This window comes from Electrona antarctica (genome assembly GCF_951216825.1).
Source record: "Electrona antarctica genome assembly, chromosome: 15".
Lineage (NCBI taxonomy): Eukaryota > Metazoa > Chordata > Actinopteri > Myctophiformes > Myctophidae > Electrona > Electrona antarctica.
This window is the reverse complement of record NC_136796.1, coordinates 47979081-48045628: the sequence shown is the minus strand read 5'-3', so window position 1 is coordinate 48045628 and position 66548 is coordinate 47979081. Positions and strand designations below refer to the sequence as shown.

The following is a 66548-nucleotide window of genomic DNA, read 5'->3' as shown; positions in this document are numbered from 1 at the left end:
ACTTGGCACAAACACTGTTCAGGGGTCTGCCATCAGAATAGTCCTACCAGGGGCCACGTTGGGATCCCCCGGGGGCCACAGGTACCCCGTTGCTCAACAAACTGCAACAAACATGGCACAAATGCTATTCATGGAGTGTGCCATGAAAATAGTCACAACCCAAAAGAACAAATTGCACACATATTATGGGGCACTTAAACACTTCAAATGGCCAAAGTATTCCATAAGGAATCATCATGTTTTGTTTTGAGTCATGTCTTCTTCCACTGAAAATGTACTCTCTCAATTATAGTAATCTAATTCAAAATGAACTTGAAGTTCCTTAAGTTATTGAATCTTTATTTAGTCAGTTAGTTAGGCAGTTGTTTCCCCACTCCAGTGATGACAGTTGACTATAAAGTATAAAGACATTGACAGAACATTCAGTTACGGTAGTTAAACGGAGAGGACAGCGTGCACTATAGAGCAGAGGATGTGGTCACAGAGCAGGATGTACATCTTGTTTAACGACGAGAAATGACACGCGTGAAACCTTCAAGCCGACCACAAGCCTGAGCCTTGCTAAGAACACCTGCTTCTCTGCAGATCTCTGTACAAACCAGGGCCAGATTAGCCATTGGGCCAATGGGGCCGTGGCCCAGGGGCCCTTGGCTCTCAGGAGCCCTTCAGGGAAAATGTAATGCTCTGTAATGGGTTTGAGGCCCTGAAAAAAGCTCCTGGGGACCTTCATTGGCCATTGATTTTGTTAAATTTAGGTCCAAAATGTGATAAAAACAAACAAAAAAACTCAAATTCTGTGCGCACGTGCTAGGGGTGCCCCAAAAGATGTACCGGCCCAGGGGCTCTTGTGGGGGTTAATCCGTCCCTGGTACAAACGTACGCTGAACACACACACTGTTGTGTTTTCTCTACGTCAGCTGTAGATGCATTATGAGCATGTATGTACAGTACGTACATAGGAGGCCTTAGCTATGTTTCACCAGTTTCAATTGAAACGGGCCTCCACCCTCAGGGGGGCCTCCAAAGCTCCAACTGAACGTTAGGGGTGTGCTGAAATATCGATATGGCGATATATATCGATACGTCCTCCCGCGATAAATAATCGATATTGATTATTAAAATATCGATATCGGAAACCCCCCCCCCCCTTTTTTATTTTTTTTTATTTGAAATGTTCATAATGAAGTGATGAACAACATGTTTAGAAAAGGAGGAAATGACAGCTAAAATAAAGCAAATCCCACTCAGATTCCACAGCAACCAGAGGTACTGAATTACTGGATGGTGATTTGTCCAAAGTCTCCAAACAGCTTTGTGGGAATACAAAATGCTGCATTTTTTCAGTTCCAAGTATTTCGTAGTTGCGGATATCGTGATATTATCGTTATCGAGGGCCTTGCTCTCTCCCACAATGTTAAGTTACACCTATTTTACATTAATAACCTGGGTAAAATGTGCAGCATTGGGAGGTAAAGAGGAGACACTTTAATTGTGAAGGGACGACAGGATGTGGAGAGGGGTTGTTGTTGCTAATTGTCGAGAGTAATGGTTGCGCGCGATATTGAACAGTCAAACTATTTGTATCAATACGGCTGTATCAACAGAATAATTATGTCATTGGTATATGGGGGCCTCATATTTGGTCTTGAAACGGGCCTCCAGATTCCTAAGGCCACCCCTGACGCGAGCAGGCCACGTTCATCTGGCCATCTTCTGGACAACAATCTGATGAGTTCAAGTCGTGTCTGCGTTCTCTCAGAGCCTCAGTGCAGTGCTGAAACTAAGGAAAGGAAATTAAGGGCTCTCCTCTCCTCTGGGTCTCAGAATGACATCTTTATGAGTGGCTGCTGATGTTGGAGAATGTTCAGTTCGCCTTGTGCTGCTTAGCTTGACCCAATAGTACAGTATTTGATACAGTTGAACTGACCGTTCCATTATTCTTAGTATGGCTTCTTCAACCAGAACCAGGTTAAGACTATGTAGACCCCGCAGGGCGGCCGGACCAAGGCTTTGACCTTTACTTGTTCCCTTACCTACACATTGTTTTTCGTTCATTATTGAGGGGCACTAGCCCCTCCAATATTCAGCTATAGTGTCTATTTTTGCGGGGCGCTAGCGCCTCCTATATACAGGTTTAATGTTTGTTTGTCCTTGTCCACAATAAAAACGCCATTGACATGGACAGTTTAATATTTGTTTTGTCAATGTTTGTTTTGTCTTTTAATTACGTCATAAAAGATGTATATATATAGCGCCCCTCACTTCACACGGGTGTGATTTTTGTCTTACACAAAAATTCCCATTGACAATGAATGGATGATCTATGATGATGAGAGTGCCCCTCACTTCACACGGGTGTGATTTTCAACATATTCTTTGAAATGGACCCAATCCTTTTTCAGCACAGCCATCTTGCAGACTACTAACTAGGCCTATACTTCATTTGTATGCTGACTGAATGGTTGACGAAGAATTCATTTGGTTTTCTGGGATTGGATGTTGTTGAACAAGTCAGTGTATCATCAATTTTCACACACACACACACACACACACACACACACACACACACACACACACACACACACACACACACACACACACACACACACACACACACACACACACACACACACACACACACACACACACACACACAATGGAAAGAAAAACAGTGTGAAGAAAAACAGCTTGGTGCTTGTGGACTGGCCGGGGCCCCCCTGGAGCCCGGTGCTTAATCTGGGTCTGGGGGCTTCAACAATGGCTGGCTTTAACTGGCACTATCCCCTGCACCGGTTTGCCACCTATTTATAGGGGTGTTATTATCATCCTCATTATAGGCCCCAGAACATCTCTAAAAAAAAGAAATGGGGCAGTGTATGAATGGGTCTTTTAGCACTGCATGCAAATGGAGTCTATTCTATTCTTCAGCCAATAATTGGGTTTTTGAGTTACAGGTTAAGAAAGCTGGTTCAATCCTGTCTCTTTCATATAATACAAAACAACTGGTAAAAAAAAAAGCATGTTTGTGTTTCCATCCATTGCCATTAGGCCTGTAATAATATTTAATTAAATGTAGTCTTTCTTTTTTCTTTTTTTAATTTACGTTTTATTGAATTTTAATCGAACATACATGTAAACGAAACGACTGACAATTGACAATACATACAACCGAAAACAAAACAAAACAAGACAATGTACGTACAATACACACAAGGGGAGATATCTGCCTCTCTTCTCTATTGATGATCATAATACATACAGTAAGTACCTCAAACAGGTGCATATACAGGTTAAACAGGTTTAACTGAATTTATACAAAATCAGGTCTTATGGTAGAAACATGAGTAATCCATCTAAACCAGTTATCTGTGAAGACTTCAACTTGACCTCAAATGTAGTCTTTCTTTATTAGCGGACTCCATAGAAATATACCCTACAAACAGTGTTGTTTTCGTCGACTAAAACTAAGACGAAACATGTTCGTCGACTACCTTTTTTCACTGACGAAAACTAAATGGAAACTCAATGAAAACTAAGCTACGATGACTAAAACTGAGACTAGATATATTGACAATTTCGTCAACAAATAAAAACTAATGAAATGTTAGGAAGGGATTAGTGGACAAGAGATCCAGTATAAGTCATTTTACAATTGGTTGGATGCTGAAAATAGCCGATCTACAAGCTCACAACGCGTCGCAGTGCGACGCGTTGTGAGCTTGTAGATTGGCTATTTTCAGCAAGTGTAAAAACACTCATTACGACGGTAATTGAGTGTACGACGGTACGATTTTAGTCGACTAAATCAACCGTAGATTTAGCCGACTAAAATCATATGACATTTTGCCGACTAAAACTAGACTAACACTGAAACATTTCAGATGACTAAAGTATGACTAAAACAAAATGAAGTTTAATTTCAAAGACCATGACTAAACTAAAATTGAAATTTGCTTTCCAAAAACAACACTATGCCTACAAATCCATAGAAATACCGTTTAACCCCAACCTCCCATGTTGGACTCCTATAACCGATACCTACATTGATTACCTGTCTCTAATTCTACAGTAGAATTGATTTTTGAAATATTTTCACCTACAAAGCACTATACACACAGACAGACTGGCCTCGCTTCACACGGGACAATGTGTCGCTTTGACAATATCGGGCTCTGCCTGGCTTGTTTTAAAAGGTGCTTTTATATTAAAATAAACTTACTATACATACTATATACACGCTCACATAATAATTCCTCAATGTCTATGACTTTCCAGTCAGGACAAAGTGATTGAAGCTATTGTGTTTAAATTAATGCAATGGTAAATGGTGTCTAAAGGAAAAGCCTATAGTGTGACTCGATCATGGGTTCTTAGATGCTGTTAATGTTGATGCTGAATGTTCATTAATGCAATGGTTCCCAAAGTGGGGTCTGGGGACCCCTAGGGGTCCTTGAGAGAGTTCCAGGGGGTCCCCAGCTAAATGATAGTTGGGAACCAAATGGACCCTTATGGTTCTGTAACTATCGGAGAGTGTACAAATGGAACCAAACGTTTGGTTCCATTTGTACACTCTCAAATTTAAATTAACTTAGATTTTACAATTTACATTAGAAATGCCATTCAATGGGGGACTGTATAGCCTAATTCAGGTCAAACTGGGGGGTCCTTGAAATTAAACTGGTTGAGAATCACTGCTAGAGCCGTAAAAAATCTTCTCTTATGGGAGTCCTTGGCGTATATTTTCTAATGGGGGTCCAATTAGGCTAATGAGTGTCAATTTGATGGTCCTTGTCGTGGAAAACGTTTGAGAACCACTGTTACTAACCATGAATATGTAATAAATGGGACTTACTCCCTCTGCTGTATGCTTCTGGTATGACATGTTTAACGTGCATCCAGTGGAAGTTGTTATACAAAGGCTGTCAAAATGTGTCAAGTTATATGAAAAATAAAAAATAAAACAGCGAGTTGAGAAAACAGGCTTGAAAGGTTCACTCCTGTTCACCTATAGCTACATGTTTAAGCCTTTATTTCATATTTACATGACTGATTTCAGCGCTGATATTTATTTCAGACATGCTCTAATATGTGAAGAGTCTGCCTGTGCACTGCTATTGGATACAATATAAATACATTCAGTTTTTGTCCTCTAGTGAAAAGCTGGAGGTTGCACGATGGCAGGCTCTCAGTCAAATCTGGTCAAAAATGGTTCTAAGCAAGACACTAGACAGGCACCAATGCAAGGGACAACATTTTATATATTTGTCATAATTGTGGACATAGCCCTATATCTTACCCCTTATCCCTAAACGTATGCCATTGTTTACTATTTTAAAACATTTTAAAATAGTACAAATAGCCGATCTACAAGCTAACAACGTGTCGATGTAGATTGGCTAGTTGGACTATTTAAATGTTTTAAAATAGTAAAAAATGGCAAATAAGTTTCGGGATGAGGGGTAAGGGGTGGCGCAAGATGGAGCCCACAGCCTAGTAGCCGGTTCATTTAAATATGGAATAATAATCTCTAGTGAGTGAGTGTAGAATTTTATTAAACAATAAATTAACACAGACATAAGTTTGCATAATTTTAAAAATTATTAAAAAAAAATATATTTACACATTTTGTTATTGCATGAAATGAATGAAGATATAACACAACATATTTTAACTTTAGCATATAGCTGATGATTGGAGGCTGTGGTTTGGAGTATTAACTCCACCACCACTAAACAGAACAACAAACCACTTTAGCATCACATGTTACGTATTGCATTCTCTCAGTGACACGAAGTCCTACATGCTGTCGCCAGGGCAGAAACCACATATTCATCCATATTTAAGTTTATTGGAAAATGATAAAATGAATGCCCTACTCTACTTCATCATAGTGAAGTATAGTCACACAAAAAGAGTGAAAATAGCTGATCAACATGTTCACAACGAGTCGCATTTGCCTACCGAGTGGCATTTAATAATAATAATAAAAAGAGATGGTTTATCCGTTAATCTTGTGTTCTTTGATTTTTATCAATGCTTTTGTATGAGGAAAACTTACAATAAACAGATGGGTTTTTGAGTGGCGCTAGCCCCTCCTATATATTCAGCTATTAGTGTAGATTTTCGTCTTACACAAACATTAAATTCCCATTGACAATGAATGGAGAATTTACGTCATATGTGGACGAACAAATCTGCTATTTCCGCTCCACACAAACATTAAATTCCCATTGACAAATTGAATGGAGAATTCACGCCATGATGTACGATGATGAGAGCGCTCCTCACTTCACACAGGTGTGATTTCGAAGGACCACCTTCGCGTTTGAGTAGCCTATTAAAGGTCGTGTTGTGATTGGCCAGTGCTCTTGTGCAAGGACGAACTGTGATTGGCCAGTAGCCACTTTGAGTGGCGGTCGGGGCAAGCGCTCTCGCCAGAACATGGCTTTTACTATTCTGCGGTCGCAACTCCAACGGCCCCGAGTCGGCTAAGCGAACTTCACAACGTTCGACACTGCAACTCGCTCAGTGGTCTCTCTCTCTTTCTCTCTCGTGGCGCTGCGACGCGTTGTGAGCTTGTAGATCTGCTATTTTTGTCCAAAAGTGCCCTCTTTACGAGATTTCAGCCCCTGCCTCTCGAACACTCTCTGCACGTCCCTCCGTCGCGGTCCATAACTGTACTTTATCCCCTACTAGGAGGGGGGCGCGACCATTCACACAAACGCGATTTCCGCGCGCCAGCGCTCTCTTATTGCATAGGCATACACTACACGCCTGCATAGAGACCTATATTCATTCATATTCATAAAGGTCTCTTCTTCACTCGCCAGCATAAAGGCATTGCATCAGGTTTAATTAACGATTCAAATAGCCTATATACACAACAAGCTGTTACACCCAAGGTGAGCAGAGTGAGGTCCGGGCATCTTTTGAGGGGCTTCCAGGAGGTCCCCACTGCACCAGCATATTGATTGATTGATTGATTGAATTATTTATTAACGGTTTGCAGAATTACAGTACATTCAAGCACGGCTCAATACAAAGACTGTTAACTGTGAGTGGACGACCCCATAAAGCATTAGCACTTGTTTAAAAGAGGGTCCACCGTTTTCAATTCATCATAAATGAACTGAACTGGCTAGCCCCTCCTATATATATATATACAGCCTTTGTCCCCACGCGTCCCCATTTCCATTGACAATGAAAGGAGAAATTAGGTGTCCGCCAAATAGACGAAAATGTAACAAACCAATCACATAAATTCAGTTGCTCATGAGATGACCTGAATGTATGTGATTGGTTGGTAAAATTCACATCATATTTTACTATCTATATATGTGCCTGCATGCCGGTGTGCAGATGACGGGGAGAGTGGGAAGCGGGGGAGACGGAAGGTCTGCTTGCAGCCATTACCATGAACTGATTCATTAATCAGGATTCTGTGAGTGTGTAGACCAAAAGGTGAAAGAGGCCTGTTAACCCATTCAGGCCTGACCTCGAAATTCTTAAAATGTCTTCTAAATCCTTCTAAATTTCTGAAATAAATATTTTCACAATTTTTCAAAAATAGCAGACCTACAAGCGCTACAAGCTTGTAACGGCCAACGGCTGATTCGGTCTGGCTGATTAGCCAGGCTAGGCTCCTATATGTGGATCTCTGACATCATGGTGATGATGTCATAGTGGTGATGTCATATTGTAGGGTGGGAAATCAGTCAAAAATGGACGGCCCGTGCATATATCTGCATTTCTGGGCTTGCATGACGACGGTTTATGTTGTGTGTGATGTCAGACCTGCAGCTCCTGGTCAGCATAAATATCGTGTGAATCGTCTCTAGACTTTCACTCATCCCGGTGCGAAGTGTATAGAGCCATATCCTGAAGGAATTTCCCGGGACGCGGCGTCAGTGAGCGGAGAGAGAAACGTAGAAGAGGGAGAGGCATACAGTACAAGGGACTTGTTGTCCCGACCCCGACAGAGGAACCAAGAACTCCCAATTCTCATCACAGTCCACTTTATAGCTGCATTCGATGATGGAAGGAAGGCGTGAGCCCCAACATGTCCAGAGTACTCAGGTCTTCTGCTCCGAGTGTCCATATGCCGGCACCTTCCTCCATCAACACGCGAAGAGGAGGAGCCACAACGACCTCTACTGCCAAACGCCGAGGAACGAACAGATCCATTCAGCAGCCCGTCGGCAAATAAACTGCTCTGCAACCAGCCAGAAACCAAGAGACACCGATGAGCCTAAATCTAACAGTCATCAACAGTTGACCAAGAATGTTGCTCTGGCGGGAGACGTAAAGACAAATCAGCCGAGTTACAATGCAGGAAAGGAAACCCACATCTGTAAACAGTGTGACAAGAGTTTCAGTAGGCTAGATAGTCTTAAGAAACACCAGCGTATCCACACGGGAGAAAAACCCTACCGCTGTGAACAGTGTGACAAGAGTTTCAGTCAGTTAGGTAATCTGCAGGAACACCAGCGTATCCACACTGGAGAAAAACCCTACCACTGTGCACAGTGTGACAAGAGTTTCAGTCGGTTACATAATCTGAAGAAACACCAGCGTATCCACACAGGAGAAAAACCCTACCACTGTAAACAGTGTGACAAGAGTTTCAGTGACTCAGGTGGTCTGAAGAAACACCAGCGTATCCACACTGGAGAAAAACCCTACCACTGAACCCTACCACTGAAACTCTTGTGTGACAAGAGTTTCAGTGACTCAGGTGGTCTGAAGAAACACCAGCTTATCCACACTGGAGAAAAACCCTACCACTGTAAACAATGCAACAAGAGTTTCAGTCATGGTCTTAAGACACACCTGCGTATTCACACTGGAGAAAAACCCTACCACTGTAAACAGTGTGACAAGAATTTCAGTCACACAGGTGATCTGAAGAAACACCAGCGTATCCACACTGGAGAAAAACCCTACCACTGTAAACAGTGTGACAAGAGTTTCAGTGACTCAGGTGGTCTGAAGAAACACCAGCGTATCCACACTGGAGAAAAACCCTACCACTGTAAACAATGCAACAAGAGTTTCAGTCGGTTACTTAGTCTTAAGACACACCTGCGTATCCACACTGGAGAAAAACCCTACCACTGTAAAGTGTCCATATGCCGGCACCTTCCTCCATCAACACGCGAAGAGGAGGAGCCACAACGACCTCTACTGCCAAACGCCGAGGAACGAACAGATCCATTCAGCAGCCCGTCGGCAAATAAACTGCTCTGCAACCAGCCAGAAACCAAGAGACACCGATGAGCCTAAATCTAACAGTCATCAACAGTTGACCAAGAATGTTGCTCTGGCGGGAGACGTAAAGACAAATCAGCCGAGTTACAATGCAGGAAAGGAAACCCACATCTGTAAACAGTGTGACAAGAGTTTCAGTAGGCTAGATAGTCTTAAGAAACACCAGCGTATCCACACGGGAGAAAAACCCTACCGCTGTGAACAGTGTGACAAGAGTTTCAGTCAGTTAGGTAATCTGCAGGAACACCAGCGTATCCACACTGGAGAAAAACCCTACCACTGTGCACAGTGTGACAAGAGTTTCAGTCGGTTACATAATCTGAAGAAACACCAGCGTATCCACACAGGAGAAAAACCCTACCACTGTAAACAGTGTGACAAGAGTTTCAGTGACTCAGGTGGTCTGAAGAAACACCAGCGTATCCACACTGGAGAAAAACCCTACCACTGTAAACAGTGTGACAAGAGTTTCAGTGACTCAGGTGGTCTGAAGAAACACCAGCGTATCCACACTGGAGAAAAACCCTACCACTGTAAACAATGCAACAAGAGTTTCAGTCGGTTACTTAGTCTTAAGACACACCTGCGTATCCACACTGGAGAAAAACCCTACCACTGTAAACAGTGTGACAAGAGTTTCAGTCATGGTCTTAAGACACACCTGCGTATCCACACTGGAGAAAAACCCTACCACTGTAAACAGTGTGACAAGAGTTTCAGTGACTCAGGTGGTCTGAAGAAACACCAGCGTATCCACACTGGAGAAAAACCCTACCACTGTAAACAATGCAACAAGAGTTTCAGTCGGTTACTTAGTCTTAAGACACACCTGCGTATCCACACTGGAGAAAAACCCTACCACTGTAAACAGTGTGACAAGAGTTTCAGTCATGGTCTTAAGACACACCTGCGTATTCACACTGGAGAAAAACCCTACCACTGTAAACAGTGTGACAAGAATTTCAGTCACACAGGTGATCTGAAGAAACACCAGCGTATCCACACTGGAGAAAAACCCTACCACTGTAAACAGTGTGACAAGAGTTTCAGTGACTCAGGTGGTCTGAAGAAACACCAGCGTATCCACACTGGAGAAAAACCCTACCACTGTAAACAATGCAACAAGAGTTTCAGTCGGTTACTTAGTCTTAAGACACACCTGCGTATCCACACTGGAGAAAAACCCTACCACTGTAAACAGTGTGACAAGAGTTTCAGTCATGGTCTTAAGACACACCTGCGTATCCACACTGGAGAAAAACCCTACCACTGTAAACAGTGTGACAAGAGTTTCAGTGACTCAGGTGGTCTGAAGAAACACCAGCGTATCCACACTGGAGAAAAACCCTACCACTGTAAACAGTGTGACAAGAGTTTCAGTCAGTTAGGTAATCTTAAGAGACACCTGGATCTCCACACTGGAGAAAAATAAACCCAGCAGTGTCCCCGCAGCCAAATACACATCAATTTGGGGATCCCTGATGGTCTGGGAAGCACTGGTTTGCTAACCTCGCGTCACCAGGCTTTCCACCTCGGAGGAATTAAAGCCTGGTCTGTGCTACTAAATCGCTGTGTGATCCGGTCGAGAGCGCGGATGATATCTTACGTCATGTTGTAGTCACTGGTTTGTAGTCATCAGGCAGGAAACCACAACCGGAATAAGAACTACCCAAAAATAATTCCATGCGATCCCAATTTTAGGGCCTACCCAATAAAATAGAATAGAATTTCCAAAGGTATAGACGACGCTAAATAGTCTCTGGAAAGTACAATACTACAACATAGATATCATCCGCTCCCTACCGGATCATAAACCCTGAAAGGAATTCTTGGTGTCAGGGGCGACCGCGCAGTAGGTCGTCTTGTTGATGGTCCCGTAGGAGGGGGGCACGGTGGCACAGTCGGTAGCGCTGTCGCCTCACAGCTAGAAGGTCCCGGGTTCGATTCCCGCTGGGGACGCTGTGGGCGCTGAGGGCGTGTTCTCTCCTCCGCGTCATCAGTGCCCATACCTGAGGTGGGGTTGGTGAAAGGGCCTTTCTGTGTGGAGTTTGCATGTTCTCCCCGTGTCCCCTATAGGGTAGGTACCCTCACAAAAAACATGCAGTAATCCTGGTCTCTAAAACTACCTCCCCCTGGATGGAGGGGAAAGGAACTGGTCAGAATAACGTGTTCCTTCCACGTGCGGGGAAACTCCCCCCCCTCCCCCCGTCAGGTGAAAAGAAGCAGCTTGGACTCCTCATGCATTGAAGGAAGCATGAGGTCAGTCCGCTGCCCCCCCCAGGTTGGCAGAGGAAGTGTAGCGCCCAGGATTACATTAGATAATTGACACTGGGGTGAAAAAATGGGTTGCAAAAACCGTGGGATAAAGATTTAAAGAAAAAGATTTAACCCATTTTGGGGCGGGAACCCCTTTTGGTGTTAGCATTATGTTATGCTTTAGCTATTGAAAAATAGCAGATCTACAAGCTCATAGCGCGTGAAAAATCGAAGAACGACTGACATAGAAACATAGCTTTTTCAGAAAACTGTCAGGATGTAGAAGAGATTTTTACAATCTTTTCTCAGGCCTATATGGAAAAAAAAAAGATGGTCCCGTAGGCCTGGGAGTAGCCTCAGCTCGAGGGTCTCAGTAGGTTGCCCAGCTGCGTCTTGTTGATGGTCCCGTAGGCCTGGGAGTAGCCTCAGCTCGAGGGTCTCAGTAGGTTGTCCAGCTGCGTCTTGTTGATGGTCCCGTAGGCCTGGGAGTAGCCTCAGCTCGAGGGTCTCAGTAGGTTGTCCAGCTGCGTCTTGTTGATGGTCCCGTAGGCCTGGGAGTAGCTGCCCAGTTTAGCTCTCGGGTCTCCGGAGGTCGACACGTTGGAGTTGCTCTGGAACACCTTCTTACTGAAGCGCAGCGGCGGCCGCGCCTCGCGGATCTGAGCGTGGGAGCGCTGGTTCTGGGAGGTATAGGGGAAGAAAGAGTATTACGATGAAACAAGAATGAGATAAAGTTTCATATTTATTTTAGGCATCTTATCTTATCCAAAGTGTCCGATTAACCCATTTAGACCTGCGCACGATTCTACAAATGTCTTCCAAATCGTGACAGTTTTCGGAGAAACCCCATGTTTCTATGTCAGTGGTTCTCAAACATTTTCATGTCAAGGACCCCCAAAAATATATGTAATTGGCCGCCGACCCCCATCTGAAAATATGTTGTTCCAGGGAGGGACCTCCCAGAAGCAAAGATTTGTGTTAAAAACGGCCGCCATTTTTCAAAAATAGAAGACCTACAAGCTCTGCTATTTTTCAATAGCTAAAGTATAACCGAATGCTTAAAACACCAAACGGGATTCCCGTACAGAATGGGTTAAAGCGTGATTTATATTTTGCCGTGCGACAGCGCCGTACTCTACAAATAGCAGATCTACAAGCTACTGTATATAGGCGATGACATGACACAAAATAACACCATAATACCATGCCATGAGCTGACATTTGAGTGCTGTTGGATGATATACTGTAAGTTGTGTTTTCTTTCATGGCTACTACTTTATTCAGGATTACTGTTTATTACTGTTGTAATGCATTCTAAAACATTCTTCTCATAAAGGTTCAGGTAGACAAAAAGTACTGCTAAGACTGTAACCACATAACCCGTGCCTAGTTTGGAAGTGGTACTTGGTGGTAAACACGTTCAGAAACGGGTCTCATGGTCGCAGCTAACGTATTTCCTGTAGGCGGAGACAACATATCTGCGGTGTAAACAGTCGGCTCTTCTACTACATTGAATGGTAGAGTGACTGATGTCGATAGTCTCTGCTCAAACAATACTCTTTTACCTGCTTTTTACTAACACTAACTTTACAAAGATTCCCAGAACATCGGGATGAACCTGTGTAGTTTATGGCTGCTCCAACAGTAGTGACAACGTTCAACTTTGGAGAGAAACGGAATGTCAAAGAATACACCGCGGTGGCTGAGACCAGAGCCATAGAGTAATGGTTGAGACGAAGCAGTGAAAGGTCCTGAACGATACATAACGTCAGTCTTACCCAATACTCAATCTTTCTGTTGTATGAACACAAGGCTGCTGTACTTTATACCTCATACTAAGGGACCAGTCGAAATTTAGAAAAGGGGGCCCTGGAGGAAAATAGGGGAGGGCCATGTCTTATTAATTTTAGTCAGAGGGAGGGTGAGCTAATTTTATTTCGAGTCCAAGGGAGGGTGATCTAATTTTGATAATAAAATAGTCCGGGTTTTATATATATATCTAATACTACAGCTTTTCTGAATTAAAGTACAACTTTGGTCAACGATACCCCTCTGTTGCTTTCACTTGGTTCTTCCCAACAGCACCGGTTTTCATTGTTCTCCGTCAATCATTGTGCTTGGCCTATCCAAGTGTGTAAGTACACACTTCAACCCCCACTTTTCAATAGCTTGCTGTGTTAGGCGTTAGACTACGAGACCATTGTCCATGTTGGCCGTGAGTTCAAGCCTCACAGCGGACAGTTTTCTTTTCGCGATTTTTGCGGTCACTTTATTTTCTCACATATTAAAAACGCTAGCAGATTAAAGTTAGGAATAAATAATACTCAGGTAAATGTGATATTAATTAATAGGGGCACATACATTTCCTCCAGGGGTACCCCTATTTAAATTTCGACCGGTCCCTAACTAAGCATTTAAAGTATTCTGTTCTGGGCATCTTTGTAAAGTGTAATAGTGTTAGTAAAAAGCAGGTAAAAGAGTAACGTTTGAGCCATTCACTGTAGTAGAAGAGGTGCCCGTTTACACCGCAGCCATGTCGGCTCCGCCTACAGGAAATACGTTAGCTGCGACCATGAGAACCGTTTCTGAATGATTTTTTGTTATGGCCGGTGCTCGCCTGGCCAGTGAAAGTAGCAGCGCTGCCTTGTGAGCTATTTTCGTGGCATGACGGGACAGCGCCGGGTTTTAGGCAGCAGCTGCCAGTTGATTGTTCATGTCCAGCTAAAACCAAATGTTTAAACGCTGACGTGAGCGTCTAGGGCATTAAGCAACTAGTCGACTAGTTTACTAGTCGACTAGTAAATCCACTAGTCGACCTTGCTGGTACTAGTCGACTAGTTGATATATATAAAAAAAAAAAAAAAGTTCATTTTTTCTTTTTTCTTTTTTTTTTTACCGATTTTGTAGGCCTCAATATCAGGTAGATTATAGTTATAGTCACCAATGTACACAGTTTTTAAATGTACAAATATTATTAAAAAAAAAAAAAAAAAAAAACGTTTTTTTTTTTTTAAACATAAAAGGTGGTTTAACAACTAGTCGACTAGTCGACTAGTAAACTAGGCAACTAGTCAACTAGTAAAAATGACTAGAAGTGAATGCCCTAGCGTCGCTGTGGTGAAAGCCAGGGCATGTTTTAACCCATTTAGGCCTGACGTCGAAATCCTGACAGTTTTCTGAAATTCTATATCAGTGGTGCTCAATATTTCATGTCAAGGACCCCAAAAACTATATGTAATTGGCCGCCGACCCCCATCTGAAAATATGTAGTTCCAGGAAGCTCTCAGAAGCAAAGATTTGAGTTAAAAACGTTCGCTCTGAAAGAATATACATTCAAAGATTTGAGCCATATAGTCAAGATTTTTCAAAAATAGCAGACCTACGAGCTCGTAGCGCGGCACTCGGTGCCGCGCTATGAGCTTGTATAGCTAAAGCATAACATCAATAGCTAAAGCATAACATAATGCTTAAAACACCAAAAGGGGTTCCCGCCCAAAATGAGTCGTTTACGTGAGCGTTGCTGTGGTGAAAGCCAGGACATGTTGATTTCGTGTAAAATGTTATCCTACGTGTTCTGAAGCACGTTGTAACTTTGTTTTGAAGGTGCTACTATACATTTACAGCTTTAGACACTGACCAGGCGTGCGGAGGTCACACACATCATGCCAGCAGCGCACGCGGGCGGCTCGTCCCGACGGACCAGAGGGTTGTTCTGGGCCTGGCTCTGGGTCAGGGTCAGGGAGAAGGAGCTGGTGGTCCGGGCCACGGGGGCCGAGCGCCCCCTCTGCACGATCTGACCCATGGACTGGACAGAGAGAGAGAGAGAGAGAGAGAGACTTTAGAGTGGGAAGGGAATAGGATCCATGCCACAGCAGCCATATTTAAAAGGAACCTGGGACTCTTCCTTCACCAGGTGTGGGCCCTTACGGGTCCATTTGGTTCCAGTTGTACACTCTCAAGAAGAGTTACACACACCTGTAAAGGCCTATTTATACTCGGTTTTAGGTGATATGGTGATAAGAGACTCAGTGCTCACCCAAACACATCTCTCTGTTTTTACTAAAACTACAACATGACGTCACTGAGCCGCGGTGGTAAGAGACTCACCCAAACACATCTCTCTGTTTTTACTAAAACTACAACATCACGTCACTGAGCCGCGGCGGTAAGAGACTCACGCAAACACATCTCTCTGTTTTTACTAAAACTACAACATGACGTCACTGAGCCGCGGTGGTAAGAGACTCACCCAAACACATCTCTCTGTTTTTACTAAAACTACAACATGACGTCACTGAGCCGCGGTGGTAAGAGACTCACGCAAACACATCTCTCTGTTCTTACTAAAACTACAACATGACGTCACTGAGCCGCGGTGGTAAGAGACTCACCCAAACACATCTCTCTGTTTTTATTAACGGGGCTTATCACCTATAAAAGTGGAGTATGAATAGGCCTTAAGGGACCATTTGGAAGTCCTAAAGCAACCATGAGGGGCAGCGGTGGCCTAAGGGTTAGAGGAGTGCCCTTGTAGCCGAAAGGTTGCCGGTTCGATTCCCCGGACGGGCAGGAAAAATCTGGGTGGGGAAGTGATTGTTATCACTCACCCAACACTGCTGAAGTGCCCTTGAGCAAGGCACTGAACCCCCAACTGCTCCCCCTGGAGCTGCTTAGTGGCCAACAGTATAAGACTGTGGTTGTACTGGTCAGCTCCCAGGTTTGAATGTGTGTGTGTGCGTGTGTCTGTCTGTCTGTGTGTTTCTATGTGTAGGGCGTTGCTGAAAATGAGCACCTGTGCTCAGCTACCTCCCTGGGTAAATAAAGGATAATAAAAGGGACCCACCACTGGTGTAGCAGAGTGATTCCAGCGGCCCGATTTTTTCTCAGTATGGCTGCTGATGCATAAAGCCTATTCAGACAATATAAACTAGAACTGCACTCTGTCGGGTGCCTACGAGCGTGCAAGTACTGTCGACCGCTACGAACTTTCAAATCTCAGCCTCTCTGTAAAACATTGAAATGAAATACTAAAGCCGGGTTATAATTAATGGTGACGTAATTACGATATGTTTCAATATTGGTTGGGTAACAGGTGACGTATGTAATGTATACATGTATGTAAGTTGTAAGTTGAAAGTACTATACTGTGGTCAGCTGGCTTTTTGAGTGGTGTAAACCACTCCTACAACTGGCTTTGTTAGTTTACGTGTCTGTCTGTCTGTCTGTGCTCAAAAAATGAGCACGGTTGCTATGGTCACCCAGTTCACACGGGTGTGATTTCATTACGTCAGACATTACGTCAGACCACAGCTGATCAGGCTATATAAGACCTTACACCACTCAGTTCACACGGGGTGTGATTTTGTATGTGTGTATGCTTGGTAGGTATATATACTGTATGTTGATGGTGATGTCGGGTTATAACTGGCTGTCGATGGTGACGTAATTAGGATATGTTTCAGTGCCAGGTGAATTAAAGGTAATGTCTGTATGTATTGTATGTAATCTGAAACCTATCTTTATTTAGCATACACGTTAGTTTAATTAAAATGAGAACATCAAAAAAGATATAGATAAAATAATGTAATTAACAGTAAATAATGAATCAATCAAATCAAATCAAATCAAATCAAACAAAAATCAAATCAAATCCAATGGGTTTGATGATTGGATCCCAGAGCTACTTACTATATTACCGTTGGCGCCATCTCCTGGCGATGTAGTGCCGTTGCTGGTGTGCTGTGCTGGCTTGCAGCCCGCTGTGCCATACCGATAGTTGGTCTTGGCAAAACCATCTGACATTTCAAATAAAAAACACCAGAGGACAGATTAGGAGAGCTGAGAGTGAAGTGTGTGTTTTCATAGAGAGTTTCATACAAAGAAAAAGAAAAGTAAGTTAAAGCTGTTTTAACCCCAATTTAGTTAATGCCAAATGATTTCTCCCTACACACATTTCTGTGTATCGACACTGCTGTTGTATTCTACTGACTCACCTGCCAGTGAGGAGCCCCCACCGGGAGGACGTACTGTTGTATCCTACTGACTCACCTGCCAGTGAGGAGCCCCCACCGGGAGGACGTACTGTTGTATCCTACTGACTCACCTGCCAGTGAGGAGCCCCCACCGGGAGGACGTACTGTTGTATCCTACTGACTCACCTGCCAGTGAGGAGCCCCCACCGGGAGGACGTACTGTTGTATCCTACTGACTCACCTGCCAGTGAGGAGCCCCCACCGGGAGGACGCACTGTTGTATCTCCCCGCCGGCTTCCCTCCCCGACGAACATGGCCCAATAGGCTCTATATGCACACAGAATAACTTCCGGGCCCCCTACCCTGCCCCTACCCTGCCCCTACCCTGCGTGCGTGTGTGTGTGTGATCGATCTAATGATCTACAAGCCCACAATACGTTTCGCTGCGACGCGTTGTGTAGATCAGGTGATGGGGTTGTAGTGCATACTTGGGGAGTGTGTGATGGGGTTGTATTGCATACTTGGGGAGTGTGTGATGGGGTTGTAGATAGTGCGTACTTGGGGAGTGTGTGATGGGGTTGTAGGTAGTGTGTACTTGGGGAGTGTGTGATGGGGTTGTAGTGCGTACTTGGGGAGTGTGTGATGGGGTTGTAGTGCATACTTGGGGAGTGTGTGATGGGGTTGTAGTGCGTACTTGGGGAGTGTGTGATGGGGTTGTAGTGCATACTTGGGGAGTGTGTGATGGGGTTGTAGTGCGTACTTGGGGAGTGTGTGATGGGGTTGTAGTGCATACTTTGGGAGTGTGTGATGGGGTTGTAGTGCGCACTTGGGGAGTGTGTGATGGGGTTGTAGTGCGTACTTGGGGAGTGTGTGATGGGGTTAAAGGTGAGTCTCCCGTGGACTGGACTAAATGTCGGACTGCTCTTCTTCTTCTGGGAGGAGGAGGAGGAGTTCACCGGGACGGGAGGTTTGGTGTCCTCTGGCAGCACTTCCTCATTCCCGTCTCCCTTCCCGCTCCCTGCAGCGAGCAGGTCACTTCCTGCGCCGTCCTTCCCGTGCCCTGCAGCGAGCGGGCCACTCCCGGCGACGTCACCGCCGTCCCTAGCAGACCCCCCCGCCCGCGGTGGGCTGGCCGGCAGTCCCCGTTGGATCCTCTGATTGGCTCTCTTCTCAAGGATCATCTGTCCCGCCGCCCCCCAAAAACAGAAGAGATGGAGCATTTAGTGCATTGGTTCATACAGTGGGGTCCAGTGGTCCTTGAGGGGGTTCCAGGTGGTCCCCATGCTAAATGATGGAGAGTTGGTAACCAAATGGACCCTTATTAGAGTGTTTCATTTTACGCTCTCAAAGAGTACCAACGTTTTATCAACGTTTGCCTGTTGTCTTTCCTAATGGTACCAACAGCTCAAATGCTGAATGAATAATGGACCTTGATATTGGGTTGGCACTTGGCAGCATTGGTTCATAAAGTGGTTTCCAGGTTCCATGCAGTCACCCAGAAAAATGAGGAACAGTTTAAACACTTATGCCCAGTTTGTTATGACAGACAGGTTGTTATGACAGACAGGTACCTCATACAGCTTGTTGCGGTAGTGAGCCACAGACAGCTGAACGTCGTCATCAACAGGCAGAACCACTTCATAGTGGAGAGACGGCTCTCTGGACGGGTTATGGAACCTGAACACACACACACACACACACACGCACACACACACACACACACACACAGTAAGACAAGTACAGCAGGACTGACTGACATACACTAAAACTATAATATGGGAGAGGAGGAGAGGAGAGGAGAGGAGAGGAGAGGAGAGGAGAGGAGAGGAGAGGAGAGGACCTGCCAGACAGAGTTACACAAACTCCGTTCACTTCATGGGGCCAGTCCAATGGCGGCTCCTCTACATAGACTTCTATTGGTTTGTCCCTATTTGAAGGCTTCAAATAGGGACGGAAGTTGACGGAATACATTGGAGTCCATGGGCTGTTTTCTGCCCCCTCAATATTGCAACTCTTCTATTAGAGGGCTCTGGGTGCTGCAGGGAGAGGGGGAGGAGCTACAGTGAAAGGGGAGGAGCTACCTGGCTACATAGGGGTGCTCCAGGGAGAGGGGCTACAGTGAAAGGGGAGGAGCTACCTGGCTACATAGGGGTGCAGCAGGGATAGGGGAGAAGCTACAGTGAAAGGGGAAGAGCTACCTGGCTACATAGGGGTGCAGCAGGGAGAGGGAGAGGAGCTACAGTGAAAGGGGGGGGGGGGCGGCTACCTGGCTACATAGGGGTGCTCCATGGAGAGGGGAGGAGCTACAGTGAAAGGGGGGGAGCTACCTGGCTACATAGGGGTGCTGCAGGGAGAGAGGAGGAGCTACAGTGAGAGGGGAGGAGCTACCTGGCTACATAGGGGTGCTGCAGGGAGAGAGGAGGAGCTACAGTGAGAGGGGAGGAGCTACCTGGCTACATAGGGGTGCAGCAGGGAGAGGGAGAGGAGCTACAGTGAAAGGGGGGGGGGCGGCTACCTGGCTACATAGGGGTGCTCCATGGAGAGGGGAGGAGCTACAGTGAGAGGGGAGGAGCTACCTGGCTACATAGGGGTGCTGCAGGGAGAGAGGAGGAGCTACAGTGAGAGGGGAGGAGCTACCTGGCTACATAGGGGTGCTGCAGGGAGAGAGGAGGAGCTACAGTGAGAGGGGAGGAGCTACCTGGCTACATAGGGGTGCTCCAGGGCCTGCTGGGCGGTCAGTCTCTTGTCAGGGTTGAACACCAGCAGGCCAATCAGCAGGTCCACTGCCTCAGGAGGGACTGATGGATGGACGAGGTCCTTTAATGGTACCTGAGGCCTGGGGCGAGAGACACAGAGAGAGAGAGAGAGAGAGAGAGAGAGAGAGCTCTGTTTACACGTTTATTTTATTGTTTTATCTTGATTGTTTTCTTCCACTTTGGCAATGTAAACGTATGTTTTCTCATGCCAATAAAGCTCCTTTGAATTGAATTGAATTGAATTGAATTGAATTGAGAGAGAAAGAGAGAGAGCGAGAGACACACAAAGACACAGGGAGAGAGAGAGAGAGAGATACAGAGACACAGAGAGGGAGACAGAGAGAGAGAGGGAGACAGAGATAGAGAGGGAGACAGAGAGAGAGAGAGAGACAGAGACACAGAGAGGGAGACAGAGAGAGAGAGAGAGACAGAGAGAGAGACAGAGAGAGAGACAGAGAGAGAGAGAGAGAGAGAGAGAGAGAGAGAGAGACAGAGAGAGAGTCTTACTTCATCATAGTTCTCTGGATGACAGACGCACCGTACTCTGACCTGATGGCCACGATGTCTGGGAGAGAGAGAGAGAGAGAGAGAGAGAGAGACACACACACACACACACACACACACACACACACACACACACACACACACACACACACAGAGCATAGTTAGGAACCAAAGGGCCTGTAACTCAGAGAGCGTACAATTGGCTATACACTCTCAAGAGTTAAATTAACATTGATTTTTACAATATGAATTGGGGGTCCCAGAGATAGAAATGCCATTAAACGGGGGTCTGTCTGTAGCCTAATGCATGTCAAACTGGGGGTCCTTGAAATTAAAATGGTTCGGGGATCAGTGTTAGAGCCGTAAAATTCTTCTCTTGTTGGGGTCCTAGCTGGCATAACATTTCAAATGCGGGGTCTGCGGGGCTAATTAATGTCATGTTGGGGGTCCTTGACGTGAAAAAATGTCTGAAAAATAGAAAATCTACAAATTCACAAGAGATTGTAGATTGACAATTTCTAAATAGCCGAAATATGGAGCATATACGTGGGTAATGTAAGTTTAGTAAAAAATGTAATACAAAAAAACAACAACTAGTGACTAAAGTTTTCAAATACTAGTATGTGGCATAAAAGTACAATATTTTCCTCAGAGATGTAGTGGAGTATAAAGTAAAACATATTGAAACTTCTAAATACCCCAAACATATAGTCATATAGCCTGCTGCGATCTACAAGCTCACGTTGTGATGCGCTGTGAGCTTGTAGATCTGCTCTTTTCACTGCCGTGGTGCAACGTGTATGAATGACATAATGACATACTTTAGGGCCCTATCTTGCGCCACCGATTACCCCTTATCCCAAAACAAATTTGGAATTTGTTTACTATTTTAAAACATTTTAAATTTGTTCAACTAACGTTGAACGTTGTGAGCTTGTAGACCGGCTATTGTAACTATTTTAAAATGTTTGAAAACAGTAAAAAATGGCAAATAAGTTTAGCGATAAGGGTTATGGGTAAGCGCAAGATAGGGCCCTATAGGCTGCAATCCAGATCCCCCCCCCCCCGCCATATTATGCACATTTCCCGTTGCTTCTTAAAGTGGATAGTATAGCATATATGTATAGTTTATATGTATAGTGTCATTATATAGATATGTTCTAGTTATAGTTTATATGTATAGTGTCATTATATAGATATGCTCTAGTTATAGTTTATATGTATAGTGTCATTATATAGATATGTTCTAGTTATAGTTTATATGTATAGTGTCATTATATAGATATGTTCTAGTTATAGTTTATATGTATAGTGTCATTATATAGATATGTTCTAGTTACGTTTTAGCTTACGCATGTTTCGCGATAAATGCATTTTACGTGATGTATTCCCATGCTTTTTGTTCTTGCTTAATGTAAATCGCTTTGGATTAAGAGCGTCTGCTAAATGCCTAAATTGTAAATTGGATGGTCTGTACTAGTGCCAACCTTTTTATCTGCTCAAGTGCTTTCAGGTGGACTGTTGCCAACTTTGTTTTCTTTTTCAATCTGCTGAAGTGGTTTTTAAACGTACTATTGCCAAGTTTATCTGTTTCTTTAATCCTCTCTTTACGTTTTCTTATTTTTGACCCCTCCTACGCCCAGCTTTGTCCGTTTGTGTGAACACAAACACGATGATTTGATTGGCTGATCACCCCATAGCGACGATTTGATTGGCTGAGCAAAGTACATAACATTGAGTGAAAAGTGATTGGCCGGAATGACTTTTGTGATGACTTGATTGGCTGAGCACGGAATGTGATGAATGATGATAAGAGTGCCCCTCACTTCACACAAGTGTGATTATTAACGGCTATGTATTATAACATCTGTGTATATACTATTCGCTTGCATGGTAATTAAAATAATTTATATTGTAGCGTGACTTATAGGCTAGGTCATATAAGATGATGATGCTCATGAGAAATGTTTGTTCCTTATTTTACTAGCCGTACTAGCGATCGTAAAACATGTATTGTTTACTCCTGGTTGTGTGTGTGTGTGTGTGTGTGCGTGCGTCTCACCCTCCGGGCGGGGGTGGGGTATGGAACTCATGATCTTCTCTATCTGGTTGATGGTTGAGGTTCCAGGGAACAGTGCCTTGCCCAACAGCATCTCTCCCAGAATACACCCAATGCTCCACATGTCCACACCCTTGGTGTACCTTCGCGCACACACACACACACACACACACACACACACACACACACACACACACACACACACACACACACACACACACACACACACACACACACACACACACACACACACACACACACACACACACACACACACACACACACACACACACACACACACACACACACACACACACACACACACACACACACACACACACACACAGAGCATAGTTAGGAACCAAAGGGCCTGTAACTGTCTCAGAGAGCGTACAATTGGCTGTACACTCTCAAAGAGTTAAATTAACATTGATTTTTACAATATGAATTGTGGGTACCAGAGATAGAAATGCCATTAAACGGGGGTCTGTCTGTAGCCTAATGCATGTCAAACTGGGGGTCCTTGAAATTAAAATGGTTCTGGGATCAGTGCTAGAGCCGTAAAATTCTTCTCTTGTGGGGGTCGTAGCTGGCATAACTTTTCAAATGCGGGGTCTGCGGGCTAATTAATGTCATGTTGGGGGTCCTTGACGTGAAAAAGTTCACAAACGCCTGCCAGGGGCGTGCACAGATATACATGAGGTATAGAGCACCTGCCCATTTTGAACGTTTTTTTTTATTTATGATTATTTTGTACAGTGTAGTATGTGGCAGGAAAAACCCTCTAAAAGAGGCTTAGTTTTTGAGGTACCCCTCCCCGAGGTATAACAAAACGGGACAACGTTTTTTCATATCTTTAGGATGTCCCCTTCATGAAATGGATTGTCCCGAGATTTACTTTTACTGCAAAAGTCATGAAATTAATCCATGAAGTGACTCACCACATAGGCAAAAAAACGCCTATCTGAAAGAGGGAGTTCCAAGTAAATCCTCTGTCATTTTCTACCTGCTGATTGTTTTTACATCATACTTGCACAGATGGCCTACAGGTAGTGTGCCTACATCCCAGAACAATCAGAATGCCAATATCTGGTTCTATTGTGAATCAGCAGCCTTTTATATAAGGTATTAAATAGGCGGAAATAGCAAAAAGTTAACTTTTCTGAGCAACATTCACTTGTCCTACTCTTTATCAGGGGTATAACTAAATGGGACATCGTTTTTTCATATCTTTAGGATGTCCCCTTCATGAAATGGATTGTCCCAAGTTTTACTTTTACTGCAAAAGTCATGAAATTAATCCATGAAGTGACTCACCACATAATGAAAAAACGCCTCAATCATGACAGAGGGAGATCCAAGTCATGTTCTACCTGCTGCATGGTTGGTTTTATGTCATGCTTGCACAGATGGTCCTAGTCAGGTACATCCTAAACTTTAGGATGTACCTGACTAAAGCAACCTAAACGCCAATATTTGGTTCTATAGTGAATCAGCAGGCTTTAATATAAGGCCTTATTAGAGGCAGAAATAGCCAAAAGCATAGAAACTGCAGTATCAACCATCAATCTATTTACTTTGAATGCAAAAGTCATGCAATTCTTCAATTAACTTTTTGCACCAACAAAAGTGCATACAGTGACCCCAGTGTGTACAGGTGTCTGTAGACAGTAGTGTCTACCCTACATGAGCAGGGTTTTATTAGCCTGGCTAATAAGCCACAACGAATCAGCCGTTGTCAAAAACAATTGCCTCTGGCAAACTTGAGGTTTTATAGGCACTCTGGGTTAGAATCATAGGTGTTACACTCAAGAGTACAGGTCTCCACCAGACCAATTACAGGTTATTGTGGGCTGGAAGTTAATCTTAGCCAGTCTGAAAGATCTGAAAGAACTGTTTCTTTATTGAACAGATGACGGACACACGCGGACGGACAGACAGGGTGAAAAACATAGAGATGCCATGCCTTTCGGCCTGGTGGAGACAATATGTTTTTACCCAGCCACTTCATATTCATATAGAATCTATTATTCTCAGATGGACCTAATATCTCTACACCTGAAAGCATCAAGAATGACACATTATTAATGTTGTATTCTATAGGTCCATATAGCCTAAATGCAGTATGGTTTAATGCTGTAGAATTCACAGCTTTGTGTGTGCCATTCTTTTTTTTTTTTAAATAATTTTTATCCCACGATTTTGTAACCCATTTTTCACCCCTGTGTCAATTATCTAATGTGATCCTGGGCTCTACACACCCTCCGCCAACCTAGTCCCCATATATGGGGGACATGGGGAGAGCAACGGACTTGAACTCATGCTTCCTTCATGCCTGAGTGTCCAAGTTGCTCCTTTACACCTGACAGTGGGAGTTTCCCTGGTTGGACGTATGTTATTCCAAACAGTTCCTTTCCCCTCCATCAGGCACCCCGGCTGGCCAGGGGGAGGCAGTTTAGACACCAGGATTACTGCATGTTTTTTGTGAGGGTACCTACCCTAGGGGACACGGGGAGAACATGCAAACTCCACACAGAAAGCCCCTTTCGCCAACCCCGCCTCGGGTATGGGCACTGATGACGCGGAGGAGGAAACACGCCGCCAGCACCCGCAGCGCCCCGAGCGGGAATCAAACCCAGGACCTTCTAGCTGTGAGGCGACAGCACTACCAACTGTGCCACCGTGCCCCCGTGTGTGCCATTATTCATGAATAATCAACAATCAGCAGCTTATGGAAACCAATTTGGCCCCAGTCAGTCAGTTCCCCCCACAATGCTCAAGATGACATTGAGAATAAGCTGCTGATTGATATGTAGTACCATAGAAGACGTTAGGCCTCACTCACACCTATACATCTAGCATACAACAATGTTGCCTTATATAACAATATTTTGTCATTCCAGCTGTTTTGAGGCATAGGCTCAAGACAGAAACATCCTTAGATTCCACATGAATGTGAGTAAACTAAAAACATGGCATCAAAATATATTTCCTGTTATTAAGTTTGTATAGGCATTTTACAGTATTAGATCAGGATTAGAACATTTAGAAGTAACTCTTGAAAAGAAAACTGTTAGATAGATAGATAGATAGATAGATAGATAGATAGATAGATAGATAGATAGATAGATAGATAGATAGATAGATAGATAGATAGATCGATCCACTTATAACCAGTAAGACGCCTGAGGGTGAGAAGCGACCGCGTCATAAAGGGCGAGGTGACGTGCACGCATCCACCTGGGTGACTGCTGGGCGAGCGCTGGCGCTTTGGCATGGGGGGTAAGATCAACATAAGGAATGAATTCTGTACTGGCCATATATGGAGCATGTCTTGAGTGTACAGGGTTTGATGAGGTCAGATCAACATATGGAATGTCAGAACAGGTCAGCTCCATATAGATCTAAGGGTGGCAGCAGGGGCAGTGTCTTGAGTGTAAAGAGTTTGATGAGGGCCCATGAGCTGGGCCTTAATTTTCAGGCCTGTTGAGAACTCTAGTTTTCGCCGACTGCCGGGCGCGGTTTGAGGTCAGATGTAGAGTTGCTGGCCAATATTGATACATCAGGGATCTCCATATACTGTATGGGCTTAATTGCGACATCAGGTTGTATTTACTATGACATAAGGGATCTCCGATGCCACGTGATGTTATGAGACCTGGGCACCATATATTGGGGCTTTCCCATGTATGGGGATTTAGAGTGTTACACTGACTGACGGACAAAAATGTACGATTTCATAGTAAACGCGACCTGCGGTCACAATAAGGCCTTATATAAACGGTTGCTTATTCACAATAGAACCAAATATTGGCATCCTGGGGGCAGAGAGCACTGAGGGGGAAGGTGCCCAACCCCCAGAAAAGGGCACCATTTTGGGGTGGACTTTTTGTCCATATCAGAAATATCCAACTAGGATGTTCCACAATAACTTGGCCTGTGTCATTGGACAGTAAAATAATACATTCGAATTTCCATGTAAACATAAAAATATATAATATTTGTGTGTGTGTATGTGTGTGTGTGTGTGTGTGTGTGTGTGTGTGTGTGTGTGTGTGTGTGTGTGTGTGTGTGTGTGTGTGTGTGTGTGTGTGTGTGTGTGTGTGTGTGTGTGTTTGTGTGTGTGTGTGTGTGTGTGTGTGTGTGTGTGGTGGGGGGGTAGGCGTTTATTTCAGTGGGGATCACTTCATGGATGGATTTAATGACTTTTGCAGTAAAAGTAAAACTTCTGACCATCCATTTCATGAAGAGGACATCTTAAAGATATGAAAAAACAATGTCACATTTTGTTGATAAATAGTAGGACCAAAATTACAAGTGAATGTCAGAAAAGTAAACTTTTTGCCATTTCCGCCTATTTAAGGCCTTATATAAAAGGCTGCTGATTCACAATAGAACCAGATATTGGCATTCTGATTGTTCTGGGATGTAGGCACACTACCTGTAGTCCACCTGTGCAAGTATGATGTAAAAACAAACAGCAGGTAAAAAATGACAGAGGATTTACTTGGAACTCCCTCTTTCAGATAGGCGTTTTTTATTGCCTATGTGGTGAGTCACTTCATGGATCAATTTTAAGACTTTTGCAGTAAAAGTAAATCTCGGGACAATCCATTTCATGAACGGGACATCCTAAAGATATGAAAAAACTATGTCCCGTTTTGTTATACCTCGGGGAGGGGTATAGTCAACTTTTGGGGCTTTTGTTCCTGCACTAATGGTGACATCGATCAATTCTGGATTCAAATGTCAAGGACCCCCAGTTTGACATGCATATTAGTCTATGGAGCCCCATTTTATGGCATTTCTATCTCTGGGTCCCCCAATTTATATTGTAAAATCAATGTTAATGTAACTCTACTCTACACCCGCCTTCTAATGAGAGCGCAAAATCTGTCTTGGAAGAGCCACCCATCGACTAATCTAATATACGGCAACCTTCCCCGTGTTTCTTCACTAGTCCGATCCAGAAGAACACGTGTGTTTGCCGGCCACTGCTACAGAGCTGACAATGAGGTTATATATCTTCCCTTCTTCTCTGGAGTCCTGCCTCAAAGCAGACCAGAGGTATAAAAACTGTCGTTCCCTGATGTCATCGCTATAGGGACACATGCATCAGAAAGCAGGAACTAGGGATGGCAATGAAGGACTGTGAAATCCATGGAAGCGACCACGGCCAGGCAAATGGTTTCTCAGCCTTGCGAGACGCACACAAAGCTATTTTTCAATAGCTAAAGCATAACATAATGCTAACACCAAAAGGGGTTCCCGCCCAAAATGGGTTAAGCAACTTAGTTTTAACATAGATTACTCTCGACACTGAGCCTTTAACGTGGTATTCTTGAGACTGTAGCTGAATTTCACGCGCCTTTTCACTTGTAAATGGTACTGTTTAGTACTATCAGAATATAGAGTTTTAACTGTTTTTAGTTTTAACCAAATAATATCACTCTTAGCGCACCATTAAACCCATCCAGGACGGGAACCCCTTTTGGTGTTTAAGCATTATGTAATTTATGTTATACTTTAGCTATTGAAAAATAGCAGATCTACAAGCTCATAGCGCGCCACTCGGTGGCGCGCTATGAGCTTGTAGGTCTGCTATTTTTGAAAAATCGTAAAAATGCGGCACAAATCTTTGAATATATATTCTTTCAGAGCGAACGTTTTTTTAAAATTTTGACGTCAGGCCTAAATGGGTTAAATAAGTACCTTGTGGATCCCAGGAGGATCTCGGGAGCGCGGTACCAGCGCGTGGCCACGTACTCGGTCAGCGGAGGGTTCCCGCTGTCCTCGGCCACCTGGGACAGTGAGCGGGCCAGGCCGAAGTCACACAGCTTCACACAACAGTCCGTGTCCAGCAGGATGTTGGAGGGCTGGGGGGGGGGGAGGAGGAGACGTTTTGGGACATTTAAGTTTTTGTATCGATTGATCGAATACTTTATTAGTCAGAAATGTAAAACAGCGGGTGCGGGTTTGGCGAAAGGGCCTTTCTGTGTGGAGTTAGCATGTTCTCCCCGTGTCCTCTAAAGTAGGTACCCTTACATGTTCTCCCCGTGTCCCCTAGGGTAGGTAGTGGTACCCTCACATGTTCTCCCCGTGTCCCCTAGGGTAGGTAGTGGTACCCTCACATGTTCTCCCCGTGTCCCCTAGGGTAGGTAGTGGTACCCTCACATGCTCTCCCCGTGTCCCCTAGGGTAGGTAGTGGTACCCTCACATGTTCTCCCCGTGTCCCCTAGGGTAGGTAGTGGTACCCTCACATGTTCTCCCCGTGTCCCCTAGGGTAGGTAGTGGTACCCTCACATGTTCTCCCCGTGTCCCCTAGGGTAGGTAGTGGTACCCTCACATGTTCTCCCCGTGTCGCCTACTAGGTTAACCTGACTCCGCCAGATGGGGCAGCTCTCTGCTGCCCCATCTGGCGGAGTCAGGTTACTACTAGGTACCCTCACATGTTCTCCCCGTGTCCCCTAAGGTAGGTACCCTCACATGTTCTCCCCGTGTCCCCTAGGGTAGGTACCCTCACATGTTCTCCCCGTGTCCCCTAAGGTAGGTACCCTCACATGTTCTCCCCGTGTCCCCTAGGGTAGGTACCCTCACATGTTCTCCCCGTGTCCCCTAGGGTAGGTACCCTCACATGTTCTCCCCGTGTCCCCTAGGGTAGGTACCCTCACATGTTCTCCCCGTGTCCCCTAGGGTAGGTACCCTCACATGTTCTCCCCGTGTCCCCTAGGGTAGGTACCCTCACATGTTCTCCCCGTGTCCCCTAGGGTAGGTACCCTCACATGTTCTCCCCGTGTCGCCTACTAGGTACGCTCACATGTTCTCCCCGTTCAGACCATTTAAACCAATCAGATTTCAATCTTGATGTGGCACAGATCTGATTCAGGTTAGATTTGTCTGCCAGTGTAAATGGGGCCTAATTAATTAGTCTCATGTCCAGCAGCTGTGTCTAGTTTCTCCCGGCAGATCCTGCTGGGAGCTGCCTATGCCATAGAAAGCATAGGTGAGTTCCAGTCTAGGGCGCTACATACTAATTCCTACACGGGTTGGGTTTAACCACGCCCCCCGGGCAAGTTAAGTTGACTGAGGTTAAGGTTAGGGTAAGGTATAGTTTTACTGAGGTTAACGTTAGGGTTAGGGTCAGGTTTAGGCTGTCAATCACAGTGACTGGCCAATCACAGCACGTCGACTGCACAACCTGTGTAGGCTTTGGTATGTCGCGTTTAGGGGCGGCAGTACCTTGTGGTCTCTGTGTATGACGTTCCCAGAGTGCAGGTATTTGGTGGCTTTCAGCAGCTGGTACATGACGTAGCGCTTATGGACGTCCCTCAGCAGGTTCCCTTTCTTTATGACCGCGTGAAGGTCCGTGTCTGGTGGTCCAAAAAACACACACAAGAAATTATAGAACATTTATATGTTAGCATAGCATGCAGGTGTGTGTCTGGTGGTCCAAAAAACACACAAGAAATTATAGAACATTTATATGTTAGCATAGCATGCAGGTGTGTCTGGTGGTCCAAAAAACACACACAAGATATTATAGAACATTTATTTAATAGCATAGCATGCAGGTGTGTCTGGTGGTCCAAAAAACACACACGACAAATTATAGAACATTTATTTATTAGCATAGCATGCAGGTCCGTGTCTGGTGGTTCAAAAACACACACAAGACATTATAGAACATTTATTTAATAGCATAGCATGCAGGTGTGTGTCTGGTGGTTCAAAAAACACACACGACAAATTATAGAACATTTATATATTAGCATAGCATGCAGGTCCGTGTCTGGTGGTTAAAAAACGCACACGAGAAATTATGGAACATATATTTATTAGCATAGCATGCAGGTGTGTGTCTGGTGGTCCAAAAAACACACACGAGAAATTATAGAACATTTATTTATTAGCATAGCATGCAGGTGTGTCTGGTGGTCCAAAAACAACACAATGTTTATTAGCATCGATAGCGTGAAGGCATGTGTCTGATGGTCCAAAACACACAAGATATTAAAAACCCCTGGACTGCCACTCCCAATAGCAGCTTTTCAGTGACATATATTCATATTTTTAATTCATAATGCCAAAATAAAAGACTATAGTATTGGACACTCAGTCCTGATGGTGGCAGTAACGTCACCATTATGCCGATTTTGACCAAATAGAGCGAGTCTGGTGAGATCACTTCCGGTTAGCGATCAAAATATCCGGTAGTATCTTTGCTACTGTGCAGCACTATCAGATGTCCGGAATGCTAAGCTATCAGCGTATTTTTTATAACTAAGTCAAATTAAGCTCTAATCAAGCCCAAAATATCGCATTTCCGTCAACAGTAGTCCAGGGGTTAAAGAACATTTATTTAGTAGCATCAATAAACGTGCACGTCTGTGTCTGGTCAAAACAAACAGGATTGAAGATAATGTGACTTTTATACGAGAGACATGCAAACTATGGGTAGCGCCGAAAGAGTGCAATGTTTTATAGAGCTGAGCCGACATAGATGTAATCACAATATATTTAGCTGGCGCTCGCTATTCTTGTAGGACGACGAGAGGACGAGAGTGTGCGCATGCATGCGTGTGTGTGTGCAGTGTGTATGTGTGCAGTGTATGTGTGTGTGTGCGAGTGTATGTGTATGTGTGTGTAGGGTAAGTGGCGTGAGTGGGGACACTGGCCCAGATTCCACTGCAGGCCAAACTGTAGACTCAGCAGCAGCAACAGCCCAGGAGGAAAAACCCTGTGTGTGTGTGTGTGTGTGTGTGTGTGTGTGTGTGTGTGTGTGTGTGTGTGTGTGTGTGTGTGTGTGTGTGTGTGTGTGTGTGTGTGTGTGACACTACTACTATACTGGCTCCCCCAGAGTTAGTGTCGAAGTGTCCTTGAGCAAGACACTGAACCCCAAATTGCTCCCAATGTGCTGGCTAGTGCCTTGCATGGTTTCTGCCGCCATTGGTGTATGAATGTGTGTGTGAATGGGTGAATTGATGCACAATCTATGTAAAGCTCCTTGGATAAAGGCGCTATATAAATGCACCATTTACCATTTACCATTTATACTGCTGAGTAAACCTGGCATCCTCTGTGATCTCATGAGCACGGTGAAAAAACAGCCACAGGGCTCAATGTGCTCTGTCTTGTGCCCTTCGTCTTTTTATTTATGTCAACATGCACACAGCGAGATAGAGTGGTTCTTTGCCATTATATTGGCCTCGTACTGTGTGTAGCCCAGTGCAGGTTCTCAAACTCAAACTTCTCAAATACGTATTTCTTTACGTATTTCAAGGAACCCCTCAACTGTACCGAGTTACAGATCTGTAAGGAATATGAGGGTCCATTCCAAAGCCCACTTTGAGAACCGTGTCTCTTAAGAAGACGTGTAAAAGTGTGTGTTTTTTAAAACAGACGTGCATGATGTTGCGTTGGGTCAACGAGGTCATAGTCCTAACAGAACTCACCCATGTATTCAAACACCAGATAGATGTCCTTGTCGTTCTGTGCTCTGATGACGTTTAGAAGCTTAACGATGTTGGCATGATTCCCAAACTCCTGTAAAAAAACACCATGTGGAGCATTATTAGCGCATGGACACAGCGCACACGCGAGCACACGCAATGCACCCACACACACACACACACGCACAAAATAATGCAGACACAGACAGACAGACAGACAGACAGACAGACAGACAGGAACCATGCTTTGACTCATAACATGTGGCAAATATCAAAGTTTTGTATTCACACAGTTGGTTTCATCCAAAACCATGCCGGTTTTGGATTAGTGACATAATGGTCAGAGTGTGTGCGTGCATGCGTGTGATGTGAACCTCATAATAACAGAGCCATCAGGGTCTGATTAGCAGAGAGCCAACAGTGGGCTACTGTGTGACTACTGTGACTGTGTGCTTCCGTCAGGAGGTGGAATGCGTTACCAAAAGCCATTCGACATCTAGTTTTATTAGTTTTATATTTAGTTTCATTTATATTCACACAATGCCTGAAGGTGGTCAATAGACCGAAAGCTTGCAATAATAAAAAAATAAATACAAATTAAATACTTGATTTAAGTGTGCGGAGCCTCCCTTTATTTATTTTTTCATTTCTAAACTTTTGTGACTCCAGCAGCTGACCTAAATCTATCGGCAGACATTGTTTCACAGTTTTTTCGCCCAAATAGAACCGTACAAAAAGTATTAAGAGATAAATAAGTGCAGTAGAGAAAGGCACTCATAAAAGGATAACTGTATACATGGTTAAAACTATAGTAGTTACAGTAGTTGCTTAGTTGCCTATATTAACTATTATATTACCTATATTATACATATAAGTAAGTAAATTAATACATTCCACAGTAGTAGCTTTTTCATATTTTCTATTTTTTGCATATTGTACTATATAATGCCTCATTTGCATATTTTAAAATAAGAAATTATTCCGTGTAAGTAATCAACTTGTTAGGTTTCTTGGTGATAACAATCTAATACAGGCATGGTTTTGCCCACTCAATTCATAATTAACGTTCCAATTTTGGAGCTCTGGCTCATGGACTAAGAACCACAAAGAACTGAACCGGTTCCCATTGGGAACCAACCGGTGGAAAAGGGGTCTGATAGTGTACAAGAAAAGGGTTTTACGCCTTTATAGGCAACGGTTCATGTGGTTAATTTGGTCACAAGGAAACAAGAAGAAAGCCGCTGTGTTACTAGGAATGTTTTCCCTGTGGGCATTTGGCTACCACGCAACAACAGCAACAACACAAGGCTAATCACTAAGCAGTTTAACTGTAAATTGTTGTAATGTCAACATTACTCGTAGAGCACATGAGCTCTGCAACTTAACGTCCTGCATGTAGGAAATGTTACGGCTGAAGCTGCACAATACGACTGTGTGTTACTCAAAACGCTCCACTTAGAAGGCCTGTTCATAGTCCAGTTTTATAGGTGATAAGGTGACCACCGAAAACTACAACATGACGTCTCTGACGCAGCTGGGTTGTTTTAGTATATGTATCATGAGGAACCATGTGTGGGTGCAATGCTACGTCCATTATATGTTCTGCTTTGAGGGTATACTTGACGAAGACTGTAAGGTCGAAACATTTTTTTGCCTGCCTGTCGCTTTTTATAAAGTTTGGAGCATCATAAAGTGAGTTGCGAGCCCCTGCTTTCTTTTCATTGTTTCACCGTTTCTACAGTTTTGGCTCGGCACCAAATGAATGGAGGATGTGCGTTACTTTACTTATACCCTGACAGTTTAACCTGCTTCGAGGGGTGGCCATGCCATTGTCTTGTTTTGTCGCCGTGTATTTGTCTTGTTGGTTTTGTTTCAAAACTCGATTCAGGATATGCCGTTTGTAATTGTCACTTTCCTGTTAGTGTAGGACTATACAGTTTCTTTAAAAAAATATATACAGTATATATATATATATATATATATATATATATATATATACTACCTACCACACAATTTTGCATATAGTGGTCATACAGTATGACATTTATATGTCAGCATATTATTTTCTTTTGGTATGTTCTGTATGTGCGTGTCACATATATTGTGTTATTTGATTTACTGTATACGCTGAAATCTTATATCTCTGCAGTGAATAAGCAAAACTGTACGCCCTCAGAGTTACATTCACACTGAGGATTTCACTGTGTAAGTATCACAAAGAGATCTTTAGGTCAACTAAACAGCATACCTGCCTCCGCTGGGAGTGACAACACCCAAAACAAACACTCAAAACAAAGACACTTTATTCTCACCTGAAGGAACATGATTTCTCTGAATGTCCTCTGAAAGACAATACAGTAGAATGTTAGCTACCAGCATACAGTAACACACTGAATGTCCTCTGAAAGACAATAGAAAGTTAGCTACCAGCATACAGTAACATACTGAATGTCCTCTGAAAGACAATAGAAAGTTAGCTACCAGCATACAGTAACACACTGAATGTCCTCTGAAAGACAATAGAAAGTTAGCTACCAGCATACAGTAACATACTGAATGTCCTCTGAAAGACAATACAATAGAATGTTAGCTACCAGCATACAGTAACATACTGAATGTCCTCTGAAAGAGAATACGATAGAATGTTAGCTACCAGCATACAGTAACACACTGAATGTCCTCTGAAAGACAATACGATAGAATGTTAGCTACCAGCATACAGTAACATACTGAATGTCCTCTGAAAGACAATAGAAAGTTAGCTACCAGCATACAGTAACATACTGAATGTCCTCTGAAAGACAATACAGTAGAATGTTAGCTACCAGCATACAGTAACATACTGAATGTCCTCTGAAAGACAATACGATAGAATGTTAGCTACCAGCATACAGTAACATACTGAATGTCCTCTGAAAGACAATAGAAAGTTAGCTACCAGCATACAGTAACACACTGAATGTCCTCTGAAAGACAATAGAAAGTTAGCTACCAGCATACAGTAACACACTGAATGTCCTCTGAAAGACAATACGATAGAATGTTAGCTACCAGCATACAGTAACATACTGAATGTCCTCTGAAAGACAATACGATAGAATGTTAGCTACCAGCATACAGTAACATACTGAATGTCCTCTGAAAGACAATAGAAAGTTAGCTACCAGCATACAGTAACATACTGAATGTCCTCTGAAAGACAATAGAATGTTAGCTACCAGCATACAGTAACACACTGAATGTCCTCTGAAAGACAATAGAAAGTTAGCTACCAGCATACAGTAACACACTGAATGTCCTCTGAAAGACAATAGAATGTTAGCTACCAGCATACAGTAACATACTGAATGTCCTCTGAAAGACAATAGAAAGTTAGCTACCAGCATACAGTAACATACTGAATGTCCTCTGAAAGACAATAGAAAGTTAGCTACCAGCATACAGTAACACACTGAATGTCCTCTGAAAGACAATAGAAAGTTAGCTACCAGCATACAGTAACACACTGAATGTCCTCTGAAAGACAATACGATAGAATGTTAGCTACCAGCATACAGTAACATACTGAATGTCCTCTGAAAGACAATAGAATGTTAGCTACCAGCATACAGTAACACACTGAATGTCCTCTGAAAGACAATAGAATGTTAGCTACCAGCATACAGTAACATACTGAATGTCCTCTGAAAGACAATAGAATGTTAGCTACCAGCATACAGTAACATACTGAATGTCCTCTGAAAGACAATACAGTAGAATGTTAGCTACCAGCATACAGTAACACACTGAATGTCCTCTGAAAGACAATAGAATGTTAGCTACCAGCATACAGTAACATACTGAATGTCCTCTGAAAGACAATACAGTAGAATGTTAGCTACCAGCATACAGTAACACACTGAATGTCCTCTGAAAGACAATAGAAAGTTAGCTACCAGCATACAGTAACACACTGAATGTCCTCTGAAAGACAATAGAATGTTAGCTACCAGCATACAGTAACACACTGAATGTCCTCTGAAAGAGAATACGATAGAATGTTAGCTACCAGCATACAGTAACACACTGAATGTCCTTTGAAAGAGAATACAGTAGAATGTTAGCTACTGTACCAGCATACAGTAACACACTGAATGTCCTCTGAAAGACAATACAGTAGAATGTTAGCTACTGTACCAGCATACAGTAACACACTGAATGTCCTCTGAAAGACAATACAGTAGAATGTTAGCTACTGTACCAGCATACAGTAACACACTGAATGTCCTCTGAAAGACAATACAGTAGAATGTTAGCTACCAGCATACAGTAACATACTGAATGTCCTCTGAAAGACAATACAGTAGAATGTTAGCTACCAGCATACAGTAACACACTGAATGTCCTCTGAAAGACAATACAGTAGAATGTTAGCTACTGTACCAGCATACAGTAACATACTGAATGTCCTCTGAAAGACAATACAGTAGAATGTTAGCTACCAGCATACAGTAACATACTGAATGTCCTCTGAAAGACAATACAGTAGAATGTTAGCTACCAGCATACAGTAACACACTGAATGTCCTCTGAAAGACAATACAGTAGAATGTTAGCTACCAGCATACAGTAACACACTGAATGTCCTCTGAAAGAGAATACGATAGAATGTTAGCTACCAGCATACAGTAACACACTGAATGTCCTCTGAAAGACAATACAGTAGAATGTTAGCTACTGTACCAGCATACAGTAACATCATTTCTGAAATGGGACTCTGAACCCGACCACACCAGATCAAGTCATTTCCCCAAATTCAAGGTACCAAAAGTTAACTCTGAACTTGGTGAGCAATACATATCCCCACATTATGTAACTGTTTTTAGATCGTTTTGAAATTTGTCTTAGCTTCTATTTGTACCCTAATATATGTAATTCACATGTATAGCTTTTGTTTTCCTTTTCCTGATCTTATGATGTTTTTGTATATATTGTATTACTCGACGACACTGAAAATGAGTTTAATTACTCAGTGTAATTTCGAGAATGAATAAAACTTGAATGAATGAATGAACATACTGAATGTCCTCTGTAAGAGAATACGAGTGTTATAGAGCGTCGCAGTCCCGCCCCCTACCATGGACCAGGAAATGAATCCCAATGCATTTTTCCCATAGACATTTCTTAAAGTATTTATTTAAAGACGGTTACGCCGCGAACAAAGCCAACTCGAGTCGTGACAACTCATGACAACACAAACAATATTTTGGACCAAACAAATAATTACAAAGAAGAAAAACAACAAAAAAAGTGTTGTAACCTGCTGTTTTTTTCTTCTTTCTAATTATTTTTTCGGCCCAAAAAATTGTGTTTGTTGTCATGATTTGTCATGACTCGAGTTGGCTTTGTCCGCGGCGTAAACGTCTTTAAATAAATACTTTCTGAAATGTCTATGAGGAAAATGAACGGAGAATCATTTCCTGGTCCAGGGTAGGGGGCGGGACTGCGACGCTCTATAGCACACATTAACAGCTATACGAAACTGAGGATGATGTTCTTTTCATTTCATTCTAGGGATGGAAAATTATTCGCTCATCATATCAGTGTCGGACGATGTTGGCCCGAAAATGCGATATCCGTATCGAACCGATATCAAAATAATATATCGGTTTTAGACAATTTTATTTTATAATAATTATGTTAAAAAATAAAATAAAATAAAAAGCCTTTTGTGATGATGAAGGCTGCGGATTCTATCAGTGTTTTCTAGGGAAGCTTTCAAAAGAGTCAACAAGTTGAAACATTTTTCAATAAAAAAATACTACATTCAAGCTATTTATGTTGTGGATATGGGCCAACATTTCAATAACGGCGCGTCTCTAGTTTTGGAATAAAGAGGGCATTGCTTTTTAAAATTCAGTGTCTACAGTACACTCTACAGTATATGCCTTTTTCCTTTGGCTGGCAAACGATTTGTGTCATATTTGTGTCAAGTACTCTGAACAAACATTAGAAATTCCATAGACTTGGCTGCCACATGACGTAATCTTCAGAAACAATTTCAGGGTCTTTTTGCTTGAAAATATGCCGTCGTCAGTGAGTGACACTGCAGGTTGTGTGACACATAATTATGTATTAATCTAGTTTACACACTTGACTATATGATGTATTCATCAACTAATGAATTATTAGTATCACCTGGGCGTCTGTCCGGTTCCTGAAGGCGTCGAAGATCTTCTTTACGGCCACGATCTCTCCAGTCTGTCTGTCCACCGCCTTCCACACGATGCCATAGGCCTGTGACACGCACGCACGCACGCACGCACGCACGCACAATACGCACGCACGCACAATACACACAACACAACACCATGTCAAGTCTCCTCCAGTGTTGTTTTTGTCGACAAAAACTAAGGCGAAAAATGTTCGTCGACTTCTTTTTTTCACTGATGAAAACTAAATGGAAACTAAATGAAAACTAAGCTATTATGACTAATGTATTGACAATTTCGTCAACAGACTAAAATGTTAGGAAGGGACTACTGGACAAGAGATCCAGTATAAGTCATTTTACACTTGGTTGCATGCTGTAAAATGAGCCATTACGACGGCATCAAGGCCCGCCAAAATACATTTTAGTCAACTAAATGAACTGTAGATTTAGTCAACTAAGATCTCATGACATTTAGTGGACTAAAACTAGACTGACACTAAAACATTCCAGGTGACTAAAATATGACTAAAACTAAAAGTTTTATTCCAAAGACTATGACTGAACGAACAAAACTCCTACTACAGCAAACCTTTTGTCATGTCAAAGTTCTGCATCTTCGTCCGGGTGGCCATGCGTGTAGCGTGACGATCGAGGGGGCGATCAGTGTCACTTGTTATTGTTTGTGTGTGGTGGCTTCATCGTTCACAGTGGCGTGCACAGATAGACACTAGGGGGTGCTAGAGCACCTGCCCTTTGCCCTCTGGACATCAATGTGCCCATTTGGATTTTTTTTATTGTTGTTGTTGTACAGTGTACACTGTACAGTATGTGGACCATGGTGACATTGATCAATAATTGATAAAAAAGCTTCTAATATATTATTCAGGCCCCAAAATCTATAAATCTCACACTATTAAAGGCAACCGGCCGGTTCCACGCGCTGCACAAGGTTTTTTCACTTGAGCACCTGCCCCTCTAAATGTCGTTCATATCAGAAAAGTGCGGGTGTGGGAAGGCCTCAGTGATCTTTCAAGCAACACGGGTAGGGTTATACTGAAAAGTTATAGCTTTTGGCCATTATGAGAGGACACACATGTCTCGCACGCACATACGCACGCACGCACGCACGCACGCACACACGCACACACGCACGCACGCACGCACGCACGATTAGGGGTTCAGAGTCTTGCTCAAGGACACTTCGACACTAACTCTGGGGAGGGACCGGGATCGAACCGGGAACCTTGCGGTTGCCATACGGCTGTTCTGCCGGCCACTCTAACCCCTGTGCCACTGCCGCCCCACCGTGAACAGTGTATAGGGCGGAGCGGGGGAGGTGAAGGCTGAAATAAACAGCCAGCCATGCAGGCAGCATACAGCTCATGACAGAGGCTCCCAGGACACCCTGAACACTGCTGAGTTGAGCTGCAGTGAAGCAGGCCTCGGTGTTGATTTCGTCGACTAAAACTAAGACGAAAAATGTTCGTCGACTACCTTTTTTCACTGATGAAAACTAAATGGAAACTAAATGAAAACTAAGCTATGATAAAAGTAAGACTAAATATACTGACAATTTCGTCAACAAATAAAAACTAGACAAAAATGTTAGGAAGGGACTAGTGGACAAGAGATCCAGTTTAAGTCATTTTACACTTGGATGTGTGTGGATGTGTGGATGTTGGATGCTGAAAATAGCAGATCTAGTGTAAAAACCGTCATTACGACGAATGCGCATCAAGGCCCGACGAAATACATTTTAGCGTGGCGTATGATAAAATTGTATGATATTCAGTCGACTAAAACTAGACTAACACTAAAACATATATACTATAATGTGACTAAAAAATTAATGGAACCTATTCAAGAGACTATGACTAAAACTAAAGTCTAAATTTGCTGGCAAAAACACTGGTGTTGGAGCACCCTGAGTTGAGCTGCAGTGAAGCGGGCCTCAGTGTTGGAGCACCCTGAGTTGAGCTGCAGTGAAGCAGGCCTCAGTGTTGGAGCACCCTGAGTTGAGCTGCAGTGAAGCAGGCTTCAGTGTTGGAGCACCCTGAGTTGAGCTGCAGTGAAGCAGGCCTCAGTGTTGGAGCACCCTGAGTTGAGCTGCAGTGAAGCAGGCCTCAGTGTTGGTGCACCCTGAGTTGAGCTGCAGTGAAGCGGGCCTCTGTGTTGGAGCACCCTGAGTTGAGCTGCAGTGAAGCAGGCCTCAGTGTTGGAGCACCCTGAGTTGAGCTGCAGTGAAGCGGGCCTCAGTGTTGGAGCACCCTGAGTTGAGCTGCAGTGAAGCAGGCCTCAGTGTTGGAGCACCCTGAGTTGAGCTGCAGTGAAGCGGGCCTCGGTGTTGGAGCACCCTGAGTTGAGCTGCAGTGAAGCAGGCCTCAGTGTTGGAGCACCCTGAGTTGAGCTGCAGTGAAGCAGGCCTCAGTGTTGGAGCACCCTGAGTTGAGCTGCAGTGAAGCGGGCCTCAGTGTTGGAGCATCCTGAGTTGAGCTGCAGTGAAGCAGGCCTCAGTGTTGGAGCACCCTGAGTTGAGCTGCAGTGAAGCAGGCCTCAGTGTTGGAGCACCCCGAGTTGAGCTGCAGTGAAGCGGGCCTCAGTGTTGGAGCACCCTAAGTTGAGCTGCAGTGAAGCAGGCCTCAGTGTTGGAGCACCCTGAGTTGAGCTGCAGTGAAGCAGGCCTCAGTGTTGGAGCACCCTGAGTTGAGCTGCAGTGAAGCAGGCCTCAGTGTTGGAGCACCCCGAGTTGAGCTGCAGTGAAGCAGGCCTCAGTGTTGGAGCACCCTGAGTTGAGCTGCAGTGAAGCAGGCCTCAGTGTTGGAGCACCCTGAGTTGAGCTGCAGTGAAGCAGGCCTCAGTGTTGGAGCACCCCGAGTTGAGCTGCAGTGAAGCGGGCCTCAGTGTTGGAGCACCCTAAGTTGAGCTGCAGTGAAGCAGGCCTCAGTGTTGGAGCACCCTGAGTTGAGCTGCAGTGAAGCAGGCCTCAGTGTTGGAGCACCCTGAGTTGAGCTGCAGTGAAGCGGGCCTCAGTGTTGGAGCACCCTGAGTTGAGCTGCAGTGAAGCGGGCCTCAGTGTTGGAGCACCCTGAGTCGAGCTGCAGTGAAGCAGGCCTCAGTGTTGGAGCACCCTAAGTTGAGCTGCAGTGAAGCAGGCCTCAGTGTTGGAGCACCCTGAGTTGAGCTGCAGTGAAGCAGGCCTCAGTGTTGGAGCACCCTGAGTTGAGCTGCAGTGAAGCAGGCCTCGGTGTTGGAGCACCCTGAGTCGAGCTGCAGTGAAGCAGGCCTCAGTGTTGGAGCACCCTGAGTCGAGCTGCAGTGAAGCAGGCCTCAGTGTTGGAGCACCCCGAGTTGAGCTGCAGTGAAGCAGGCCTCAGTGTTGGAGCACCCCGAGTTGAGCTGCAGTGAAGCAGGCCTCAGTGTTGGAGCACCCTAAGTTGAGCTGCAGTGAAGCAGGCCTCAGTGTTGGAGCACCCTGAGTTGAGCTGCAGTGAAGCAGGCCTCAGTGTTGGAGCACCCCGAGTTGAGATGCAGTGAAGCAGGCCTCAGTGTTGGAGGGCACTGGGGTCAGACTGACTGAACTCTGGTCCCTCCAGCATTGTTTTGCTAGTGTCTGTACTGTACGTACAGTACACTACAGTATGTGTGTGTCACTCTATGCGCCGTCCTTTTGTCCTTTTTTTAATGTAATGTTGTCCTCTGTCTCTTCTTGCAATACAGTTCTTAGTCCCTCCCTGGCTCCAACAACAGCTTCTCCCATGGGAGACAGAATGAAGGGAACCTTGAACTTGAGCATCCTGCCCTATCCTGGGGGTGGGGTTGCCAAAAATAGCTGATCTACAAGCTCACAGCTATTTTCGCCCCGGAGAGTATGTGTAGCCAAGCCAACCCCGGTCACCTTAGTATTAGTTTACTAAGTAAAGAGGGATTAAGTGCTTGGGAAGCAGTTAGTTTGATCAGATGGTGAGAGATCCTGAGAGAGACAGGAGAGATGGAAGAAGTAAAGTTTGTTATTCCATCTCTAGTTAGTTTAGTTACTAAACTCGTTATAAACTAACACGTTTTATCAGACCCTGTAGGGCAGAGAGAAGGAGAGATGGGAGAACTAACTGTATAGTAAAGCCAATGTTCGATTTGTAAAAATAATAATAAATAAAAGTAAGGATGATCATTTTATGTCAGAGCAGTTGAGACGAAATAACCATTTAAGTCCCTACTAATTATTATCCATAATGTATAAATCTAGCAGTGATGTAAATAGGTTTTCAATGTAATGAGTCCCGGGATGCAGGGATGGTCTTTTATGAGTCTCACTTCAACGAAGTTAGGAGTCATATTTTGCCATTTTTTACAATTTTTTTTAAACTCCCATTTCATTTTATATGGTTATAATGTGGTTATATTCACGTAGAAAACAGAAGAAGAAATTATTATTATAACTAAAGCTAGCAAAATAAACTAGAATAGAAAACAGTACAGTAGTACACCCCGTGGATGCAGAGGTCGTTGTTTTATTGCGTCACTCCCTTAACTATGAACTGCGTTTTGGGTTGCAAAATGCACCCTATTTTAATCCCTGATCATGGATAAGGGGTCAGGGCAGATAAGCCTTTTCGGGGAGGGGTCCGAATAAATGATAGACTTAGATGGTTATTCGTCACAAACAACTGCTCACTCAATTTGATCTACAAGCTCACAATGCATTGCGGTGCAATGCATTGTGGAGATCTGCTATTTGGGAGGAAAATGCCGGCGCTAATTTGTTTAACATGCTTTACATGTTTATATAAAACGAGGACAACAGTGCTGTTCTGCAGCTTTACAAAGAGCAGAGCTGAAAGGTAGTGAGTGGCATGGGCGTTGGTTCAACAGCCAACTGTACTTCCTTCTAGTTATGAGCACGCTTTAGCTACAGTATGCTACATCCAGCAGAAAGCCCCTTAATATGAGCTGTCACGATCCGTGACGTTTTCTGTTGTGCTTTTATTTTGTAGTATTTTTGGTCCCTTGGTTTCCTCTGTTGCTTTCGTTACCCGCGTTCTCACCACCTGTGATTATTAGTTTGCTCCACCTGTGTTCTGTTGGTTTCTTAGCTTTAGCCAATCACTGTCTTGATTTTGAGTTTGGTTCACCTGTGCCCTGTTTTCCCTGTGTTATTTGTTGAGTTCCTTGTCAGTTCATTATGTAAGGGATAATATCTGGCTAGGTGGTCATTATCGGGAGATAATTCACCGACAGGGAGTATGGATGCCAGAAAGTGACCATCAGCCAAATCGAATATTCGACAGCTCTGCCGATTAATAATCGATTAATTGAACCCCCCCATAAAAAAAAAAGAAAAAAATAATGCACATGCCATGGTCACATAACCATTATATGTTGAGTGCATGCTTTGATGGTTACAGTTTTATAATCAGTTTTGATGAGTAAACCTTTGTGGAGATCTTCTCAGTTCTCTTTATATGCTAGTTACTGCCATTCAGGATGGAAAATGAAATCCATTTGGATTTGGGGAGAAGTAGTTTCATAAGGGGCTGGTATGAAGTACTTTTGGCTATTTAAAAAAATAGCATCCCTAACAGGGAGTTTAAGCGGGGCGCAGCTGGTGCTCAGAGGGTTTGATTAGGCAGCGGTCATTATCGACACATAATTCACAGCTGAATTAAGCGATTGACCAATCAGAATCAAGCATTAAACCAAGCCATGTAATAATGGATGTTAAGTGTGAGGTTGCTTGTACCCTGGATTTTGGTGAATAAAACCTCTAGCATTTAGACTTCTCTGCGCCTCCCTGTCCTGCATTGGGGTCCTACCTTCTTGATTCACACCATGACATGAGCAGGCTTAGCTAGTAGCTATGCTACATCCAGCAGAAAGCAGGTCTGACAGCTGTGTAATGGGAAAGCTCCCCTGGCTCTGGGCCAGTGGGTAAATTGAGATAACGTTCCCCTGGGCCTGGCCTGTGGGTAAGGTGAGATAACAACAGCATAGTTCCAGCCGGCCACCTGCTTTACACACCGTTGTCATCTCCGCAGATAATCTGACATTAAACAAACCTTGTAATTTGGCCCCCCCGGGGGGAACATGATCGTCAAGAATGGCTGGAGAAGAGAGGCGGCAATTACAGCTACTATAATTTATGCCCTGTGCCTGTTATGTGTAAGAACAAGCTGCCAAGCTGGTGACACCAAGAGAAAGCTGAACAGCAATCGTGATAAAAGGATAGTGACAATCATGACTAAAGTGCTGACCACTTTCGACAATAAATATAATAGATTCTTGCCGAATTGAATACACATACAACACACAATGGAAACAAAGCCCTCTAAGTATGCAGAACAGGTATACATTTCAATCGAAAGCACGACTCAATGCAAAAAAATGTTTACTGCAGGACCATGATAAGGCATTACGCTTGTTTACAACAGGGTCCACCATTTTCAATTCATCAGAATTGAACTGAATCCCTAGCTGCTCCCGATGAGCAGGTCGGTGGTGCCTTGGCATGGTTTAATCTGTACCATCGGTGTGTAAATGTGTGAACGTTGAAGTACATTGTAATGCAAAGAAGGCGCTTTGGAGAAAAGCCCTACATAAATGCAGTCCATTTATATAGCCTGGTGTTAGTAGGACTCCAGTGCAAGCAGGGCTATCAATATACATGCAATAAAACAGTAATTAACTAGAAAAAGTGCCCCTCTGGGCACAGGTCTCCACCAGCAGGATAGGAGTGTGTGTGATGTTTGGCAAAATGTTTAGGAGGATTTTTTTTTTAATTTGTTTTTGCAACAATTTTCTTCATTTTGTTGAGGAAATGCAGAGCCAGATCACGCATAGCATCTCTGAGGATAGAATTCTGGATGAGCAGGACATGTGCAGCATTTTGTACAAAACGGGCCACTCCTGAAAACTTTGGAAGGCAATCTTAGCCAATCAGTGTACAATCTGAGAAATCCAACAGACTCGTCTTGATCACATGACTACAGAGATCATGTGTACCGATTGCCATTTCTTCATACGCCTTTGATGGCAATTGGATGATTTGAGGCATTTTGTTCCAAAAATGTGTTTTGCAAAAATCAACCTGTTGGTGGCGCTATAACAGGCCAATGTGAAAAGGGTGGGATATATTCCTCAGCCTAGTAAGAAAATGTGTGAAAGATTTCACGTAAATTGCACGCTGCGTTCATGATTTGAGGCTTTTGTTCAAAAGGGGGCAATCTTGCAAACTGTGAAAGCCAATTATAGCCAATTAGGATGGAATATGAAATATCGGACAGATCCGACTTGCGCACATGACCATAGAGATACTGTGTAACGATTTGTGAGATGTTTGGACAGAATCTGGAGGAGTAATATCAAAAAATGTGTTTTGACAAAAGTCGGCCTCCTGGTGGCGCTATAAAAGGCAGATGCGGAAAATGCAGGTCAAAGGTTTGTCCTTGGCATCTAGGGAGTGTGCATGCAACGTTTCACGCAGATCGGTGCAGTTTTAGGTAAAACATGTGAAAAGCTGCCTCATGGTGGCGCTATAACAGGCCGTTCTGGAAAATGTGGGGCAGAGGTTCATCGTTGGCATCCAGGGAGTGTGTGTGCAAAGTTTGGCATCGACCGGGTTAACGGTGCCGGAGATTAGCTGGTAACAGACGGACGGAAGGACGGACACACACACACACATGGACGGACACACACACGGACGGAGTGCAAAACATACTCTCTCGGCCTGGTGGAGACAATGAATAACCCTTGGATTATGGCCCCGTGCGGCAGTCCAGTTAAGCTCCCGCTAGTCCTCAGATAAAAGTATTACGTTACATAAAGCTCTTGTGTGTAACTTTGGGTGTTCACTCGAGGAATGCATCTTAAGAACGAGGGGAAAGGGTGAACACTTGGGTCAATAAAATGCAGTGGTTCTCAACTGTTTAATTTGACAAGGAAAGGAGGACCCAACTTGACTCGTCTATTTGGTTCCATTTGTATACTGTTCAGAGTCAGGGACTTGTCTGTATAAATTAGAACCAGGACCCTGACTAAGTCAGGGGTAGAGGCTAATCTGAGTTCCCACACGTTTTGGGGTATAGGCAACCTTATAAAGCACATTGTTAAAGCACAGCTCAAGACCTACTTCTACACTCTTGCTTTTAATTGAACTTTTAAATTCCTTGTTATTCATTGTCCTCATGCACTGTATTGCACTACTGCTATTATTGTCTCCACCAGGCCGAAGGCATGGGGAGAGAGTATGTTTTGCACTCCGTCCGTCCGTCCGTCCGTCCGTCCGTGTGTGTGTGTCCGTCCTTCCGTCTGTGAACAGCTAATCTCCGGCACCGTTAACCCGGGGAGAGAGTATGTTTTGCACTCCGTCCGTGTGTGTGTCCGTCCTTCCGTCTGTGAACAGCTAATCTCCGGCACCGTTAACCCGGTCGATGCCAAATTTTGCACACACACTCCCTGGATGCCAACGATGAACCTCTGCCCCAAAATTTCCAGAACGGCCTGTTATAGCGCCACCAGGAGGCCGCTTTGTGCAAAACAAGTTTTTGGACAGTACACCTACAGATTTTGTCCAAACTTCACGCAAATTGGTACACAGTCTCTCTAGAGCCATTCAACGAAACGGGTCTTTCAGATTTCTCAGACTCCATCCTGATTGGCTAAGATTGGCTTCCAAAGTTCACAGGAGTGCTCAGTTTCAAACAAAATGCTGCAAATCATGAACACATCGTGTGATTTCCGTAAAATTGTGCACACACATTCCCACTAGGCAGAGGAAGAAATGCCACATGAACATTTTCAACTCAGCCTCATGGTGGCGCTATAACTGGCCAAAAAGTGTTTTACCTCTAACTGCACGGATCTGTGGATAACTTTGTATGCCAACTCCCTAGAGGCCAAGAAAAACCTTTTGCCTGGAATTTTTCACATCTGCTCTTTATAGCGCCACCAGGAGGCCGACATATGTAAAACACATTTTCTAATATTACTCCTTCAGATTTTATCCAAATTTCACGCAAATCGGTACACATGCTCTCCATAGTCATGTGATCAAGAAGGGTTTGTTTGATTTCTCATAATCCACCCTCATTGGCTACAATTGGCTTCTAAACTTTTCAGGAGTAGCCCGCTTTGTACCTGTTTTGTACAAATCGCCACAACTACTCAACGCAGCGTCCGATTGTGGTGAAACTGTGCATGCATATTCCCACTAGGCTTTGGAAGAAATGCCACTTGACAGTTTTCAAATCAGCCTCATGGTGGCGCTACAACAGGCCAAGCCGTGTCACTCATTGCTACATTGCTCCTAAACATTTTGCCAAACATCACACACACACTCCTATCGTCCTGGTGGAGACCTGTGCCCAGAAGGGCACTTTTTCTATTTTTGTTTTGTTTTATGCCTTGCTTTTCTTTTCTTTTCAAGTGGTGCAACCACTTCATTAAGTAGCTTTGTGTGTGCCTGCCTGCCTGGCTGGGTCTGAGCACGAAAATAGCATTTGGTTGGTTTTCAAAACCTTGTGTCACTGTTGAGGATCTGGGAGTCTGAGAGATGAGAGGCGAGGTTATTGCTCTGGTCATCATCAATCATCATTTTCCGATGAATTGAGTATGACGACGCGCACCAATGGAAACAATTAAGCCATACATAGTGCTTTCTAGGGTTTTGAATCATCTTAGCAGACCTTGTATTGAACTGTACATTCCTGTGCTTTTTTCTGCAAACTGTTAATAAAGTATTCAATCAATAAATCAATCAATCAATCAAATCACATCCTGATGTGAAAGAAAATATTTCAAAATAAGTCATAATTGTTAAATATGCATATGGACAATCAAACTGTATTTGGAAATACAATTGTGATGTGGTTGTGTCACAATTAAACACTGAAAAAACACTTGATGGCAGTGGTTCCCAAAGTGGGGTCCGGGGACCCCCAGGGGTCCTTGAGGGAGTCTCAGGGGGTCCCCAGCTAAATGATAGGACCATTATGGATCTGTAACTCTGAGTGTACAATTGCAAATCCATTTGTACACTCTCAGAGTTAAATTAACTTTGATTTCACAATATAAAGTGGGGTCCCAGAGATAGAAATTCCATTAAATGGGGGTCCGTATAGACTAATGCATGTCAAATTGGGGGTCCTTCCTTGAAATTAAACGGGTTGAGAATCACTGCTAGAGCCGTACAAATCTTCTTATGGAGGTCCCTGCATGCATTTTTTTGGGGGGGGGTTCGTGGGCTAATTAGTGTCATTTTGGGGGTCCTTGACATTAACACGTTTGGGAACCACTGCTTTATGGCACTTAGTTCATGTCAAAAAGCTTGCAGAGCCCATGCAGCTGACACACACACACACACACACACACACACACAGCGAGAGAGAGCCCGTGCAGCTGTCTGTCACTAAATGGACACAAAGTGTGTTTGCTTGTTCTGTTGAATCTCTCTCCAGTCCAGACAGACACTGCAACAACAGCAGCAGCTATACAGCAGCTATAGTGCATGTTTACCCAAGCTGTGCGCCACACACACACACACACACACACACACACAGCTGAGGATTATTTCATTGAATTGTTCCACTAGTATAGGCTACTCACCCCTTTCCCCAGCCTCCTCTTGATGTCATATTTCAGGGAGATGTGTTCCTCCACCTCAGACACGGAGAACGTTTTGTTGCTCATCTTTCTTTGATTCTTTCTGTCTGTCTTTCTCTCGCGGCGAGGTGGTCATTTACAGTTTACACATCGTCATGCAGAGAAATAAATCTGATTTGTTTTTTAAAGAAAGCTGTCCTCTTCCTCCTCCTCCTCAGTGCAGGTGTTTTCAGAGTGCTGTTTGGCAACAACAACAACACCGGCAAAAGAACGATGGATTCAACATATCGGAGTAAAATATAAGCTCACGATGTAGCCAATGTTTTCTGTCCTTATAGTTTTATATCTGGCGATCCATTCAATTCCTCCTGCTTGCGTCTTCAAGTTGGGACAGATCAGATATAGAGCAGAATTTAATCGATATCCAGTAGTTTGTTTTCAACGGCTTATAAAAGTAATTAAGTCCAGTCAGAGTGCCGGTAACTACTAAACTATACTATACTGTGGTTGGTAATGTTAAACATGTACACAGACAGACACACAAGTGACTAAACTAAACAACATGCTGGTCGTCTGGGAGACCGAGGCGCTGCTGCTGCTACAGTGGCACACGCACACGCATGCACACACTTAAAGAGACATGCGTCCATTCCTCCATTTCTATTATAGCTCCAGTGTGGTCGTTGTCAACGTGTGGCCCGCGGGCCCCCCAGAGGGTCACCACCAGCTATAAATGATGGACGGTTTAACCTTTAAACTAACCAGTGGGTGATGTAAAAGTGTTTCGATGAATTGAACATGAAGGACCCCAATGGAAACGATCGTTGCTGCAAATCAATTGAGGGGATTATCATCATCCTCTATTGAAATTCCAAATTAACAAACAGGGGTTTTAAATGCACTTAAACCTTGTCTAACTGTATACTTTTTTTGCAAACTGTTAATAAAGTATTCAATCAATCAAGTAGGCAGGCCTACATTTACTCAAGTGCTTTAGTGATTTATTGACTTTAGTTACTTTGTAGATTTAAGAAACTTGCATTAACAATAGCCTACCTTTGTACTTTTACTCGTGTAATTTGTCATTTTACACTTGCAACTTGGTTGCTTGCTGAAAATAGCAGATGAAATGAAATGAAATGATTACTATATTTACCCAGGGTATCTGGGCTAAGCTCAAGAACTTGTTTCCAGCCAGGCCCTGCTCATAGAACATTTCATCGTAGTGGTTCAATGCCTTGTTCAAGGGCACTTCAGCGGTGGTAATTTTAACGTGTCGGACCGCTGAATCGAACTGGCGACCTTCCGGTATCAAGACCGCTCCGCAATCCGTTCGGCCACCGCTGCCACGTTCAATCTACAAGCTCACACTAACATTTCGACTAAAACCAGACTAACACAAACATTCCAGGTGACTAAAATGTGACTGAAACTAAATGAAGTTTCATTCCAAAGACTATGACTTAACTAAAATAGAAATTTGCTGCTAAAAACAACACTGTTACATTGCTGACTGTACAAGCATAAGTATGCATTGTTTAGTGTTTACCTTATGTAGGCCTATTCTGCAATGGCCCGCTATCGCCACCTATAATCTTGCTTATTATTGAACATTGAGCCAGAAGTCTGTGGTAAATGAACTAAGACTTTAAAACTTACAAATAAATAAATAATACATTTGCAGGTACATGTATTTCTATTAAAATGTTTTCAGAGGTTACAGATGTCAATTATATTGAATTTAATAAACGTGGCCCATACCAGAGGGGACTGTGAAGTATATGTCGACTGTCACAACAAAGCGTTGAAACATGTTGACCTATCAAAATAAAATTTCAACTGTTAAAATAGTAGCATAGTGCAAGCGGGTTCCCCAAAAACCACAACATTTGAACTGGGGAACCTCACCCCGACAAGCACTTGGAATTGTAGGCATTACATTTAGCTGATAAATATTTCTATTTTCACAACGTATGCCTCTTTTCGTACATAATATTTGACAATTTGGTTTTTATTATACACTTATATTGTATGTTGGTTTGTTTACTGTTGAGAAAACAATGTTGCACATAAGCTAATCGTCTGGGGACCCGCCTGGGGGTCCTGACCCAGTCTGGGAAACCACATGCATAGCAGTAGAGGCCAGGTTGTCTGTGAATGGTGCTATACTGCCATCTATGGACATATACCGGTACAACACCATCTCATGATCTGTACAAGATATTATGCCACTAGACTCATATAGATCAAATATAGTATGATATTGTCGCCTTGACGCCTTCTACTAATGGCCTAAGTCATTTTTAAAGTTTTCAGAAAGAAAAAAAACCTGATTCAAAACTAAACTAAATTATATTTCTTTAATCATTTCACCAAAAACCTTTAAAAAAAAATGTCAGTTATGTAACACCAGTTAAGACAGGTCTGGGAATGCCCATATATGGACCTTTTCTTTTTCTTCTTGCCGTTTTCAGGGGTGTGTGTGCTAATTAGTAAGGCCAGACGGGGCCTCGGGCCAGCCCAGTTAGGGTCCAGGTAGGGCCGGGCCTTCATTTTCTGGCCTGTTGAGAACTCTAGTTTTTGCCGGCTGCCGGGCGTGGCTGCCCAAATAACTTTGGGGCGTGCACTACAGATTCATGTACAACAGATTCCTACAGATTCCTTTAACTTAGTTTTCAAATATGATGCTTTGTATGGTCCCATTAATATTAACCTTGCAGCAATATATATTTTTTTAAAAGATGCATCATTAGTCCTCATGATAGGATTAAGACCAGGCAAATTTCACTCGATATTTGCGGTATTTGCAGAATACATTATTTTCCCTCTAAACTCTAGTTCCATTCAAACTCTAGAGTTTGAATGGACAGGTATCATTACATTGAATTAAATAGGATTAAACCTTAGAGTTAGGCCAATTTACTTACCGACTTACAACTGATGACTTCACAAAACCACTCTTATTTTGGCCTAAGTCACACTCATTTTACTAAAAGGGGCGGGATGAGCACAATCCTTTTCAATTAGGACTTGTGGCGACATAGAAATGTCTTGTGGACAAAACGTTATATTACTCAAACATAACACAAATCCCACGTCTTTAGCAGACCTTATTTTGAATTATTTTATTGCTAAAAAGGTTTTACATGCTTTCTTTTTCAATTAAAAGTTGAATTATTTACAGTGATACGTTCTAAATAATAAATATGGTGTTCTCCGTCCTAAACCCTAACTCGATGCTCCATGGTACGACCGCTTCCCCTCGCCAACGAGCACACCGTCTCCCATCTTTCAGAAGAACAACAACAACAGAGGCCCTGTGCATTCGTCTCCCATCTTTCAGAAGAACAACAACAACAGAGGCCCTGTGCATTGAGTTGTTCATAGAAAACAAACACCATTCGAGGACAATGAAGACACCCAAAGGTTTATGTCATTTTCAGATTTTAGCCATTGGTATAGGTTATTCAAAATAAAAAATAGCAGATCTACAAGCTCATAGCTCATCACTTTGTGCCCCAGTATGACCTTGTAGATCTGCATGAAAATGTGTGCAAATCTTTGAATGAATGAATATATATATATATATACTGTAACAGTAACAGTAACTTTTTTTAAAGTCGTTAAATCTTTGCTTCAGGGTGGGAGGGGGTCCCTGGGGGTCCCTGCAACAGAAATATTTAGAGATGCGGGGTCGGTGGCCCCAAATACATAGTAATTGTTCAGGGGTCTTTGACATGAAAAAGTGACATAGAAACACACGCTTCTATGTCTTCTAAATCCTAACAGTTTTCTGACAACAGAAAACCGTTTACAAGGAAGGGAGGATTGAGAAGACATGTTTAGAATGGGCCTCGGGTCTTAGCTTGAAGCTCAGTTTGTTGGCGAGCAGCGCCGTCGTACTACAGAGTATAAATGATTGCGAATTATGCTACGTCGCTCAGCGAAAATAGCCGGAGCTTCACGACGCACGTGGCAAGCTCGTGGGTCGGCTGTTTTAGGCGAGCGATAGCGTCGCACGGCGGAATCGAAACCAGGAAACCAGGCTGAACCAACTAGCGAGGACTGAAAACACCTCGCTTCCATGTTCCTCACATCTAAAAGAAGAATCCGAGTAAAGAATAATCCCTAAACAGTGCGAGACGCACAACAATGTACACAAAAACCAAGTATAGAAACTAAATTAGAAAACGTTATACCGGTAACCTCGCAGACGCCTCAGTGCGAGCGAGCGTTCGTTAAAAAAAAGGCCCTGGCTATCCTTAAAACCACCGCGTCAAAAGATTGATCCCCTCTATAGCTTCTGTTAATAATAATAACGACGATTACTCACGTGAAAAACTATAATAAATGTTGTTCCGACTTCAGATGGGCGTTAACGTCAGCCCGACGTAAATCCTACCGATATTCCCGACCGCGCCACACACACACCGAGACGACACATAAACAAAACAAAAGTACGGTGTTCCCCATTTCTGAAACACGCCGTGAAGTCCTGAGTGTTCCGTTTTAAAACGCAGACGGCGGTACAAGTGGAAGTGTTCCATTTGTAGACTTGCGTCTGCGTTTGACAGGAACGCTGAGGTCTGCACAGGACGTCCAATGATGATGTCACAAGGCAAAGAGTCACATGGACAGGTGCATGGAAGGAGAGGGGGGGGGGGGGGGGGGGTAGGACCAGGTTGAAGGGACACTTCACCCTTTTTGCAAAAAACTACATGTTAATGACATTTAGAAGACGTTTAGAACACTTTCCTGGGGGGTCTTTATGTGTGTAATATGTGGTTTTAGATATTTTAGATTTCATCAGTGAGCCCATTGTCTTTGGTGTCATGGACACTGGGCTCACTTCCTTCCTGGACTACAATTCCCATAATGCTTTGGTGCACTGCTCCTCCTTGTGGATAGGGGGGAGGGCTGTCTTACCGAGACAACATGTAGTCCAGGAAGTGAGCCCAGTGTCCATGACATCAGAGACACTGGGTTCACTGCGAAAATCTAAAATATCTAAAACCACATATTACACACAAAGACCCCCATGAAAGTGTTCTAAATCTTCTAAACGTCATTAACATATATGTTTTGGCAAAAAGGGTGTGGTTTCCTTTTAAGAGGAGTGGGGGGGGGGGGGGGGGGGGGGGGTAGGACCAGGTCTAGGAGGAGTGCAGGAAGCGGTTGAAGGCGTTGTAAGCAGACTCCAGGTCGAACAGCATCTGTCTCACTTGGGAGTCGTCCAGCTCGTCTGAGGCCGACATGCTGCTGAGAGTGGTCAACCTATCAGGAGAGAGAGGACAGCCAGAGAGGTTAGAGGTTCCACCTATCAGGAGAGAGGACAGCCAGAGGTTAGAGGTCAAGCCTGCAGGACAAAGGACCGGCGGGGGATGATGAAGGACTGAAATAGTTGACTTTGTTGACTCACCAGAGGCTCGTCTTTGGCCCAGTGTTGCGTTTGGCAAGCAAATTCCTATTTTAGTCGTAGTCTCTTGAAACGTTTTCATTTCGTTTTAGTCACATTTTAGTCACCTGGAATGTTTTAGTGTTTTAGTCGACTAAATATCATAAGGTTTTAGTCGACTAAATCTACAGGTGATTTAGTCGACTAATATGTGTTTTGGCGGGCCCTTGATGCCGTCGTAATGGCTGATTCTACACTTAGAAACAAAATAGCTGTTCTACAAGCTCACAACGTGTCGCGCTGCAACGCGTTGTCAGCTTGTAGATCTGCTATTTTCAGCGCGCAACCAAGTGTAAAATGGACTTGTGTCTTTTACTTGTACTGGATCTTTTGTCCACTAGTCCCGTCCTAACATTTTAGTCTACTTTTTATTTGTTGACAAAATCGACAGTACATATAGTCTTAGTCATCATACTAGCTTACTTTTCATTTAGTTTCCATTTAGTTTTCGTCCGTGAAAAAAAGGTACTCAACGAATATTTTTCCTCAGTTTTAATGGCCTCATGTTTTAAACAGTTCGTTATGACCTTGACTCACCAGAGGCTGACCTTGTCCTTGGCCTCAGAGTCTGGAGGCATGTTGCTCATCCTGTTCATGGTCTCCATCAGCTCCCTGAGGTCTGGTTGGATCTGGAGGGAGGGATGGATGGACGGACGGACAGACAGACACACAAAGAGGTGAACTAAACCGTTTATACAGCTAATACCACACCTGCAGGGCCACGATTTTGTAACCCATTTTTTCACCCGGTGCTAATCGCCTAACTAATCTCCCCAACCTGGGGAGAGCCCTGAACTGAGCTCATGCTTCCTTCCATGCATGAGGAGTGAGCCGGCCGCTTCTTATCACCTGACAGGGGGGAGTTGGAACCACTGCGCTAGGACACACGTGGAGAACATGCAAACTCCACACAGAAAGGCCCTTTTGCTGTCAATTTACCAACCCCTATAGTCCTAGGGCATACATGGGCAACTGGCGGCCCGGGGGCCACATGCGGGCCCCCACCTTCACTTAATGCGGCCCGCAGGTTAATATCAGAATACCGATATATTATTGGTTTCAGCTGTTACAATTCCAAACATGACCCGCTTTAATGACTTCAGCCTAAATAGGCCTATCTCACAGCCCGCTTTCCACGCCCACTTCCGGTAAATAGTGGTGTCATTAACATTAGCATTTACACGTTTTTTTCTCTGGAGAATCTAAGTACATTTTCTAATGTAAAAATGTGACAGACCAATATTATTATGAAGCAAACAAGATGGTAAATCAGCTCGAACAGATAGAACAAACCTTACCTTGAGAAAACAAAAGTTGTAGACTTCTTAAATTACCTCTGTTAACATGTAGCGTCTATGGAGTGACGTCACGCTATCACCACTAACCCCGAAAGGGGGCGTATTAAGGGGGGCGGGGAAATTTTGTGAGATAGGCTTTTTGGTAGCTTCATGACTAGTATTACAATGTTAGACTTTTTTATGTCCAATGTATTTGTATTTAGTTCATAAAGTTAACATAACTCAAATTAAAGGCATTTGAAAATAAAAATCAAGATTTCAATTCAAATAGGCTATAGCAAAAATAGCTGATCTACAAGCTTGTAGATCAGCTATTTGTTTTTGTTGCTACAACAGTAATATGCAATGTGGCTCATCTGGAGTGAGTGTGGAACTATAGTGGCCCTCTGGAGTGAGTGTGGAACTATAGTGGCCCTCTGGAGTGAGTGTGGAACTACAGTGGCCCTCTGGAGTGAGTGTGGAACTATAGTGGCCCTCTGGAGTGAGTGTGGAACTATAGTGGCCCTCTGGAGTGAGTGTGGAACTATAGTGGCCCTCTGGAGTGAGTGTGGAACTATAGTGGCCCTCTGGAGTGAGTGTGGAACTATAGTGGCCCTCTGGAGTGAGTGTGGAACTATAGTGGCCCTCTGGAGTGAGTGTGGAACTATAGTGGCCCTCTGGAGTGAGTGTGGAACTATAGTGGCCCTCTACATGGTCAAAGTTGCCCACCCGTCCTAGGATATGGGTACCTACCTCATCCATGGCCCGGATCTCTAGTCTGAGCTTGTCCATCACAGTGATGAAGAGCTGCAGGGGAGAGAGATTCATGTTCTCTGTATACGTAACGTTGTCACTTTATGTTATATATGTATGCTTTGGCAATGTAAAACCTATTATCATGCCAATAAAGCATTTTGGAATTGAACATTGAGAGAGAGAGAGAGAGAGAGAGAGAAGAGAGGAGAGAGGAGAGAGGAGAGAGGAGAGAGGAGAGAGGAGAGAGAGAGAGACACACACACACACACACACACACACACACACACACACACACACACACACACACACACACACACACACACACACACACACACACACACACACACACACACACACACACACACACACACACACACACACACACACACACACACACACACACACACACACACACACACACAGCGCATATTTATTACATTGATGCAGAGCCATATATGATATAATGGAGTTCCTGAACAAGCCTCCCTCCTCGCCTACAAAGCGCTGCTCATCAGCGATGGTGAATGTAAAACCATGATGTAAATAAAATGCCTTGCGATAAGGCGGCAGCAGCGTTTATGTAGCCTAATGTATTATAAAATATATAACCATCCCGTGGCGCGCTCTGCCTGCATGCTCTGGGCTGTCTGTCAGCCTGTCTGTCACCTCGATGCGTTATAGAAAGCAGGCAGCGAGCGACGGCCACAACCACGTTGTGTTCTGGAAGCAAAACCCTGACAGGGTTGCGTGAAGGGGGAGCTGGCTCTTCTTCTTGTACATAACGTGGGTGACTGGTCTATTTGGCAGCCCGTTACCGCCACCTAGCGACATTATAGCGTTTTCATAAAGTGTGCGTTCTCGTGTAAAGGGTCAATAAAAAATGAGAACGCAACGGGACTTTGTGACTACAGTGACTCAGGACACACGTACCGACACGATGTCCGCGATGCAGCGGTTCAGGTTGCCCTTGTCGTCCTTGATGGTTATTGGTCGATCCTCCTTAATCCTCTCCATGGCTAGTGGGCAGTCCAGCTGGGAGACAGACAGTGAGAGATATTATTATTATTCGTCTCCATGGGAGACAGACAGTGATATTATTGAGCATCGCGCAGCATCAACTTTACATAAGACCACCAGTTTTTAGGTGATAACTGGGGTTGTCCCGATCGGATCGGGTGATCGGAAATCGGGTCCGACCACGTTTCTTTTGCTCCCGATTCGATCATTTGAAAATGACGTGATCGGGACATCCCTAGTATCAATATTACATCCTTATCATGATATTAGACTGGATATTGTCTGTGATTTGGGATATTGTACTGTTGTGATGTGGCATAAACATGTTCTATATCGGATCGGGGAAAAATCGGTATCGTTTTTTTTTGTAGGCCTCAAGATCAGGTAGATTATAGTTATAGTCATCAATGTACACCGTTTTTAAATGTACAAATATTTATTTCCCAAAAAAAAAAAGTTTTTTGGTTTTTGTTTTACACAATAGGTAGCTAAACAACTAGTCGACTAGTAAACTAGGCAACTAGTCGACTAGTAAAAATGACTAGAAGTGAATGCCCTACCCTGTACTTCCTGCAGAAGTCGTCGATGGAGCCGACGTCGGAGCCCTGGACCTGTTTGAACGCCGCCTTGTACTGGACCAGCAGTCTGGAGCACGCCGCCGTGTACCTTTAACAGACAACACATTATTATTAATATACTGCCTTGTACCTTTAAAAAGAATCATGTGAGAATCGTGATCTCAAATTCTCGTGGAGGAACATCTTTATTTTATATTTTGAGCAAGAATCGTGCAGCACTAGACTGTGTAGTGTACCGTATCTAAATTGGGGTGGGGGTCCTCAATCCGCAGATATCAACTAATCAAAGGCACCCGTCACTTCACACGAGAAGTATGATTTTTTTAAACTAGCCCTTACCCGTTGTGAGATATTGCCACACCCCCCCCCCCCCCCCCCCCCCCCCCCGCTTGTGGCCGCAGGGGGTACTTTGCCCTGGGTGCGTTTTCGCATTTTTAATTCACTAATACATTCATTATTCATTTATAATTTGTTAAATTGGAAAAAAGGGCTTCGTTAAGACCTCCATATTATTATGGTCAATGCCTGTGTGAAAAGTGGGAGCGATTGGTGCAGGCTGTGAGGAGATACGGCGGTGTTTCTGACACACATTCAGACAGACAGACATTCAGACAGACATTGTCAGAATTATAGTATTGTCAGAATTATAGTATGATGATGATGATGATGATGACGATGATTATAGTATGATGATATTGTTCACTATATTGCCCTTTATTTAAAATAGTGTTTTATTTATTTGTTTTGTGATCATGTTGTAGTCAGGGTGTCCTTGCAAAAGAGAGCATGCTGTCAAGTCTTCCCTGGTTAAATAAATAAAGGTTCAATAAAATAAAATCAAGTTTGGGTGTACATGCAATACATACGGTACCACCTCTGTCACGCGCGCGCGCAAACACACACACACACACACACACACACACACACGGAACTCACTCAGTGGGCGTGACACAGTCCTTGATGTAAGCCTTCTCCAGTGCTTGCATGGTTTTGACCACAGCGAACAGCTCAGCCATGTTGTCATACCTTAAACACACACACACACACACACACACACACACACACACACACACACACACACACACACACACACACACACACACACACACACACACACACACACACACACACACACACACACACACACACACACACACACACACACACACACACACACACACACACACACACACACACACCTTGAGTCACTGCTGGCTTCTGAAAGCATTCATATTATATAATAAGACATATTAGCATGGTCATTATTAGCATGGCCATTACAGGCAGACACTTACTTTTCTCGTTCTCTTGCGTTCTTGTACAATTTCACCTCCTGAAGTGACAACAATTTAGGCATTTAGCAGACGCTCTTAATCCAGAGCGATTTACAGTAAGCGAGAACAAAAAACATGGCAATACATCAAAACATGAAAATAGTCATCATCATGAATCCTACGTAAGCTTAAGAACCGAACAGTGGAATATCTATCTAAGGAAACTTAAGCAGCAACATGTTGTGATAAGTAGCGGCTTAACATGACAGAGAATCATGTATTTCCCTGTCCTCAAGATACTTACTGCTTGAGCTGGTTATGAATTATATTTTGCACCACACACACACGTATCACCAAACTCAACTTATTCAACTGGTTATGAATTACATTTTGCACCACACATATCACATCACCAAACTCAGGAGTGACTAGTTTACAGAGAGCGTTGTGCCTCAGTAAACTAGGATCACAGGTAAACTAAGAACCTAGCATCAGTCTCCAAATAGCCTCGGAAACCCAGACGTTTTTATTTCCAGGGAGAAAAAAAAATCGGCATACAGTAGCGCAGACGTCGATCACTCTCTGCTGATTTCTGATCGTCTGCACCTTTGTTAAATTGACGCACACCCGTACACACACACACACACACACACTCCTCTCTCTCTCTCTGTCGCTCTAATTAATTAGTCTCATGTCGCGCAGCTGCGTCTAGATTCTCCCGGCCGATTCTGCCGGGAGCTGCCTATGCCATAGAAAGCAGGCTAAACTCCAAACAGCGTACGTACTAAGAAAATCCAAATATCAAATCTAAATTACATTTTAATACCTTGTGGTAAAAATATATATAATAATATAAACATGTTTGCCTTTGATGGCAATTGGATGATTTGAGGCATTTTGTTCCAAAAATGTGTTTAGCAAAAATCAAGCTGTTGGTGGCGCTATAACAGACCAATGTGAAAAGGGTGGGATATATTCCTCAGCCTAGTAAGAAAATGTGTGAAAGATTTCACGTAAATTGCATGCTGCGTTCATGATTTGAGGCTTTTGTTCAAAACGGGGCAATCTTGCAAACTGTGAAAGCCAATTATAGCCAATTAGGATGGAATATGAAATATCGGACAGATCCGACTTGAGCACATGACCATAGAGATACTGTGTAACGATTTGCGAGATTTTTGGACAGAATCTGGAGGAGTAATATCAAAAAATGTGTTTTACAAAAGTCGGCCTCCTGGTGGCGCTATAAAAGGCAGATGCGGAAAATGCAGGTCAAAGGTTTGTCCTTGGCCTCTAGGGAGTGTGCATGCAACGTTTCACGCAGATCGGTGCAGTTTTAGGTAAAAAATGTGAAAAGCTGCCTCATGGTGGCGCTATAACAGGCCGTTCTGGAAAATGCGGGGCAGAGGTTCATCGTTGGCATCCAGGGAGTGTGTGTGCAAAGTTTGGCATCGACCGGGTTAACGGTGCCGGAGATTAGCTGGTAACGGACGGACGGAAGGACGGACGGACGGACGGACGGACACACACACACACACACACACACACACGGACGGAGTGCAAAACATACTCTCTCCCCATGCCTTCGGCCTGGTGGAGACAATTAAACAATAATAAGTAACAAAAACATGAGAACAGCACGTACCTCATACAACTCTGGCTTGTTGGCCGGGGCTGTGGGAAAAACATTAATTTACCTCAGCATGTTTTATGAATATGCAGTGATATTTAAGGACGGGAACCCATTTTGGTGTTTTAAGCATTATGTTATACTTTAGCTATTGAAAAATAGCAGATCTACAAGCTCATAGCGTGGCACCAAGTGCCGCGCTACGAGCTTGTAGATCTGCTATTTTTTAGAAAAATCTTTGAATCTCTGTCAGAGTGAACGTTTTTAACTCAAATCTTTGCTTCTGGGGGGGTCCCTGGAACAACATATTTTCAGATGGGTGGTCTGTGGCCAAATACAGATAATTATGGGGGTCCTTGACATGAAAAAGGTTGAGCACCACTGACATAGAAACATAGGTTTTTCAGAAAGCCTTTAGGATGTAGAAGCCTTTTTTTTATCAGTCTCAGGTCTATATGGGTTAAGTATTGAATTCACATGACATGCAGTGATATTTAAGCATTGGATCCATGAATTGTTATTCAAGTATCTACCTCCTCCTATGCCTCCGGTCACTGGTATTCCATGGAACATGGCGGCCGGCGCTGTATCACGGTTTGATGTGAAGAATATTCAGGTTTAACTACTAGAAGTAATGAGAGAGAGAGAGAGAGAGACAACAGTTTAACTCATAAAGTATCGAGACAAAAGAGGCAATTGTTATTTGTTCATTTAAATTGCACAGGCGATTTTAGTGAGGGGAAATCTTGTAAGTATGTGGAATAAATACATGCATTAAGTCCTGATTTTTGCCTATTTTAGTTACAGCTATTGCAATGTGTTGTATATGAAATACATAGATTATTGCCGATATCGTGAATCAGGTGCAGCCTGAGACAAAAAGAGACACAACATACATAGTCACAAAATGAAGTTGACGAGCTCAGTCTACACAGGAGCTAGCCGCAAGCAACTTTATCCTATCCTCCCATCAGGTTTATTCGGACCGATTTTTTTTCTCATGATCGCCTGATAATGATCAAGATTATCTTGTGCGTAATATGTGAATACTTACAAACTTACAAAATTAAATTATTATATGTCAAAACCGTTCCTGTGTGTGTGGGGAGGAAGGGGAGAATGTTTAGGCCTGTCACTCACAATGATGCAAAATTATATTATACAATACATCCGATTGACATTTATACCACTTAAATGGTATAAAAGATTGGTTTCTCCAGATGGGGTAAATTGCAGATCACCGTTTGGATCATCATTTGGAGTGAATATCGGCCGATCACCGATTGGTGGCCGATCGATCAGAGCATCTCTATTTTTTATATTTTAATATATATAGTTCCAAACTCCAACTTACACTTAGACAAAATGATCACCTGCTGCACAGACTTTCTTGACAGAAAGTAGCTCATAACATGTCTACTCTACGGTGGATTTTTATGAAACTAAACATTTGCAGATAGAAAGAGGATAAGTCAAGATTAAACGTTGTTTAACTTAACTTTGACTTCAAAGGCCTTTTGTTTTTGTTGCAATTCCAGATATTAGACATCTAAGAGTCGCTTGCGACTGGATACAAATAAAGTACTGCACAATTAATCTGAAAAAGATTCAGACACTTATGCGATCTCATGTCTAGATTTGAGCAAGGCTGTCCAATTAATTTTAGTTACTCATTTTGCTAAGTGAGAGACTCAAGCACAACTCAATACAAAAACTGTTAACTGTGAGTGGACGCCACCATAAACACTTGTTTACAAGAGGGTCCACCTTAGCCCAAACATTTTTTTTCGATTCTGACGAATCTCTCGTAACCTCTACGAGAGTCTAAATGTTTGGGCTAGGTACACCTTGTTCAATTCATCATCACACATTTTGAACGTAGTAATGAGAGAGAGAGAATCGTCTTCTCAATTATTGTTGTGGAGGAACATCGGGATTCACATCGTTAGTCAGTCACACACACACACACACACACACACACACACACACACACACACACACACACACACACACACACACACACACACACACACACACACACACACACACACACACACACACACACACACACACACACACACACACACACGCGCTAAGTCCTGTTAAACATGACAAATAATCATGTGAACCATGGCTAGTTAAACCAGCTACTTTAGCATTGCTAGCTCGCTAGCATTTCCTGTGGAATTGATTCGCTAGTATGAGCAACAACACACAAACAATACATGTTACATGCAGTATGACGTGTCATCACCACACACATGAACGCTACGTTACATGTGAACATATTATGAATAGGTTTATGCGAGTCTAAATCACACAGGCAGACATTAATTCACTCAACTCACCCACAGTTTAGAGAAGTGAACAATGTAAACACACCCTGCTTCACGCAAGGACCCCGGTTGACGTCAGCAGCCAGCAGGGTAGTAGTTGTCCACAACGTGCCCGATTAAAAAATAAATAACAATAATGTTATTTTTATTTATTTTTACGACGAATGTAACACTATCTCGAAGAGTGAAATACTGTCTGCGTGTAATTTATATTAATTTTCACTTCTGGAGATTTTCTTTCTTTTTCTTTTCCACACTATAAACGTGATGAAATCCCGGCGGCGAGGGAGCCACCACAATCAGGACGTCACGTCGACATTTGTGACCCTATGGAATTATGTGACCACAGACAGCAAATGTTTTAAAAAGCACAACAATACAGAGGAGCTCCGAAAAGTGAAAGTTTTTTTTAAAGCAGTGGTTCTCAACTTTTTCAGGCCACAACCTCCCAAAATAACTACTGGGGGCCTCCCAAAAATAATGAACAGCTGGGGACCCCCCAATCATATTTGAACTACTGGGGAGTGGGGACCGCCCAAAATAATCATGCTTGAACTGGGGACCCCCCAAAATTATCATAATTGAACTGACAAGAGGTCAGGGATTACGTGTTACTTAACTCAGTTACACATATAGGCCTACATGGCCAATTGTGAACTCTTTCTTAGACAATTTGGCCAGTGTTTGACCCTTTTTATCTTATGCATGTGTGTCCCCGACCCCCGTTACAGTGTCAATTGATATTTACATGGAAAAAATGGAATAATGCATTAAGCTGGACAAATATGTTTTTCTGACAGCTGAACATGTCCTCTTTCAGAAAATAATTTTAAAAGATAAATCCTGTAAAAATAATATATATTTTGTTTTGAAAAAGTTACGGCTGAAATGGCACCGAATAGTAGGAATTACCCAGGTATTTATAAGGTCTTAAAAGTCTTTGAATTGTAGTAGTTGGAGTATTTTCCAGGGCCATTTTCAATTCCTCCACTACAATTGTTTTAAAACGGTGGTTAGTTACTACTACTTTGTAGATTTGACAAAACATACATGACACTGATGAAGGGCTGGATAGCCGAAATGTCTGTTTCTTACAGAATGCTGATTTGAACGGATAACGCACCAAGTTACAAAACATACAATTCACCACCTCAGCCCTACATTTTTTTTGGTCTATTTAGAAATAGCCGATCTCCAAGCTCACAGTCACACTGTGACGCTGTTACTGTGAGCTTGTAGATCTGCTATGAAAGTAGGGCATTATATTTACAAAAGCAAGAAAAAAAGAAAAAAAAGAACAAAGTTGAATGTATGGAGATACAAGGTTTCTGTGCGACAGCAACGATATGCAATGTAGAATTTAAGTCAATTCAGGGCAGGCCTGAGACCAATAGAGTAAAATAACCAACAACACCCCGTCCCCCTGTGGTCTTCTCTTCACACCAAATAATGGTAATTCTTCATATTACTGTCTGTCTGTATTTAAAACCAGTATGGTTGAAACCAACATTAAATGCTTCATATTACTGTCTGTCATTAATGTATTTAAAACCAGTATGGTTGAAACCTAACCTCGCCTCAACAGGCTTTCCACCACCTCGGAGGAAAGCCTGGTCTCTGTTTCAAAAGTCCGTATGATCCTGTCGGGAGCGGATGATATCGTTACGTCATGTTGTAGTATTGTTTTGTAGTCGATCAGGCAGGAACAACAGGCGGTAACTTTATATATATCTATGGCAACTTTCTTTTCATTTTCTCAATAAAAGCTGTCGGAGCCTGTAGCTTTTATTGAGCAAAATCGGTTTGAGGGAAAAGGAAGTTGCCACCTGTTGTTCCTGCCTGTCGACTATCATCCGCTCCCGACAGGATCATATACCCAAATGAAATGGTGCCCAGGCTAGTTGAAACCAACATCAAATGCAGCACACCAGGGAGTGTTTCTCGTACAGTGGGTTCCCCCCAAAAAAGTTTGGGGGTTTGCCAGGGACACAATCTGGTGAAAATATCAGATCTACAAGCTCGCAGCACGTCGCTTCGCACCGCGTTGTGAGCTTGTAGATGGGCTATTTTCACTACTTCTGAAAAACGTTATTTTATTTCTTCAGGAAAATACTGCAAAAAAAAATATATATATAGCCTATTTGAATTCGTTTGGAATTCATGAGAAATGTTTTCATGGGGATGTATTTTTTATTTTTTTAAATAATAATTAAAAACTAAATAGGAAACAAAAAAATCTTGACCTATAGCAAAACCCCTCCCCAAACTGCTATGGTCCAATCACAGCTAAGCATAACACATGGGTTAGACAAACCTCTCCACCAATAGTTTTCCTATATGATAAAAAAAAATGTTTTAAAAAGAAATGTCACGCACATATTTTTCCAGTGCATATGGCAGGCCTTGTTGACGGATTTGGAAGGTCTGGTTCCAAAAAGGAACCAGTATTCAATGTGTAAAATCCATGATATTTACATTGGAATGAATTGGAGTCGCAGAAGTAACAGTTCCAGTCTCCAGAGACCTCCATGCAGACTTCCCTTGCCTAGTGAGGACTACAGATCCATTCCCCTCTGCAGTCTGAAAACTCACCGCCCATGACCATAGGGGTCCCTTGCCTAGTGAGGACTACAGATCCATTCCCCTCTGCAGTCTGAAAACTCACCGCCCATCTTTCCTTTCCAACATTGTCGTTGCATCTTGCCTTGTAGGCCTACCTTCTTGTCGAGCTTTTTAATAGATGCTATATTATCTGCAGATCTTATGTTACTTTTTAAAACATTTTGAAATGTGTTGCTAGACCACAATTGCTTTTTTTTCCTCCTTTGAAGCACTTATGGTTTTTGTACTTTCTGTTTTGTATGTGTCTATGGCATTAACATTGCTCTAATAGACCCCCAGGTGTTTTGTATGCATGTGTCTATGGAGTTAACATTACTCAAATAGACCCTGAGGTGTTTTGTATGTGTCTATGAAGTTAACATTACTCTAATAGACCCCCAGGTGTTTTGTATGTGTCTATGGAGTTAACATTACTCTAATAGACCCCAATAGGAGTGGTTATAATATTCAAATATGTCTTCTCTGTGTATTGTTTGAGTGGTGCAACCAGCTATGTGTCTGGTTGGGTCTGTCCCTGTGTCCCCGTGTCCCTGTGTCCGAGCACGAAAATAGCG

The 66548-nt window shown here is 43.4% G+C and overlaps 2 protein-coding genes across 5 annotated transcripts; both read right to left on the bottom strand.

Moving 5' to 3' along the window:
- Positions 1-11911: 11911 nt before the first annotated feature.
- On the bottom strand, positions 11912-49171 carry mapk15 (mitogen-activated protein kinase 15). The gene is made up of 14 exons (XM_079522720.1): positions 49053-49171; positions 38441-38539; positions 34576-34605; positions 32267-32357; positions 30054-30184; positions 28527-28690; positions 22818-22957; positions 20759-20816; positions 20194-20331; positions 19067-19172; positions 18355-18676; positions 17212-17318; positions 15161-15328; positions 11912-12203 (listed from the first exon to the last, which is right to left on the bottom strand). Exons 1-14 carry the CDS (start codon positions 49134-49136, stop codon positions 12018-12020), a joined length of 1824 nt encoding a protein of 607 aa, XP_079378846.1. The 5' UTR covers positions 49137-49171; the 3' UTR covers positions 11912-12017.
- Positions 49172-52148: 2977 nt separating this feature from the next.
- vps28 (VPS28 subunit of ESCRT-I) lies at positions 52149-63690 on the bottom strand. Of its 4 annotated transcripts, none has more exons than XM_079522290.1 (10): positions 63385-63690; positions 61570-61661; positions 61052-61080; positions 59428-59465; positions 59069-59158; positions 58115-58220; positions 57468-57569; positions 56535-56588; positions 55042-55133; positions 52149-54323 (listed from the first exon to the last, which is right to left on the bottom strand). In XM_079522290.1, the coding sequence occupies exons 2-10, from the start codon at positions 61607-61609 to the stop codon at positions 54203-54205; spliced, it is 672 nt and encodes a 223-aa protein (XP_079378416.1). In that variant the 5' UTR covers positions 61610-61661; positions 63385-63690; the 3' UTR covers positions 52149-54202. The 4 variants fall into 4 exon arrangements, with proteins under 4 accessions (XP_079378416.1, XP_079378417.1, XP_079378418.1 ...); XM_079522291.1 differs by having other exon boundaries at positions 61570-61658; XM_079522292.1 differs by having other exon boundaries at positions 63389-63690.
- Positions 63691-66548: the final 2858 nt, after the last annotated feature.

Coding starts and splice junctions, on each gene's coding strand:
- mapk15 (XM_079522720.1), bottom strand. CDS start 49,136: ATGAGCAACAAAACGTTCTCCGTGTCTGAGGTGGAGGAACACATCTCC. Junction 22,958..28,526: donor ATCCTCCTGGGATCCACAAG/GTACTTATTTAA, acceptor GTGTGCGCGAAG/GTACACCAAGGGTGTGGACA. Junction 20,817..22,817: donor ACCCCACCCCCGCCCGGAGG/GTGAGACGCACG, acceptor TCTCTCTCCCAG/ACATCGTGGCCATCAGGTCA.
- vps28 (XM_079522290.1), bottom strand. CDS start 61,609: ATGTTCCATGGAATACCAGTGACCGGAGGCATAGGAGGAG. Junction 61,081..61,569: donor GACCGGAGGCATAGGAGGAG/GTAGATACTTGA, acceptor TTTTTCCCACAG/CCCCGGCCAACAAGCCAGAG. Junction 59,466..61,051: donor ACAAGCCAGAGTTGTATGAG/GTACGTGCTGTT, acceptor TTGTCACTTCAG/GAGGTGAAATTGTACAAGAA.